Source organism: Delphinapterus leucas, chromosome 11, assembly GCF_059928025.1.
Source record: "Delphinapterus leucas isolate spDelLeu-1000000601 "Yukka" chromosome 11, BTC_Dleu_Yukka2, whole genome shotgun sequence".
Classification (NCBI taxonomy): Eukaryota; Metazoa; Chordata; class Mammalia; order Artiodactyla; family Monodontidae; genus Delphinapterus; species Delphinapterus leucas.
Window position 1 is genome coordinate 44,603,290 of NC_143139.1, and position 72,089 is coordinate 44,675,378.

Genomic DNA, 72,089 nt, shown 5'->3' on the forward strand with positions numbered 1-72,089 from the left:
TCAAGTCCATTCTCTATGTCTGTGTCTTTATTCCTGTCCAGCTGCAGCTCTTTTGGAAAGGTGTCTGACAGCATTAAGGCTGAGAGCCCCAGTTTGCAGAAGCTGATCTCAGGTTGGCAATCTAAAAGGGGACTCTGCTTCCCCGCTCCCTGACTCCAGCAGAGGCTCCAACTTACTCAGAGGATGGGGGCTTTCTACTTTTAATTTTGGCTGTAACACATCTGATTCTCCAGTTGAGCAAGAATGACACTGGTGAGAACTGTGGGCTTGGCACAAAGGAGTGGAGCAGCCTGGACTCTGACCACAAGAGGGCGGTGTTGTGAAGGAGGTGAGGAAGCGGAGGGTGGGCAGCGTTGGGGAAAGGAAAGGAACCCTGCCCAGTGGGGATTCATGAAGTCCTTTGAAGTCTCCAGGACGGGACTCTTCCTGAGCAAATCGTGTGTGTGTGTGTGTGTGTGTGTGTGTGTGTGTGTGTGTGTGTGTGTGTGTGTGTGTGTGTGTATGTTGGCTTGGGGATAAGATCTGTTTGGAGAAAGGTTTTTTTTAAATAAATTTATTTATTTTTGGCTGTGTTGGGTCAGGTCTTCGTTGCTGCGTGGACTTTCTCTAGTTGCGGCGAGCGGTGGCTTCTCTTGTTGCAGAGCACGGGCTGTAGGTGTGCGGGCTTCAGTAGTTGTGGCACGCAGGCTCAGTAGTTGCGGCACACGGGCTTAGTTGCTCCGCAGCATGTGGGATCTTCCCGGACCGGGGCTTGAACCCATGTCCCCTGCATTGGCAGGCAGATTCTTTTTTTTTTTGGCAGGCGGATTCTTAACCACTGCGCTACCAGGGAAGTTCTGAGAAAGATGTTTTTTAAAAAAATTTTTTTAAGTTAAAAAAAATTTGTTTAAAAAGATCTTGATTATGGTTTTTAATTTTCTTAAAAGACCCTTCAACTTTGATTTCTGAAAGAAATTTCATTGCCATTGTGTTCTCTGCTTTTTTGATCTTTATTCTTTTGGAGTATGAGAAAGTATTGTTTAGAAGTTGAGAGTGATTTTATACTTATAAATAGGACCCCCTGGGTATACTCTGTAAATTGGAATTCTTGACAGTGTGGAAAACCAGCTGTTTTATGATAATGCTGGGAGCTGTGGGGTAAGTTTGTGAACTTTTGGGTAAGCAAGAGCGACCTTATATAATTAAGTCCTGAGAACTGTGTTGCTGAAGCTCTGTGGCCTAGTTTGTGTCCTGCCTTAACCCTACCCCCATCTCCTACTGTGAGCAAGCTCTTTGCAGTGGGAGTGGCGAAACTGTTTTTTCTTTCTTTTTTTTAACCCACGTGACCAGTAAACAAGGGTTTAATAGTCCCATTATTCCTTCTCACTTGTTACATTTCTAATCCTGTGGAGAACAGAGAAGAAGTAAAATTCCAAAGGTAGGTGAAATCTGATGTACATTCCCAAACAAGAATTCCTCAGGTAACATTTTTCCTTTCTCTTTGTGGAATCTCATATACTGATATGAAATGAAATATGATATATATATATATGTGTGTATATATACATTTACTATATTTCATATATATCATATTTCATATATGTATATGTATATATATATTTATATTTATATTTATGCCAGTACAAGGCATCAGCTGCTGGAGTATTTGCTAATTTTTTCCCACTTGGCAGAGGGATTGAGTCAGCTTTTGGGATGAGACTGAGGTTGGAAAATCTGTTAAGTTTTATGCTTGGACAATGTAGCATCTTCAAAAAGAGTTTGAGGTAACTTATAGTAAAAGACATATATACAAAAAAGTTATTAAAATGCAAATGGAAACATAAAAAGAAATAGAAAATCAAAGTGATGAAAGAGAGGAGAGAAGAAAAAAATGCTGTCTACAAGGACTAATAGAATTACTATGATTGAATATGAAATTTGGCCTTAAACTTCTAAGATAATATACAGAACTAGATAATTTAAAAATAATCAATAGTATACTATTTACTTAGAAAAGACAAAATCTTTCCTGGTACTAAATGCATGACAGGATTTATCATGTGGGATCTTGCACAGTGTATAGATGCACAGTGTTCTTGATAAGAATTTTATAACAAACACAGAAGTGATTTTCTTCACACTGTTTGTTTTCTTCTTCTCTTTTTAATAAAAGCGGTATTTTTATTTTCCTAATTTGAGTTGAGAACACACAGGTGGATGGTTCAATGAATTTTCACAAAATTAGTACTTCTGTTAACAGCCACACAGGTCAAGTAATAGAACATTATGAGCACTGTAAACAACTCACTAATACCTTTCTCAATCATGGACCCCTACCTCCTCCCCAAAGGTAACCAGTAATCTTTTGTAGCAACCTAGATTAGTTTTGTCTCTTTAAAACTTTGTGTAGATGGAATAATATAGCATGTGTTCTTTTGTGTCACAATATTATGTTTATGAGATTCATTCATGTAATTGTGTGTAGCTATAGTTTGTTTTTGTCACCGTATAGCATTCCATTACATGAGCATATCTCAACTTATTTATCCATTCTACTCTTTGTGCATGTTTGGGTTGTTTCCAGCTTTTGGCTATCACAAATAATGCTGTTGCAAACCCATCTTATGGTGCACATATTGTGTTGTTGTTGTGAAATACCTAAAATGGAATCTGTGGGTATAGGGAAGGTGGATCTTTATCTTCAGTAGATAATGACAAACTGTTTTTTTCAGATTGATTGAATAAATTTACTCTTTCAATAGCAGTGCTTGATTGTTATTGCCAACACTTGACATTGTCAGCCTTTTTCAGTTAAAACATTATGGTGGGTGCATAGTGGCATCTAACTGTGATAAACAATTGTTGGCTTGAGTATGTCAACTGAAAGAAAAACACACAATGTAAGAGCTGTGAGTTGAATTTATTCAAGGTCTTACTGAGGACTACAGCCTGGGAGACAGCCTCTCAGCTAGCTCTGAGGAACTGCTCCAAAGGGGTAGGGGGAGAAGCCAGTATATGTATGATTTTGGCTAGGGAATGTGTGCAGTCAAGCATACATCTTGGTAACAGGTTACTACTAATCATGAGGATCAGATATCTTAGTTAATGATTTTAGTGCTTTTCTCTGTAGGAGAAGATGCAAGAATCTGGGTTCATTAAAATTTTCCCCCCTGAGATATCTCTGTCTATCTAAGGCATCTGTTTTTCCAAACCATAGAGTGCCTTATCACATTTTTCATCCTGAATTCTTTTCAGGGTGTACTGCCAGTCAGTGACTGCAGAGGTGGGCAACATTCTTTGTTTTAAAGTAACACCTAGTCTGTATGCCCAATGTGAGAACAAAGAATGTCACGATGGATCTATCGGTCCATGAATCCATGTGCTGTTTATAGACTCACTCTTAGGATCAGTGACTAGACTGTTTGGAGCTTATAGACAAGCCCAGGTCTGAAGATTTAAAAGAAAGGAGTAAAAGCTATTCCTTACTTTGCCATGTGCTACAGTGCAGAGAGAGAAGTCCTCTGCTTGAGACTGAAGAAAGTCAGGGTGAACCAGGATGGCCCAACGTCGTGATAAAAAGCAGATAGAAATGACTAAGGATGTTGCTATACCTGGAGTTGCACATATTGTGAAAAAGTGGAAGTGGTAGGGCTCAGGGAGAAAGGCCCAGAATGGCAATAATAAAACAACAACCAGGGCTTCCCTGGTGGCGCAGTGGTTGAGAGTCCACCTGCCGATGCAGGGGACGTGGGTTCGTGCCCCGGTCCGGGAGGATCCCACATGCCGTGGAGCGGCTGGGCCCATGAGCCATGGCCGCTGGGCTTGCGTGTTCGGAGCCTGTGCTCCGCAACAGGAGAGGCCACGACAGTGAGAGGCCCGCGTACCGCAAAAAAAAAAACAAAAAAAAAAACAAGAACCACCAAAATAATGCTAATAATATCTAACAATTACATAGTGCTTTACACGCGTTAACTCATTTAACTCTCCCAACAAATCACTGAAGGGTTCTTTTCCCATTTTGAAGATGAGCACACAGGTAGAGAGGTTAATTCACTTGCCCAAGGCCACACAACAAGTAAATGGTAAAGCCTGATTTGAACCCAAGTAATCTGGCTTCAGAATCCATGCTCATATTTCTATGTTATCCACAAAGTCAGGGTTAGGGGCAGGGGAACTCATGCAGAGAGATTCTTGGAAAGGAATAAAAGGAAAAGTAGGCAGGGAATTAGCCAAGTAGTCTCATTGGTATCATAACAGACTCCAGAAAAAGTGTTCTGAGAAATGGAATATGTTCTGCACTGTTGCTGAAGAGGAAAGTCATGGAAGCCTGAAACACCTCCAGGGTTGCATATGAGAGTCTTCAGCACACCCCAAGCACAATGACTAGGTGGGGAAGCCCAGTTTAGCAGACAGCCTAAAGCACTGAGGATTGCCAATCTCCCTAGGACTTTCCCTTGGTTTTCCCTTTCATTTTCACACCCGTGTCAGGTCTTTTTGGTTGCTCTACTGAGAGTCAGATGACATAGTATCATGGCTAGTTTCTGTTGGGTTTCCAGGTTGTAGAGAAACCAATCAGGGGTAGTAGTCAATATTAACATTTCTAATATCCATACCATTGGCTTGTGACCCTATGTTCACCCCAGATTCCAAGGTAACCAGAGAGGTCAATTCACGGGGCCCCAAAGCTTCCTGCTTCCTCTCTAGGGCCCTGTCACTGACTAAGACCTGGGCTGGTGAGGATGGGATCTGGAGACTGATGATGGGGAGGGAGGAACAAAGAAGGGACACCCTGGTGGGTGCTTAGGCAGAGATTAAGCCATCTCTGCTTCCTCCTGGAGCCCCTGGACACTTCCTACTTCTCCACACCTTTTTATACCTTTCTTTCCTCTTCCCCTAGACTCTACTTTTTTCCCCATACTTACATTGCCCCATCCACAAAAATAAATACCCTTCCTTTGGAGAAGAGCTCACTCAGCTAAGTGGGGAGAGCAGAAAGGGAATCTCAGGCTGGGGGATGGCCAGAAGACCTCTATAGTTGTAGAGTTGTAGATAGTCCCAGGATGAAATCTCCAAGACAGAATGGGCCAATGACTTCACTGTTGGTAAAGAAAAGTCTCAGGGGAAACACCTACAGAGTCATGTTTGGATTTGAGCATCTTCATCCCAAGGAGGTGGCTCAGTGAAGACACCTGCTAAGCAGAGCTCAGCTCTCAGTATTGCCAATCTCTCTGAGGCTTCTCTCAGGCTTTCCCTTTCTTTTTCCCAACCTCCTTCAGGTGGTTCTAGTTGTTCAGCCTCAGGACTGACGACACAGGTGGATTTTTTCCCCCCCATCTTTGCAAACACTTGTTATCTCTTGTCTTTTTGATAACAGCCATTCTAACATGAAGTGATAGGTTTGATTTGCATTTCCCTGATGATTAGTGATGTTGAGCATCTTTTCATGTACCTGTTGGTCATTTATACGACTTCTTTAGAAAAATGTCCATTCAGATCCTCTGCCCATTTTTTAATTGGATTTTTTTTTGCTATTGAGTTTTATGAGTTCCTTATATATTTTGCATATTAACTCCTTAACAGATATATGGTTTGCAGATATTTTCTCTCATTCTATAGGTTGCCTTTTCATTTCACTGATTGTTTCTTTCATTGTGCAGAAACTTTCTAGTCTGATGTCCCACTTATTTTTGCCTTTATTGCTTTTGCTTTTGGTGTCATATCCAAAAACATTGTTGCCAAGACCGATGTCAGGGAATTTTTCCCTGTGTTTTCTTTTAGGAGTTTTATGGTTTCAGGTGTTACATTTAAGTCTTTAATCCATTTTGAATTAATTTCTGTGAGTGGTGAAAATAGGGTCCAATTTCCTTCTTTTATGTATGAATATTCCACCACCATTTATTGAGGAGATAATCCTTTCCCCACTGGCTTCTTTGTCAAATATTAGTTGACCATATATGTGTGGGTTTATTTCTGGGCTCTTGATTCTGTTCCATTGGTCAATGTGTCTATTTTTATGCCAGTACTATATTGCTTTGATTACTGTAGCTTTGTAGTATAGTTTGAATTCAGGAATTGTGAAGTCTCCAGCTTTATTCTTCTTTCTCAGAATTGCATTAGTTGTTCAGGGTCTCTTGTGGTTCCATAAGAATTTTACGATTGTTTTTTCTATTTCTGTGAAAAATGCCATTGGAATTTTGATAGGGATCATATTGAATCTATAGATGGTTTGGGTAGTACGGACATTTAACAATATGAATTCTTGGGACTTCCCTGGTGACACAGTGGTTAATAATCCACCTGCCAATGCATGGGATATGGGTTCAAGCCCTGGTCTGGAAAGATCCCACATGCCACAGAGCAACTAAGCCCGTGTGCCACAACTACTGAGCCTGCGCTCTAGAGCCCGCGAACCACAACTACTGAAGCCTGCACTCCTAGAGCCCGTGCTCCGCAACAAGAGAAGCCACCGCAATGAGAAGCCCTCGCACCACAACGAAGAGTAGCCCTCGCTCACTGCAACTAGAGAAAGCCCATGTGCAGCAATGAAGATCCAACACAGCCATAAATAAATAAATAAATAAATAAAATTAAAAAACCCAAAAAATAATATGAATTGTTCTGATTTATGAATATGGGATATCTTTCCATTTGTTTGTGTCTTCTACAGTTTCTTTAGTCAAGTCTTGTAGTTTTCAGTGTATAGTTCTTTCACCTCCTTGGTTAAATTATTCGTAAGTATTTTATTGTTTTTGATACTATGGTAAATAGAATTTTTCTTTTTCTTTTTCAGATAGTTCATTGTTAGTGTACAGAAATGCAACTGAATTTTTCTGTTTCTTTTTTTAAAACCTGAAACGTTACTGAATTATTTCATTAGTTCTAACAGATTTTTGTGGAGTGTTTAGCATTTTCTATGTACAAGACCATATTATCTGCAAATGGAGGCAATTTTACTTCTTCCTTTCTGATTTGGATGCCTTTTATTCTTTCTCATTCCTGATTGCTCTAGCTAGGGCTTCTAGTACTACGTTGAATAGGAATGGTGAGAGTGGGCACCTTGTCTTTCTTGTTCCTGATCTTAGAGGAAAAAGCCTCCAGTCTTTAACCATTGAGTATGATGTTAGCTGTGGGCTTGTCATATATGGCCTTTATTATGTTGAAGCATGTTCCTTCTATACCCAATTTGTTGAGAGTTTTCATCCTGAAAGGATGTTGAATTTTGTCAAATGCTTTTTCTGCATCTATTGAGATGATCATATGATTTTAATCTTTCATTCTGTTAATGTGCTATATCACATGTATTGATACATTCTTGTGTATATTTAACCATCCTCGCATCTCAGGGATTTTAAACTGGGAATTTTCCTAGGACTATCCCATCTAATTACTAGGTCCTAGGACATCTGCCTCTTGCATATTTCAAATTCTTCCCTTCCTGCTCATACCTGTTTCATGTTCAACTCTTCTGCCTCTTGTCTGTCTTTGCTCAGATGTTGCTTTCTCAGTGAGGCCTACTCTGATCACCATATTTAATGCTGCAAACTGCCCCCCCTCAGCCCTCTTGATCCCCCTTACTCTGCTATTTTTCTTTTTTTTTGGTTGTGAGGTGTGGCATGTGGGATCTTAGTTCCCCGACCTGGGATCGAACCCATGCCCCCTGAAGTGGAAGCGTGGAGTCTTAACCACTGGACCGCCAGGGAAGTCCCTGCTTTTCTTCTTTTTTCCAAAGTGCATACCCTCTTTTTTTTTTTTTTTTTTTTTGCGGTACACGGACCTCTCACTGTTGTGGCCTCTCCCGTTGCGGAGCATAGGCTCCGGACGTGCAGGCTCAGTGGCCATGGCTCACAGGTCCAGCCGCTCCGCGGCATGTGGGATCTTCCCGGACCGGGGCATGAACCCGTGTCCCCTGCATCAGCAGGCGGACTCTCAACCACTGTGCCACCAGGGAAGCCCTGCATACCCTCTTATAACATATTTATTATGTCTATTTTATTATTTAAAAACTTTATTGAGGTATAATTCACACATACAATTCACCCATTTAAAGTATACAATTCATTAGCTCTTAGTATATTCACAGAGTTATGTGACCATCACTACAATCAATTTTAGAACATTTTCATTACTCCCAAAAGAATTCCCTTACACTTTAGCAGTCACCCTCCCTATTTTCCCCCAACTCCCCCAATCCAGTCCTAGGCAACCACTCACCTACTTTCTGTTTCTATAGGTTTGCCTATGCTGGAAATTTCATATAAATTCAATCATACAATATGTGATCTTTTTCAACTAAGCATAGTGTTTTCAAGGTTCCAGTGCAGCTATACCATTTTATGTTGCCATCAGCAGTATATGAGTGGTCAGCACCTAACAGTGCCTGGCACATAGTGGGTGCTCAAAAAATGTTGATTGAATGCATAAATGACAAAATTGAGGACACAATCTACATTCTTTTTTATTTTTGTCTGCGTTGGGTCTTCGTTGCTGCATGCAGGCTTTCTCTAGTTGTGGCGAGCAGGGGCTACTTTTCGTTACAGTGCATGGGCTCATTGCGGTGGCTTCTCTTGTTGCAGAGCACGGGCTCTAGGCATGTGAGCTTCACTAGTTGTGGCACATGGGCTCAGTAGTTGTGGCTCGTGGGCTCTAGAGTGCAGACTCAGTAGTTGTGGCACACGGGCTTAGTTGCTCCGTGGCATGTGGGATCTTCCCGGACCAGGGATGGAACCCGTGTCCCCTGCATTGGCAGGCGGACTCTCAACCACTGTGCCACCAGGGAAGTCCTACATTCTTTGGTATGCCAACCAAGGGCTTTCATGATCAGGCCCCTACCTGTCTTTCCAGCATCACCTTTTGCTACTCCATGGCATATAGCCTTATAAACCTCTGTGCCGTCTCCCATCCTGTTCCTGCTGCCTGAGGTATGCTTCTCTTCATTCTGCTTAGTGCGCTGAACTTCTGTTCTCCTCTAATGCTACCTCTTCCATGACACCTTAGGCAAAAATAAGCACTTTCTCTTGTTGTCCTTTCCACATTTTCTTAATAATTTATTTCTGTTTTTATATCCCCCACTAGTTCTGTGAGCTCCTTAAGGGTAGGCACTAGGTTACGCTCATCTCTGTATTCTCAGCACTTACCCAGAACTTGGTGCAGATTTGATGTTTAATAACTGCTTGTTTCAGTGAACGAGTAGAGGAAATAGCAAGAGCAAAGCCCTAGAGGCCAAAATACACTGGCAGGTTTGAGAAACAGTGAGTTTCCTAACTAGACTGCAAGCTGACATTTGTGAGATGGACTATAGTGGAGGGCCTAGAATCATCTGGTGAGGAGTTTATCCTGTATTTGGTGGACCACTGGGGACTGCTGAAAGGGAATGGCATGACAGGGCTTGAGAAAAATTCATCCGGCAGTGGTGTGTAGAATGAACTGGAAATGGGGAGATAATTTAGGAGGCTTTAGGCCAGGTAAGAAGAGTGAAGGTAAAAACCAAGGTAGAATGTAAGGAAGGGCAGAGATGTAAGAGATAATATTAAAGAATCTCTAGGGTTTGGAACGTGACTGAATATGATGAGTGAGGATGTACCAGGTTCCAGGCAGAATGGTCAGGGTGAGGAAGCACAGTCTTGGCTTACACTTGCTTCTCTGTGTCTTCGTGAAGTTAGACACTTTCTAAATATCTGTAGAGAAGGAGAAAATGTGTAGAAACACTTACTATGTATTATATTATATAGTTGCTACTTTCAAGAAAAAGAAAAATAATGCAGCAAATAAAATGGTGATGTACAACCATAGTTGATCAATTGGGTACAGTGGCACTGTTTTCTGAATATATGTTAAAAACAAACAGGCTCTTCCAGAAGTGGTAACTGTTTATTCAGTTCAACTATATACTGGACCAAAGCCCTGAAGTAGGTGCTGTGTATAAAGATGAATCGGTCACAGAACTATCCCAGGAGTACCAGTCCAGTTGGAGAGATGAGCTACACAGGAGAGGTATGAATAGATTGTTATGGGAGAGCAGACCTGCTGTTGATAATTCAGAGATGGCTTTATATGGAGGAAGTGTGATTTGCTGAGTCTTGCAGGACAGGTAGTCTACTGACATGCACAGATAAGCAAGAAGAGCATTTCAGGCAAAGGGAATGGTGAGACCACGGGGGAGCGTGGAAAGAGCAGGGCATGAGTAAATGGAGAGCAGCAGGCTGTTTGGTTTGGATGGAACATAGGCCATGTGAGTGGGAGGAGTGGGAGATAAGGTTGAGGCCCAATCATGGATTAAGATGATTTAGATTTTATTTAGTAGGTTGGATGCTTTTCAGGTAGTCACATCACCAGAGCTGTGCTTTAGGAAAATTAACCAGACAGCACCATGTGGAGGAGAGGGGAAGGGACTGACGCTGTGGGGATGGTGAGAAGGCTTCTATGATAGGCCAAGCAAGAGGTACTGAATGTTGAAGGATTGAACAATGGATGTGGCCATAGGAATGAAGGGGAGGGGACAGGTGCTCCAGATACTAGAGAGCTAGACTCTCTACAGCCTCGTCTCCCGAGGGAATGCATGGGGCAATGAAGAGGAAGTGTCAGAGCCTTAAGACTAAAAAGTCATATAAATAGAAATTGGGAATACTGGAGGAGAAACAGTTTTAGGAGAAAATATGATGTGTTCTATCTTGGATATATTGAGTTTCTGGCTACACAGCTGGCTGGAGAGTACTTAAGGAAATTAGAAATACAGGACAGAACCTCAGAAAATGGTCAGGTCAAGGGATATAGATATTTGAAATAGTCAGGGCATCTGCAGGTATTTGATTAATGTTCACTTTGGGCTCACGTTTTGGGATTCTGCCTGGCCTGGCATATTTCTTCTGCAGGTTTAGTCTTCTTGCTCTGTGATGGTTGAGTAGTAATACCTAGAGAGGCTGTGGGTTCCAAGCTTCTTCCTAATGGGGGAAATGGATTTTCATCTTTGACTGGCATCAGGAAATTACCCTTTTAGTCAGTAAACAAGCAGGATGAAGCTCTGTTACTACAGTGCACCAGAGAATGACAGTTGGGCAGAACAGAGGCAGCTGGCTAGAGAACACAGAGCTCTCAGATTGGAGAGAGCAGAAAGCTTGGGGGAGGGGAGAGAATAGGGAGGTGGGGGGAGGGGGAAAAGGAGAGAAAGAGAAGAGGAGGGAGGGAGTATTAAATGTCTCTATCCACTGTTTTCTCCCCTTCACTGCCTCCTCTAATTTTATTCCCCTATACCCTTAACAGTTCTGGACCCAATTACAACAAGCAATTCTCTGTAACACCAGCTAGATGTCCCACAATTCAACTCAGTTCTGACACTAACTACCAGGAGACAGCATGAGATTCCACAGGCCAAGGGTTCAGTCCTACAAGACTACCCTCTTCACCCCTCACTTCAGACACCAGTTGCAAGCCCAGATTATCATCTGTGCTTCTGACGGACTGGCTATAGATTGGAGGATCCAACAACCCCATCCTTGGGTTCGATTAATTTGCTAGAGTGGCTAACAGAACTCACAGAAACATTTTACTTATCTGATTACTAGTTTATTAAAAAAGCGTACAACTCAGGAGCAGCCAGATGGAAGAGATGCTTAGGGTAAGTTATGGGGAAAGGGTGCAGAGCTTCCATGCCCTCTCCAAGTACACCACTTTCCCTGAATCTCCATATGTTCACCTGGAAGCTCTCTGAACCCTGTTCTTTTTGGTTTTGATGAGGCTTCATTACTTAGGCATAATTGATTTAAATCATTAGCCATTAGTGATTAAACTCAATCTCCAGCCCCTCTCCTCTCCCTGGAGGTGGGACTGAAAGTTCTAACCAGTTCGGCCCAATGTGGGACTCTACTGGCAATCTTTGCTCAAGGACCCTCATCAGCCTAGCTGAGACTTTCTCAGGGCTGAACTGTAGTTAGAGTTTCTTCCTTTTAATTCCTTCTTTCTTCTCTCTCTTCTTTCAGAGGTGTCAGACATGTATTGGCACCTATTCCTGCACTTTCCCCCTTTATTCTCTATAAGTTGTTTCCCTCAATGAGTCCCTTGAACGTCTAGTTCTGTCTTGGCATCTGAACCGACACACAGGGATATTGACAGGACCTGCCTTATGGGGCTGTTGTGAGAATTCAATAAGTTAATATATGTGAAATGCTTAGAACAGGGCCTGATACACAGCAAGTGCTATGCAAGCATTAGCTGCTTTTGTTTTTATTTTGTTACGCTTTAGATCTCAAGTTGTATTTTACTCTCACTAGGAAACTTCTCAGATCTCCCTGGACTGGCTTGGAAGCCTCTCCTGTATGCTTCAACAGCATCCTGCTCTTACTTCTATTGTGGTTGGCCCTCCATATCTATGAGTTTTGCACCTGCAGATTCAACCATCCACAGATCAAAAATATTAGAAAAAAATTTTCCAGAAAGTTCTAAAAGGCAAAACTTGAATTTGCTGCATGCCAGCAACTATTTACATAGCATTTACATTGTTTTTATAACTACTTATCGATACATAGCATTTACATTGTGTTTACAACTATTCCATAGCACTTAGATTGAATTAAGTATTATAAGTAATCTAGAGATGATTTAAAGTGTACGGCTAAAACACCATTGTAAAGCAATTATACCCCAGTAAAGATGTTAAAAAAGAAAAAAAGTGTACGGGAGGATGTTCATAGGTTATATGCAAATACTATGCCATTTTACATAAGGGATATAAACATCTTCAGATTCTGATATCTGTGAAGGGTCCTGTAACCAGTCCTCTGTGGCTACCAAGGGACGACTGTATATTGCATTGTTTTCTTGTCAGTCTTTACACTTAGACTGTGAATTCAATGAATAATGGAACCTTGTTTTGTTCACTTGTGTGTATCAGTGCCTAACATCATGTCTGACTCATAGTAGATGTTGAATTGATGTTTGTTGAATGAAAATGATGGTTCAGTGGAGGCTTAACAGATGAGTATTATTTGTCAAGTGGATGAGAGCTGGGAAAGAAGGAATTGTAGAGAGAGTTGTACGCTGAGGCATGAAAAGCCTGTACTGTGTGGAGTACTGCAGGGTACTTGTTATGACTAAAGAGTAGGGTGCAAAAGAGGTGTGGTAAAAGAGAAAGCTAAGAAGGAAATCAAGGGCCAGAGCACTGGGAGGACCTTAAAGCCAAGCTACGGTAGGCATTGTGTAGGCCTTATGATGTCCTAGTGGGCCCACACCCATCTTTGACCTCTGCCTATGACTTTATGAGTCATATGTTAGTTCAGCCAACAACTATAGATTGCCCCAAATGGTGGATGTTTCTCTAGAACTACGTATAGAAAGGTAGGCATCTCTGAACACTCATTTCAATAATGCATCTGATTGGTCTATATTTACAAACTGCTTTGGCTGCAATGTCTCACCCAAACTGCTGGGTCTCTTAACTAATCTCTTTGCCTTCATCACACGCCTTCCTGTTTAGTCCATCCTCCACTCCCACTGTGAGACAAATCTTGCTAAAGCTAAATCGGGACATTAGTCTTCAGTTTAATACCTTCTAATGGCACACCCTTGTTGCCTGTAAGATAACCTCCAGATTCCTTAGTGTGACCCACAGGACCCTTCCTAGTCTGGCCTTTCACTACCTCGTCTTCCATTTCTTCCTCCGTGTGCTCTCTGCATCATCTGAACTTCTCACAGGTATCAGGGAGTTTTATGCTGCTCACCACTCCATTCATGTACACACTGTTGCTGCCTGGAATGTCCTTTTATCCTTGTCCACTTTTTTTTTTTTTTAGAATTTTATTTATTTTTTTATACAGCAGGTTCTTATTAGTTATCCATTTCATACATATTAGTGTATATATGTCAGTCCCAATCCCCCAATTCATCACACACACCCCCACCCCCGCCACCCGCCTTGTCCACTTTTTGAACTCTTAACTATTTTGTTGGAAGTAGTTCCAAAATCACTGCCTCTGTGAATCCGTTTCTAACTTTGCGGGCAGTGGGTCACCCTCCTTTATAGTCTCATTAGACTGTATGTACTTCTGTTTGGCACCTACCACATTGCAGTGCATTTGTTTGGTTACTTCCCTGACTCCCCCCTCTAGACTGTGGCTAGAGGGTAGGACCAAGTATTAGTTAATACAGAGTCCCAGCACTTAGTGCAATGCCTGGCACATAGTCAATACTCAGTAAATACTAGTGAAAGAAAAAAGGAAGGAATAAAATGAAAGCTCTTTTTCTTTTCTTTTTTTAAAAAATTATTTATTTTTGGCTGCGTTGGGTCTTCGTTTCTGCGCGCGGGCTTTCTCTAGTTGCGGCAAGAGAGGGCTACTCTTGATTGCAGTGCGCAGGCTTCTCATTGCAGCGACTTCTCTTGTTGCGGAGTATGGGCTCTAGGCGCACGGGCTTCAGTAGTTGTGGCACGCAGGCTCAGTAGTTGTGGCGCACGGGCTTAGTTGCTCTGCAGCATGTGGGATCTTCCTGGACCAGGGCTTGAACCCGTGTCCCTGCATTGGCAGGCGGATGCTTAGCCACTGCGCCACCAGGGAAGTCCCTCTTCTTTTTCTTTCGAAGGAGGTCCCCTCACCATGTGGCTGTACCTGGCGGTCCTTGTGGGCCTGTACTACCTCCTGCGCTGGTACCAGGAGAGGCAGGTGGTGAGCCACCTCCAGGACAAGTTCGTCTTCATCACGGGCTGTGACTCGGGCTTCGGGAACCTGCTGGCCAGGCAGCTGCACCTGCGAGGCTTGAGGGTTCTGGCTGCGTGTCTGACGGAGCAGGGGGCCGAGCAGCTGAGGAACCAGACATCAGACAGGTTGGAGACGGTGATCCTGGACGTCACCAAGACTGAGAGCATCACTGCGGCCACTGAGTGGGTGAAGGAGCGTGTGGGGAACAGAGGTATGGAGAAGTATTTTTTCTTTCATTTACTTAGGAATGAAGATGTTAAAGTTTTATGTGTATATATATATTATATATATATAATCTCAAAAGCAGGGCTTGAAAAGCTGGCTTTGTCATTTGAAGGACAGTTGTGATCTTCTGCAGTGTTTCATTTCCTTAACAATGTAACATTGAAAAATGAACCCAGTAGATTTGAGGCTGTTATCTCACCTTGCAAGTGGAGTGTTTACAACCGCAATTCTTTATGTCTGAAGAATTTTCAAGGTGTTCTTAAGAATCTGATTCTTCTACTATCTAAAATATAGACATCCCTGGAAGTCAGCCTTTGGTCTTTTATTTTATTTTATTTTATTTTTGCGGTACGCAGGCCTCTCACTGCTGTGGCCTTTCCCGTTGCGGAGCACAGGCTCCGGATGCGCAGGCTCAGCGGCCAGGGCTCACGGGCCCAGCCACTCCGCGGCACGTGGGATCCTCCTGGACCGGGGCACGAACCCGCGTCCCCTGCATTGGCAGGCGGACCCTCAACCACTCCGCCACAAGAGAAGCCCTATTTTACTTTTTGTAATTAATAGACTGTACTTCTTAGAGCAGTTATAGGTTTATAGAAAAGTTGAAAAGTACAGAGTTCCCATATACAACCCCCCTCTTACAGTTTCTCCTGTTATTAATATCTTGCATTGGTGTAGTACATTTATTACATTGATAAACCAATATTGATACATTATCATTAACTAGAGTCCATAGTTTACATTAGGATCCACTTTGTGTTGTACGGTTCTATGGGTTTTGCCAAGTGTAAAATATCCTGTGTCTACCGTTATAGTACAATATAATGTAGAATAATTTCAGTGCCCTAAAAATCCTCTGTGCTCCACCTATTCATCTCCTCTGCTCTCCCCACCTCCCCCCAAACCTTGGCAACTACACAGCTTTTTACTGTTTCCATAGTTTTGCCTTTTCCCAAATGTCATGTAGTTGGAATCATATTGTATGAAGTCTTTTAGACTGGCTTCTTCCATTTAACAATATGCATTTAATGTCCCTCCATGTTTTCCTGTGGCTTGATAGCTCATTTCATTTTATCACTGAATAATATTCCATTGTATGTACCACAGTTTGCTTATCCATTCACTTACTGAAGGACATCTTGGTTGGTTTTAATTTTTGGCAATTATGGATAAATCCTCTTTTCTAAGTTTCATTTTCTCTGGATATTATCCAAATCCTCTTTGATCCCCTTCTTTTTCCTCCACTTGTTTTATGATTCAATAGATCCTGATAATTGGACCCCCTAAATATATATTCATGCTAGGAGTTGCAAACTAGTAATAAAATTGTTTTGTTTGGATTGAGGAATTTTTTTTTTAATTTACTTTAAATTAGAAAATTGACTTTAAAATATTACTCCTACCTGAGGATGTTCTTGACTCTAGAGTCAGGTGTTATGGGTAGTTATAGCCTCTGTGCTGTGCACAGTGGTTTATTTCTACTGTATTGTTATTATTATTTTTATTGTTTTCCCATCTGTTAGAGAGTGTGCTCCTTGAGGACATGGACCTCTCTTACACATTATTGTATTTCCAGTTTCCGACACATTGTCTGGTACATGTTAAGGGCTCAACAAATGTTGAATGGACCCTAGTTACCCATAGTTTAACCTATTACCTTTTTGTCCTTGATTTCTAAATTATTTCTTCCCTGAATTCCCGACTACTTGCTGGCTTTCTCATCTGGAAATTCTGCTGGAACCTCAAACTCACCAAATCTAAAGGAGGAAGGACTCTTATTATCTCATCTCCACCAAATCTTCTTTTCTTTTGGTCCTTGGGGCCGATTCTTCCCTCCTCCCCCCCAACACCAGAGCTCAAGATAGGCAGTTTTACTTTCAGTCCTTTGCAAGTCCTTTCTATCTCTATCACTAAAGTGACAGTGTAGCCATTTAGGATTCCAGTTTAATGCAGAAAGTGTCTTTTATTAGACTCCCTACCTTAGGTGGGCCCTGGACTTCATGTCTTCTTATTGTATATGTTTTTTGATGCTATAAATACTAAAGTTCAAATTCACACTGGTTGGCAAATTCCCTCGAATCAAAAGCTAGTGTCAGGGTTCTGTTTATCCTCTCTGGATTTGTGCCTTCTCTTAGTTTTTGGCCTGAACTTCCTTTACCTTCTTAGTGATAGATGTGTTTAAGAAGATTGAAAAAATATGTTTTGTCTAGCATTTTTAGTTGTCTTCAGCAGGAAGATCGATCAAGGTAGAAGTCTGTCGTTTTTGTGTGAAACTGAACTCCTGCTTTGATTTTTATTGTTTCAGGGCTCTGGGGTCTGGTCAACAACGCAGGCATTTTTCACCCGCATGGCTACACTGAGTGGTTGAAGATTGAGGCCTATATGGATACCCTCAAAGTGAACCTCATTGGTTTGATAGAGGTGACCTTAAGCATGCTTCCCTTGGTAAGGAGAGCACAGGGGAGGATTGTCAATGTCTCCAGCATTCTTGGGAGAATTGCTTTCTTTGGAGGAGTCTACTCTTCCACCAAGTATGGAGTGGAAGCCTTTTCAGATATTCTGAGGTAACTCTCAAGTTAAAACAAAAGCAACTACTGAGCACTTAAATATGTCTTAGACACCATGCTAGTCACTTTCACCTACATTATCTTTTTTCTTAATTTTTAAAATTAAAAACAATTTTATTTTTGGCTGCGTTGGGCCTTCGTTGCTGCGCGCAGGCTTTCTCTAGTTGCGGCGAGTGGGGGCTACTCTTCATTGCGGTGTGCGGGCTTCTCATTGCTAGGGCTTCTCTTGCTGCGGAGCACAGGCTCTAGGCACGCAGGCCTCAGTAGTTGTGGCACATGGGCTCAGTAGTTGTGGCTTGCAGGCTCTAGAGCTCAGGCTCAATAGTTGTTGCGCACAGGCTTAGTTGCTCTGTGACATGTGGTATTTTCCCGGACCAGGGCTCGAACCCGTGTCCCCTGAATTGGCAGGCAGATTCTTAACCACTGCGCCACCAGGGAAGTCCCAGCAGGTGGATTCTTAACCACTGCGCCACCAGGGAAGCCCTCATCTGCATTATCTTGTTTCATCACTTCCAAAATCTGATGTGTAGGTATTATTACTAGTCTGTTTTTTACAGGAAACTGAGGCTCAGATTTTGGTATCTTTCTCAAAGTTCAGCTGCAACGACCATGATTTGGCAGACCTGTGTTTTTTTTTTGTTTTTTTTTTAAGTTAAAAAAAATTTTTTTTTAAACATCTTTATTGGGGTATAATTGCTTTACAATGGTGTGTTAGTTTCTGCTTTATAACAAAGTGAATCAGTTATACATATACATATGTTCCCATATCTCTTCCCTCTTGCATCTCCCTCCCTCCCACTCTCCCTATCCCACCCCTCCAGGCTGTCACAAAGCACGGAGCTAATATCCCTGTGCCTTGCGGCTGCTTCCCCCTAGCTATCTACCTTACTACGTTTGTTAGTGTGTATATGTCCATGACTCTCTCTCGCCCTGTCAAAGCTCACCCTTCCCCCTCCCCATATCCTCAAGTCCGTTCTCCAGTAGGTCTGCGTCTTTATTCCTGTCTTACCCCTAGGTTCTTCATGACATTTCAGACCTGTGTTTTGACCCCAAGTCTCTGTCTACTGTCACCACATCACATTTTAACTCTCAAGGTTTATCCTTAAGAAAATTTCATTTCTGGAGAGAGGATGACTGTCTTCTTTCCTCCTTAAAGTAAACCTGTCCTCGTTTCTTCACAGTGACTCTTTCTGGTGCTCATCTGCTTCTAACTTTTTCCATCCTTTACTCTGTATATCTTTTCTTTATCTAATAGCTTCTTTTCTTTCTTATAGCTTCAGTTTGCCACAATCCCTAATTGCCCTGCCTCTACCTCCTGGTTTTTTAAAATACATCATTTCAGCTTCATGTCCTTCTATCAGCTGCTCCTTCTTATTATAGTCCCCCTTATATTTTAATTTCTGAGACAGAGATTCCTACTGGCTGAGTTCATTTTTTGTGTGCCGGGTGACACTGCATCATGTGATATTTTTTGCACTTATTATGTGTCAGGCACTGTTGTGAGTACTTTCCATCTAATAAATCATTTAATTTTCATGGCAACCCAATGAGGAAGGAATTATTTTATCTTTATTGTGTTGACTATATCTAGGGAAACTGAGGCACAGAGGTTCAGTAATTTGCCAAGGCCATATAGGTAATAACAGGCAGAGTCACTGTCTAGTCCTGAGAGGGGCTCCCCTCCCATCAAGTACCATTCCTGGTCCAGTCAGCTATAGACATGAGGGTGCAGTCACATGGTACAAAATAGTGCTGCACAGACTCTCCCTTAGCAGGGGCTGACTCTAGGGCAGTTTCACTTGGAAATGAGCTATAAATATTATAGGCACCATGTATTAGCTTCCTATGGCTGCTGTAATAAATTACCACAAGTAATTTATGGTATATGGTGTCCTACAGCAACACATATTTATTCCCTCACAGTTCTGGAGTCTAGAAGTCTGAAATCAGTATCACTGGGCTAACTAAAATCAGTTGTTGACAGGGCCATGTTCCTTCCAGAGGCTCTAGGAGAGAATTCATTACTTGCCTCTTCCAGCTTCTGGTGGCTGCCAGCATTCCTTGGCTTGTGGCCACATCACTCCAATCTCTGCTTTCATGATCATGCTGCCTTCTCTTCCTCTGTTGGTCTTCAAATCTACCTCTGCCTCTTTTATAAGGATAGTTGTGATTGCATTTAGGATGCACCCAGATAATCTGGCACAGTTTTCCTATCTCAAGATCCTTAACTCAATCAAACTTGCAAAATCTTTGCCACATAAGGTAACATTTACAGGTTCCGGGGATTAGGACCTGATATCTTTGGGGTCCATTATTTAGCCTACCACATGCCATGACTGGTATATATCTAATACATTGTGCATATATTATCTGCTCAGGAAGGGAATAGGGAAATAACCGTGGACACTACATGAGTTGTTACTATGTGGCAGGCACCTTGTCTGGCTTTCTGCCTACCCAACATCCTGTCTATTTCCACAGGGCTGCTGCCTTCTGATTTACTACCACTCATGACTCTTGGACTCCTTGACTCATTCCCAGACCAAGAACAAAGATATGCCCTTCCAACCTTTAAATCACTAATTCCTTTAGAAAATTCCAGTTTGCCTTAATTGTGCTAAGGATTAAACAGGAAAAGGAAGTTTTGTCCCACATTTGAACTGGAGTTTTAGAGGGGCTGGAGATGTTGTGGCGTGTTGGGAATCTGTGAGAAAGCTGCAAGGGGAGGTGCAATGTAGAGGGCTGAAGCACCCCTGGCTTGCGTAGCCCCTCCTTCTTCCCCAGCATGCACAGGCACCTGGAGAATCATTTTCTGAAGCTCTGACTTGGAAAGTTTTAGGTTTTGGTTTGATAAGGGAGGCTTTTCCTTTAGAGCAGTGGTTCTTAACTTTTAGCATGCCTCAGAGCCACCTGAAGGGCTTGTTCAAACAGATTATTGGTTCTCACTCCCAGAGTTTCTGACTGTAAGTTTGGACTGGGGCTCAATAATCTGCATTTCCAACAAGCTCCCAGATGTTGATGCTGTTGATCTGGGGTCTACACTTTGAGAACCACTCATGGCTTTAGAGACTCATGATTCTTTATGTTTTACATTCTTATGGACCATGGTTCCAAACATTTCTCCTTGACATCAGCTTGGGCTTCATCTTCTCGAACAAGGCTGCTTGAACCTCTAGATTAGGGAGCACCCCTCATCACTGTCCCTGGAGTACTGAGAGAATACCTCTCACATGGTGCGCCATGTCATCTTACTTCACTTGGTGAAGGCAGCACTTAGCACAGTGCCTGGTACATGCACAGCTCCTGATAAGTATTTTTGGAACTGTTTTTTGAACTAACCCGAATACTCTGGAATGACCAATGGCCTGTTATTTTAATGCCCACATCATATTCCACTAATGGTCGCTTGCTGTCTTTGAACACACCGTAATTTTGCACAGCCCCCTGCGCTCTGTGTGCAGTTTCTGCTGCCTGGTATTCCATTCCACCTCTTTCCTCACTGCGAAATTTCCTCTTTATCCTTCGAGGCTCAACTGAAACATTTTCTCCTCACTGAAGCCTTCTCTGACTCCCTCAGAAAAATCTATATCCTCCTCTCTACTTGTGTAGCCCCTTGAATACCTCTCCTTTAAATTCTTTTGAATTGTATTGCAATTATTTGCTTACTTGTCAGACTCACCCACTGTGAGCTTTTTGGGGTGGTGAACAGAGTCTTAATTTACTGAGGTTGTGCATGTAAAACACTTAGCACAGTGTTATTATTCTTTGTAGTTTTCATATTTCCAGTGTATAGCACGTGGTAGAAACTTAATGACTCTGTTAAATGAGTGGGTGTGGGATTGAATGGTTATGGTAGTTTGTATAATCATGTCCCAATTGTTGCATCTAGGGATGTTTAAAATTTTATTTTTTTCCTTTCCATTTCTTTATTCTTTAAAATATTCAGTAAAGGTGTTTTTATAACTATTTTTTGTTTTGTTTTGTTTTTTCCCTGAGAACGTTGAAATTGTGGTATCTTTCAATCAGAGGAGTTAACTTGAGGATTTCTTTTTCCTAGGCGTGAGCTTCAACATTTTGGGGTGAAAATCAGCATAATTGAACCTGGCTACTTCAGAACAGGAATGTCAGATTTGCAGAAGTCCTCAGAGGCAGCGAAACAAGTCTGGAAAGAAGTCCCTGTGCATATTAAGGAGTCCTATGGACAGAAGTTTTTTGATACCTGTGAGCTTTTCTTTTGATGGTATAATGGATAACCTTGCATGAGAAGGACAAAGAGGGTTGGTGGAGAATGATTGGTAGATCTTCTGAGAAAAAAGCTCCTTAAACAAAGCCTTCCCAGGACAAGAGGGGTTCAGGAAGGTCCCAGTGCCTTCATGGTTGGCTTGGTGATGGCTGTTGTGGCTGAGGAAGAGGCCATATAGGCAGCCTAGGGCCAGGGCCTGCCCTGCCTTGTCACCTGTGAGTCTGGCCACCTGCACACCAGGGAGGTATTACATGGTTAGAGGCATGGAGCCTCTGGGTCTTGGGAGGGGGTGCCCTCCACAGTTTGTCAGGACTGGTGTGGGGGCCTGCTTAACTAAAGTTCAGCCTTCAATATTATCTACCCTTTGGGTAACAGCCTAGCCACAAACTCCACGTTTTATTGTGAGGGGAGGGAGGGTATATATAGGTGGGGAGAGGTAAGTGAGTTAGGACCGGATTTGCAGGGCCCTATTGGCCATTCGCAGAGGCTAGACCTCATGTGCAGGCCCTGGGCGCCTGGTAGGAGTGAGATGGTTTAATTTCGTGTAAGAATGCCATTCTGATGATCTGGAGGAGGAGGCAGTTTTGGGGGAACAGGGAAGGCAGTCCTCTAAGTAGAATTAAGTCATGCACACTGTGTGGGTCTGCACCTTCCTGGGGGGAAGGGATGCTTTTTCTTCACACAGAGAAGTCAGCAGCTTGCCAAGGGCAAAGGGAGCAGCTCTCTTTTCCCTTTCACAAAAAGGCCCCGTGGTGGGTAGCAGTAGCCCTGTCCCTGGCTTTGGGTGATATTGCGGTACAGAGAAAAGAAGGGGGATGTGCAGACAGAAGAGTCCCGACCTACAACCCTGTCTTCTAGGTGCATCTGGCATAAGAGGGTCACCATCAACAAAGGGAAGAGAAATTGGAACAAGGAAAAGCTAGCTGACAGAAAACTTCCTCAGCCTCTCAGAACTCAAGCTAGAGAACTACAGTTCCTAACATGTCAGGGGCACAGCCATTGTTCTAAGCTCTTCTCCACCTAAAGTTTTAAACTATTAGGGAATTCGTTTCCCCTTGCGAGTACATGTAGTTTGGCAATAGAAATCAAAGGAAAATAGAATTTACTAAGAAGTGACAATATGTAAAAGGAGAGATATATGTATTTCATGATTTAAGGAGTTGAAATTGTTCATATACTTGTCCATGGATCAGAATAATCTAGATCAGTGCTGTCCAACAGATATATGAGAGCCACATATGTAATCTTAAATTTTCTAGTAGCTACTTTCTAAAAAAGGAAAAGAAACAGGTTAAATAAATTTTAATAATACATTTTATTTAAGACCGATATATCCAAAATACTATCATTTCAACATTTATTATCAATATAAAGCTATTAATAAGATATTTTATATTCTTTTTCCTATTAGTCTTTGAAAATTGGTGTGTATTTTACACTTATAGCACATCTCAACTTGCATGCTAAATTTCCCTAGGAGGTACTTCTTCTGTATTTGGCTTAATACAATTTATGGTTACCAGCAGCATTATTCATAAGAGCTCCAGAGTGGAAACAGTTCAGATGTCCATCGACTGTTGAATGGGTAAACAAAATGTGGTATAGCCCTACAATGGAATATTACTTGGCAGTTAAAAGAAATGGAGTACTGATCCATGCTATGACAGGATGAACCTTGAGAACATTTTGCCCCTGAAAGAAGCCAGTCACAAAAGACCACAATGTATGATTCTTTTTACATGAAGTGTCCAGAAAAGGCAAGCCATAGAGACAGAAAGTAGATTGGTGGTTGCCTAGGGCTGGGGGGGTTGTCAGGAAATGGGAGTGATTGCTAATGGGTATGGGATGATGAAAATGTCCTAAACTTAGATTGTGGTGATGGTTGCACAACTCTGGATATACTAAAAGTCATTGATTTGTATACTTTAAATGGATGGTTTTTATGAATGTGAATTATCTCAATAAAGATGTTAAAAAATTTCCAGTTGAAAGAGTAGATTCACATACCTATATTGTTCCAAACATACTTAAAAGTTTTCCAATAACAGAATTGAATTTTAAAATTAAAATTAATTAAATTTAAAAATTCAGTTTTCAGGGAATTCCCTGGCAGTCCAGTGGTTAGGACTTGGCGCTTTCACTGCTGGGGCCCGGCTTCAGTCGCTGGTCGAAGAACTAAGATACCGCAAGCTGTGCTGCGCAGCGACACCTCCCACCCCCCGAAAATTCAGTTTTCAGTCATGCTAGCTGTATTTTAAGTGCTCATTAGCTGCATGTGGCTAGTGGCTGTTATATTGGGAAGCACAGGTCTGATTGGCCTAATCCTTGTGGCAATTAAATGTAATTAGACTTCTGTGACTGCATGCAACAGGATCTTAAAAATATAAGCAATAAGATTGCTGACCACCATTTTTCTTTTTGTATACAGATCACGATCTCCTGAAACAAGGGATGTTGAGTTGTAGCACAAACCTGAACCTGGTTACTGACTGTATGGAACATGCCCTGACATCTGTTCATCCCCGCACTCGATACTCAGCTGGCTGGGATGCTAAATTTTTCTTCATCCCTCTATCTTATTTACCTACATCACTGGCAGACTACATATTGACTAGATCTTGGCCCAAACCAGCCCAGGCAGTCTAAAGAAAACTGGTTGGTGGCTCTTGAAATGAAGAAGACAAAAATCTGAAATTGATTGTTAGTGTCCCAATAATCTTTATGTATCATCTATACTTTTTGTAACAATAAACTTTCTTGCCTAAACTCATTTATCTGGCACCATCAGAGAACCAATAGGTTTTTATTCCAGATATCCAAAGCTTACACCTTTAGGTGATGAATCTTTACCATTTTAACCATTTTTTGATGATAGTATTTCCAAAATGCATCAATCTTCCTTGCCCTATTAAACAGAGTAGACCAGAAACAATTTAGCTTGTTTTGATGTTATTTTTTAATGTAAATGAATAGCTGTTCTGTGCTGTGATAAACTATTGCTCAAGGACTATTGAGAAATGTGGGTCTGTTTATCCTTAACTTGAAATGGGTCTATACTTTGGTACTTTTAATAAATGTTTAATTTTGTTTTCTCCTCCCTATTTGCCAGCTGTTTTGGGATATATTTCTTCCTTATTTAAAAAGAAATGACTTTTTATTTTATTTATTTTTTTTTGCGGTACGCGGGCCTCTCACTGTTGTGGCCTCTCCTGTTGCGGAGCACAGGCTCCGGACGCGCAGGCCCAGCGGCCATGGCTCACGGGCCCAGCCGCTCCACGGCATGCGGGATCCTCCCGGACCGGGGCACAAACCCATGTCCCCTGCATCGGCAGGCGGACTCTGAACCACTGCACCACCAGGGAAGCCCATGATTTTTAATTTTTAAATCAAAATAATATACACATACATAGTTAAAAATTCAGTTAATACTTAAAAGCTTAAAAATGAAAACACAACAAACAGTTCACCACCTTCATTGCTGTTCCTCAGAGGTGAATGCTTTTGACTTTTAGCTATTTTTTCTGGTATTTACTGCTATATTTCTGAATAATATACTTCATACTGTTTTTCTTGATTTATTAATTTTAGATATTCTCAATTCACTTCCTGTTAGGGTAAATGAGAATTTAGCTTTTTACACCACTTTCCTGACCATTTCCTTTATCCCCATATTTCTAATATAATTTTTATCACATTTCAGTTAAATTAATAGTGTTTGCATTATTAGCATGTGATTTTTTTTGTTTTTCTTGGAGTTAATTATTACCTTGCTTTTTCTTTTTTTTTTTTTGAGCCATGCTGAGGCTTGTGGGATCTCAGTTCCCCGACCAGGGATTGAACCCAGGCCATGGCAGTGAAAGCCTGGAATCCTAACCACCAGAGAACTCCCTACCTTGCTTTTTTATTTGCATAATTTTTAATTCACTTTAATTTTTTCACCTGTTTTCTCTGATTTCAGAATACTTTCAGTAGTATTCTTTAGATAGTTAAATGGATCATAGAATTATCCATTCCATTTCAACTGATCCAATACAGGATCACACTTTGATTTAATTTTCATGTCCCTGTACTCTAATTTATAATAGTTTCTTAATGTTTTTTTAAAACTTTTTATTTTATATTGGAGTATAGCCAATTAACAATGTTATGATAGTTTCAGGTGCACAGCAAAGCGACTCAGCCATACTTATACGTGTATCCATTCTCCCCCAAACTCCCTCCCATCCAGGCTGCCACATAACATTGATCAGAGTTCCCTGTGCCATACAGTAGGTCCTCGTTGGTTATCCATTTTAAATATAGCAGTGTTTACATATTGATCCCAAACTCCCTAACTATCCCTTCCCCCAACCCTTCTCCCCGGTTTCCTTTGCTGTGCAAAAGCTTGTAAATTTGATTAGGTCCCATTTATTTATTTCTGCTTTTATTTCTATCGCCTGGGAGACTTACCTAAGAAAACGTTGCTATGATTTATGTCAGAGAATGTTTTGCCTATGTTCTCTTCTAGGAGTTTTATGGTATCATTTATAGTCTTTTTTTTAAATTACTTTAAAATTTATTTTTATTTTTGGCTGCATTGGGTCTTCTTTGTTGCACGCGGGCTTTCTCTAGTTGCAGCGAGTGGGGGCTACTCTTCGTTGCAGTGTGCAGTCTTGTCATTGCAGTGGCTCCTAGGTGCCATTGCAGAGCATGAGCTCTAGGCGTATGGGCTTCAGTAGTTGCAGTATGTGGGCTCAGTTGTTGTGGCTCGCGGGCTCTAGAGCACAGGCTCAGTAGTTGTGGCTCATGGGCCTAGCTGCTCTGCAGCATGTGGGATCTTCCTGGACCAGGGCTCAAACCTGTCTCCCCTGCGTTGGTAAGCGGATTTTTAACCCCTGCGCCACCAGGGAAGTCCCTATAGTCTTATATTTAAGTCTTGAAGCTATTTTGAGTTTGTTTTTGTGTATGGTGTGAGGGAGTGTTCTAACTTCATTGATTTACATGCAGCTGTCCAACTTTCCCATCACTACTTGCTGAAGAGACTGTCTTTTCTCCATTGTATATTCTTGCTACCTCGTCAGAGATTAATTGACCATAGGTGTGTGGGTTTATTTCTGGGCTCTCTATTTTGTTCCATTGATCCATATGTCTGTTTTTGTGCCAATACCATGCTATTTTGATTACTGTAGCTTTGTAGTATTGTCTGAAGTCTGGGAGGGTTATGCCTCCAGCTTTGTTCTTTTTGTTTATACATAAATTTATTTATTTTATTTTTGGCTGCGTTGGGTCTTCATTGCTGCATGCGGGCTTTCTCTAGTTGTGGCAAGTGGGGGCTACTCTTTGTTGCAGTGCACGGGCTTTTCATAGCGGTGGCTTCTCTTGTTGCAGAGCACAGGCTCTAGGTGCGTGGGCTTCAGTAGTTGTGGCTCGCAGGCTCTAGAGTGCAGGCTCACTAGTTGTGGTGCACGGGATTAGTTGCTCCGTGGCATGTGGGATCTTCCCGGACCAGGGCTTGAACCCATGTCCCCTGTGTTGGCACGTGGATTCTTAACTACTGCACCACCAGGGAAGCCCCACTCAGGCACTTCTTTTTATCTAAAGTCCATATGTTATCAAGAAAATAGACATTGGAGATCATCTGAAGCATAGTGTCACCATCAAAGTTTTGGTGACAAACTTCCAATAGGCCTGACCCAGATATCTTGGAAAAGCTGTCTCATCAGATGTCATCTGCTTCTATTCCAGGAAATCTTTACTTTTAGGTCACCAGATGATGTACAGGTCCAGTCAGTGTTTGGTGCTTTCTTTCTTTCTTTTTTTTTAATAAATTTTTATTGGAGTATAGTTGCTTTACAATGTTGTGTTAGTTTCTGCTATATAGCAAAGTGAATCAGCTGTACGTATACATACATCCCCTGTTTTTTGGATTTCCTTCCCATCTAGGTCACCACAGAGCACTGAGTAGAGTTCCTTGTGCTATACAGTAGGTTCTCATTAGTCGGTGCTTTCTTTAAGTGTGTCACATGAATCCAAGAGCCTTTTCCTTGGGGTTCAGTGGCACAAGGGTTGGTTAGCAGTAACTGATAGGGGCCTCTCCAACAAGGTTGAAGACAGTTCTTCTGGAGATGTCTTTTGCTATAGATGAAATCTCCATTTTGCAACTTGTGATGCTTAAGGTCTTCATCCTCCTGAGAGTCCACTGTGAAAAGACTCCTCTAACAAAACATGACTGTTTTTAATAGAAAAAATTAGGCCTTTGTAATACTGGAGTTTCTCTCCTTTTATCAGTTGTGGGTCAAAAGAAGCAGGAGCCAAGTGTGTTGGGCACCCTGTACTATCTCAAAGGGTGAGACTTTATGAGTTCCAGAAGTGGTGGATCCGAAATAAGAAGGACCAGTGTCAATGCTTTTGGCTAAGGTATTTGGAGGGCCTCTACAAATTTTGCCAAATAAGTCTTAATATTGTTGGTGGTGCATTCAACTAAACCAGAGGATCGAGGGTGGTAAACACAGTAAGAGTGTTGTAAAACTGGCCAAAGAGTGCAAACTTGTCAAAGTACCTGGCCAGTAAAATAGGTTCCTCAATCACTATGAAGTTTGAGAAGAGTTCCCCAGGTAGGGGTAATCTTTTGCAAATGGAATTTAGCCACAGAAGCGGCAGTAGCCTGCTTGCAAGGGAAGGCTTCAGTGCAGTGTGAAAACATACAGATCATGACTAAAACATATTTATATCCATTAGACACAGGAAGTTGTAGGAAATCCATTTGCCTACAAATGTAGGAAAATCCATCAAAAGAAGTTGCAGTAGCACACCTAGCACAATATTTGCCATTGTCACCTTTTAAATAAGAACCAGCAGTGAACCACAAGAAGTCAGTGTTACCTAAAGGAGCTTCCTTTAGATCATCACAAAGAATGAGAAGATGATCTGTCAGCATTAAGAAATTGTGATAGGGACTTCCTTGATGGCGCAGTGGTTAAGAATCCACCTACCAATGCAGGGGACAAGGGTTCAAGCCCTGGTCCGGGAAGATCCCACATGCCGCGGAGTAACTAAGCCCGTGTGCCACAACTACTGATCCTGCGCTGTACAGCCCACATGCCGCAACTGCTGAAGCCCGCGTGCCTAGAGCCCATGCTCTGCAACAAGAGAAGCCACTGCAATGAGAAGCCTGCACACTGCAACGAAGAGTAGCCCCCGCTCGCTGCAACGAGAGAACGCCCAGCAACGAAGACCCAAGGCAGCCAAAAATAAAATATAAATAAATAGATAAATTAAAAAAAAAAAAGAAATTGTGAGGGACTTTGTTGGCAATGGAGGGGAGAAGAGTAGCAGGGTTAATGGGTGAAGGGGGATGAAAACATACAAACTTCCAATTCTAAAATACATAAGTCATGGGGATATAATACATAGCATGGCAACTATATTAATACTGTATTGCCTATTGAAAGTTGCTAAGAGTAAATCTTTAAAGTTCTCATGATGAGAGAAAAATTCTGTAACTGTGTGGTGATGGATGTTAACTAGACTTATTGTGGTGATCATTTCACAATATATACAAATATGGAATACATTATGTACGTTGTACAACTGAAACTATTATAATGTTGTATGTGAATTATACCTCAATTAAAAAAAAAGAATAACAAGTGTAAATTGAGTTCTGCTGATATGTGGACATGGGGGTGTTTTTAATTCTTCCCTGAGAGTCATTAAATTTATATAATTTTTATTGAAACAACAACAACAAAATGAGTAGCAGGGTTAAGATTACTACAACATAAAAAGAGTAATGTGAGGGGCGGTTAACAAAAAGACTTCATAAGAGTTGTGGTGGCTGACTGAGAAATGTTTTGTGTGGTGAGAATTCAGGAGAGCTTCTACTGTATTAGGTACAAAAATGGTTAAAGGGGATCCCATAATGATTTTTCTGATAGTCTTAACCAAAAGGGCAGTGACTGTAGTGGCTCTAGGGCAAGGGGGTAGGGGGGAATCTCTGTGCCACAGGGTTCAGTTTCTGGCTATAATACACTAATGGGTCAATGGTGGTCCAGTGTTTTTGGGTGAGTACCCCAAGGGCATTTCCCTCCTTTTCAAATACAAAAAGGAAAAAAAAAAAATCTGATCATTGGTATGACTAAGGGCACTGGGTTCATCAAACTCCTTTAAGGACTTGAAAGCTATGTTGTCCATAAAATTGGGTCAGAGTTGTTATTGTTTAGTAAAACATACAGAGGTTTGACCATAAAAGAGAAATTTGGAATCCAATTTTGGCAATAACCAACTAGCCAGAGAAAACCTCACTTAGTTTTGGGTTTGGGGAAATTTAGGACACCACAAAGTCTATCTGGATCTAGGTGTAGCCCTTGTTCTGATATCAGATGACCTCTTGCAGGGGTCCCCAAGCCCTGGGCCATGGACTGGTACCTGTCCGTGGCCTGTTAGGACCCGGGCTGCACAGCAGGAGGTGAGTGGTGGGCAAGCGAGCGAAGCTTCCTCTGCTGCTCCCCATCGCCTCCCGTCGCTCGTATCACTGCCTGAACCATCCCCTCCCCACCCCCACCCCCCCACTCCGTCCGTGGAAAAATTGCCTTCCATGAAACCAGTCCCTGGTGCCCAAAAGGTTGGGGACTGTTGCCCTATCAAACCAGGGTTTGGGCAAACAGAAAAATTTCTTTGATGACCTTATGGCTTTTTAAAGTTAAAAGCTTTAGCAAGTAGATACTTTCTTCCTGTGAGGAAGCTTGAGAAGGAGAGCAAAGAAATCAAATCCTCCACATATTGCAACAAAGTAGAACCTCCAGGGAGCTTTATATCATCCAGATCAGCTTTCAGGATTTGGAGGAAATAAGGACTCGCGGTAAAACCCTAAGGCATTACCGTCCAAGTGAATTGTTTTTCTTCCCAAATGAAGGAAAAAAGGTATTGGCTAGCTTCATCAACTGGAATACTGAAGAATGCACTACATAAATCATTTACAGAAAAGAAATTGCTTTCGGTGGGAATGGATGCTAGTAACATAAGAACGTTAGGAACAACAGGGTGTCAAGGGATAACAATGTTGTTTATTGCTCGGAGGTCCTGGACAAACGTCCACCCGCGGCCCTTAGATTTTCTTACTGGTAAAATGCGAGTGTTACAGGGGCCAGTACAAGGGATAATGAGGCCTTGAGCTGTGTAATCTTCTATTATGGACTTTATGCGTTGAAGGGCTTTCTTTACTTACGGGGTATTGATTAATATTGGGAAGAGGTTTTGAGGGACCTATTTGAATTTTCATGGGAGATGCACTATAAATTTTGCCAGCATCATTTGGAGATTTTGTCCATAAGAAGGATGGTAGCAAATTCAATAGGGGCAAACAATCAGTTTTTCCAGAATCAGCTCTATTAACATCAGAGATGGAACAAATAAAAGATGTCAAAGAGTCATTTAATTCACCTGGTGGTTTACTTTGATGACTACTGTCAAATTCTAGAATTATTTCCTCCTTTTGGGGGAAAGAAATTCTGGCTTAATACTCCTAAGAAGTCTCAGATATGGAAAGAATATTAGAATGAATAGAGGCAGAGTTACTAAGGGAAAAAGTACGTATCTCTCTCGAAAGGCCTAAACAAAGGGAATAGGTTAAGAGGCAGGAACCTCTTAACCTATTCATTGGAGATCTTCACTATTTGAACTGTTTTAGCTCTCTGAGTCAGGGGCTGTTTTATAGTAGTGGGGCTGAGCACCAAGAGTGTGGCTCCCGTGTCAGTTAGAACTGGAAAATATTCATCCCCAATCTGGAGAAATGTTTCTCAAAGTTGATTAGGAGGGAGGATTGGGAAGAGTCCCAACTACAGTTCCTTGGAGCCCCAGCATTAAGAGTTGGGAGGAAGTTGGAAAGGCTGGTTAGACGGCTGAAGGCACCTAAAGTGCTTAAGTTTGGAGCAATCTCTTTCCCAGTGTCCTGGATCTTTGCAATAATAGCAGAAACTAAGAGGGTGTTGGTTTCATTTAGGAGCCTTCATTTTCCAGAATTGTAAATTAAGAATTTTGGTGGTCTTCCTCAGAGATGACTCATCTAGAGAGTGTAAGGGAGCTGGTTCGCCAGATTAACTAAATCTGGAGTGGAGATAGTTTCTGATTCCATCCTGGTCCTTTTTACTAAAAGGGAAAGCTCCCGGTTCATCCCATTAATAAACAGAGTTAAAAGCTACCTGGGTATTATCAACATCTGAAGGAAGACCAGAATTTTCTTCAAAAACAATCTGAAGTTGATTACAATAGTTATGAACAGGTTCATCAGATTTTTGTGTGGAAGTCTGAATTTGATTCCAATCAACAGGCTTTGGAAAATCCCTAGGAACTTCTTGATGAAGTCACCTTGTGATTGCCTGAGCCTGACCATATAAGAAACAGGCTGGTCTTCTAGTTGTAATTCTAGACAACTTACAGGACTTTCCCAGTTAGCGATTTTCATCTAATGGTGGGCCTGGCCTTCACCGACAAGCATATGAACTAGTTGATGTAAGTCAGAGAAACCAAGCTGATATGGTTGAATGACTATATTAAATTCCTCAGCAAATCTGTGAGGATTTTCAGTTACTTTGGGAAAATCTTTGATTATGGTTTACAGTTCAACTTTAGTTCAGGGAATATAAGAAATTAATGGTTTATCCTCTGGATCCTCAGAAGGCTTAATTTAATTAATTAATCATTTGGCTGCGTCAGGTCTTAGTTGTGGCATGTGGGATCTTCGTTGTGGTATGTGGGATCTTTCATTGCGGCTCGCAGGCTCTTCCTTGTGGCGCACGGGCTTCTCTCTAGCTGTTGTCGTGTGGGCTCCAGAGCGCGCGGGCTCCAGATCGCATGGGCTCAGTAGTTGCGGCATGCAGGCTCTCTAGTTGTGGCGCATGAGCTCTAGAGCACACGGGCTCAGTGGTCGAGGCACGCGGGCTTAGTTGCCCCGCAGCATGTGGGATCTTAGTTCCCCGACCAGGGATCGAACCCACATCCCCTGCATTGGAAGGTGGATTCTTAACCACTGGACCACCAGGGAAGTCCCAGAAGGCTTAATTTTAAAGGGACAGGTTCTGACAAATTCAGAGGAAAAGGGAGTGGGGAGAGTTTCAGAGAAAAGGGGAAGTTTGGCAAGAGAATTAGTATGGGAAATTTGAGGGTATAGAGGAGGCATAGGCAACATAGAAGGGAAGGAGGAAGATGGTGCCAGAGGCAGAGTCTGAGACAAAGAAGCCAAAGAAGAGCCTTAGCCTTCAGGAGTCATTTTATCTTTCTCTAATCATTTGTTTGCCTCCATAAATCTTAAAATCTTATTTTACAGAGAGGTAGCCTTAGACACACACACACACACACACACACACACACACACACACACAAAAGGGAATACTACTCAGCTGTAAAAAGGAATGAAATTTTGCCATTTGCAACAACATGGATGGACTTGGAGGGTATTATGCTAAGTGAAATAAGACAGAGAAAGACAAATACTGTATGATATCACTTATATGTGGATCTAAAAAATAAAACAAACTAGTAAATATAACAGAAAGGAAACAGACTCACAGATATAGAGAACAAACTAGTGGTTACCCGTGGGGAGGGGGGGAGGGGCAGAATAGGGGTAGTGATGAGGAGGTACAAACTACTGTGTATGGGACTTCCCTGGTGGTCCAGTGGTAAAGAATCTGCCTTCCAATGCAGGGGACGTGGGTTCGATCCTTGGTCGGGGAACTAAGATCTCACATGTCATGGGGCAACTAAGTCCGCGTGCCACAACTACTGAGCCCACGCACCTCAACTAGAGAGCCTGCGTGCCACAAACTACAGAGCCCACGCACTCTGGAGCCCATGCGCCACAACTAGAGAGAGAAAACCCGCATGCAGCAACAAAAAGATCCTGCATGCCGTGACGAAGATCCCACATGCCGCAATGAAGACCTGATGTAGCCAAAATAAAAATTTAAAAATAAATAAATAAAGAATATATTGTACAACACAGGGAATATAGCCAATATTTTATAATAACTATAAATGGAATATAACCTTTAAAAATTGTGAATCACTATGCTGTGCTTCTGCAACTTATATAATATTGTATATCAACGATATCTCAATAAAAAAAGAAATTAAAAAAAAAACTGTCTGCATTGAAAGGGCCAATGTAAGGTGATCGTCAGTCCTAGACTCAGACTGTGAGGTCACTAAGGTCCATGGAGCACGCACACACACACACACACACACACACACACACACACACACAGGAAGGACACCCTTCCCCCTGTAATGTCTCTCCAACACCCTCTACTAGCCTCTATTGACAGTACTGAATTTAAGAAACTTCTTGAGGGACTTCCCTGGTGGTCCAGTGGTTAGGACTCCATGCTTCCACTGCAGGGGGCCCGAGTTTGATCCCTCGTCAGGGAACTAGATCCCGCATGCATGCTGCAACTAAGAGTCTGCATGCTGCAACGAAGAAGTCCACATGCCACAACTAAGAGTCCTCATGCTGTAATGAAGATCCCATGTGCCACAACTAAGACCCAGCACAATGCTGGAGAGGGTGTGGAGAAAAGGGAACCCTCTTGCACTGTTGTTGGGAATGTAAATCGATACAGCCACTATGGAGAACAGTATGGAGGTTCCTTAAAAAACTAAAAATAGAACTACCATATGACCCAGAAATCCCACTACTGGGCATATACCCGGAGAAAACCATAATTCAAAAAGAGACATGTACCACAATATTCATTGCAGCACTATTTACAATAGCCAGGACATGGAAGCAACCTAAGTGTCCATCAACAGCTGAATGGATAAAGATGTGGCACATATATACAATGGAATATTACTCAGCCATAAAAAGAAACGAAACTGAGTTATTTGTAGTGAGGTGGATGGACCTAGAGTCTGTCATACAGAGTGAAGTAGAAAAACAAATACCGTATGCTAACGCATATATATGAAATCTAGAAAACTGGTACTGATGAACCTAGTGGCATGACAGGAATAAAGATGCAGACATAGAGAATGGACTTGAGGACATGGTGGGTGAGGAAGGGTAAGCTGGGACAAAGTGAGAGAGTGGCATGGACATATATACACTACCAAATGTAAAATAGATAGCTAGTGGGAAGCAGCTGCACAGCATAGGGAGATCAGCTCGGTGCTTTGTGACCACCTAGAGGGGTGGAATAGGGAGGGTGGGAGGGAGGCTCAAGAAGGAGGGGATATGGGGATATATGCATACATATAGCTGATTCACTTTGTTATACAGCAGAAACTAACAACATTATAAAGTAATTATACTCTAATAAAGATGTAAAAAAAAAAAAAAGGACCTGGTGCAGCCTAAATAAATAAATAAATAAACATTAAAAACAAAAAGGAACTGCTTGAACAGTCCAGTCCATTGTCACAGAGCAGGTTCTGAAGAATGAATTTGGAGCTAAGAGACAATAAATTGATAATTGGCACAGATGGTCAATTGTTCCAATATCAGTTAGTGAAAATCCGTTCTTTTCTAAGTGATTTAAAACATCATCCCTTGTGGTACATATATACAATGGAATATTACTCAGCCATAAAAGGGAACGAAATTGGGTCATTTGTAGAGACATGGATGGACCTAGAGACTGTCATACAGAGTGAAGTAAGTCAGAAAGAGAAAAACAAATATCATATATTAACGCATATATGTGGAATCTGAAAAAATTGGTATAGATGATCTTATTTACAAAGCAGAAATAGAGACACAGATGTAGAGAACAAACATATGGATACCAAGGGGGAAAGGGGGAGGTGGGATGAATTGGGAGATTGGGATTGACATACATACACTATTGATACTATGTATAAAATAGATAACTAATGAGAACCTACTGTATAACACAGGGAACTCTACTCAATGCTCTGTGGTGACCTAAAAGGGAAGGAAATCCAAAAAAGGGGGCATATATGTATATGTATTGCTGATTCACTTTGCTGTACAGTAGAAACTAACACAATATTGGAAAGCAACTATACTCCAATAAAAATGTTTAAAAAAATAAAATAAAACAAAACATCATCCTTATACTTTCATATATTCATGATTCTGTTTGGGGATTCTGTATTCTACAAAACTATTTGTAAGTCTCTGTGTTAAGACCACACAGTTTTATCACTATGGCAAAACAAGTTTTGACACTTGGTAAGGCAAGTTTCCCCTCATTATTCTTTTTCAAATATTTTTACGATATTCCCAAGCATTTTTCTTCCAGGTGTACTTCATTACCAATTTGTCAAATCCAATTGGTTTACATTAAATTCATTTGTTAACTTGGATAGATTTACAATATCAGCCTTCCTGTCTAGGTGCTTAAGAAAAATATAATTCCTTAAAAAAATATTTAATGTGTGGTAAAATGGTGCAGCCACTGTGGAAAACAGTATGGCTCAAAAAATTAAACAAAATCACCATATGATCCAGCAATTCCACTTCTAGGTATACACCCAAAAGAATTGAAAGCCAAGACTCAAACAGCTGTTTGGACACTCATGTTCATAGCAGCACTACTCACGATAGCCAAAAGGTAGGAACAACCTAAATATCCATAGATGGATGAATGGATAAACAAATGTGGTATATACATACAATGGAATATCATTCAGTCTCAAAAAGGGATGCAACTCTGATATACGCTATAACGTGGATGAACCTCAAAGACACTGTGCTAAGTGAAATGAGCCAGTCACAAAAGGAGAAAGATCGTATGACACCACGTATATGAGGTACCTAAAATACGCAAATTCATAGAGACAGAAAGTAGAATAGTGGTTACCAGGGCCTGGAGGAGGGGGAAATGGAAAGTTCGTGTTTAATGGGTACAGAGTTTCAGGTGGGGAAAATGCAAAAGTTCTGGAGACAGATGGTGGTGATGGTTGCACAACAATGTGACTGTACTTAATGCTCACTTAAAATGATTTAAATGGTAAACTTTATGTTATATATGTTTTACTACAATAAAAATAAATAAAAATAAAATGTGTGCATTTTATTTACTTTATTGTGAAATGATATACAGGGAATACAAAAATATAGAAAAACATGAAAAAAGTTTTCCATAATTCTATCAATTAGAGATAACCATGATTAAATTTTGATGTGTTTCCTTCTAGTTTTTAAATGTTTGTATATACATCTTTGAGATTATACTGAATATGCAGCTTTGTATCCTGCCTTTTTAATTTAACCGAAACTTTTCTCTTATGCTATTAAACTTCTTCAGAATGTCATTATAATGGTTATGTAGTAGCACATCTTTCAGCAGCAAAGTTTGTTTTAGGATTCCTATATTATGAAACATTTAGTTAATTTCTAACTTTTCAGTATTGTAAATTTTGCTGCTACAAATGTCTTTGTGTGAGAGTTTATCTGCATTTGTTTTTTTTCCTTAGTGTAGGTGCCAAGAAGTGGAATTGCTAATTCAAAGGATATAAATTTTTGAAGACCCTTGATAAATTTGAAAATTATTCTCTACAAGTATTGTAGTTATCTTTACCCTCAGCAGTGTTTGAACATGTTCATTTTTCCCAATCTTACCAGCATTTAGAATTTGTCTTTCTAAAAAGTTTGTGTTTGTTACTACAGAAAATGAAAAATGTTATTTCTGTATTTAAATTCACATTTCTTTGCTCACTAGTGAGGCAGAACATTTCATTTCTTTGTTATTTCTTGTTCATGATTTTTGTGTTCAGTTATTTTCTTATTGATATATATGAGCTTTTTATGTATTTTCTAAATTAAAGATAAGCTTTTAGAGCCCTTCATATTCTTGCAATATATCACCCTGCCCCTTTGCTTTCTCCACCGCCCCCCTCCCCCAACCCCAGGATTAGCCTAAACCCAACAATATGATGTTATGTCCTCCACTCTCCCCAGTTCCTTTGACCCTACCAACTGTTAGGAGGGAAAAATTCTCCCCTCTTCTCCCTTAGTTCTTTTGACTGGTTGAATAATTTAAATGACATAAGACAGATTAACAGAAGAAAAAAATTAAATTACTTATATACGAGGAATCCAGGCAAACATGGGAGATTCCAAAGACAGGCAAGATGAGGTATATACGTCATTCAGGAGTAAGGAGAAGCGGGTAGGGGTCTGGGACTTCAAAGGGAAGGAAGGCAACTCACAGGAAGATGAAAAAGAGCAAATGTTTGGTAAACAAATATTTGCTATGCTGTGGAGAGACAATAGGACAGAGAGGACTTTGGTCTCCAGGCCCTGCAGAGTTCCCCCTACCATACCTAGCCCACATTCTTTGTGGGTATCTCTGGTGATAGTGCTTTCCCTGGGCCAGGCCCTGTATCCAAATTCTGTAGGCAGTTAAGGAGGAGGTAAAAAGAAGGACTTCCTGAGTCTTCTGTTTCTTAAATATAATTAGCCTAAAATAATCCTCATGCCAAAAAGACACATATCGGGGTGACAGATTTTGCTCCCCTACACAATGAAGCAAACCCTTAAATATGGGTAAACCAATGGCTGCTTCTCTGCTCTTTCATCCCTACTCTGAGCACTACAGTTAACCAGTTCCACAGCTTTTGTGAAGGTTGGTGCCACTACATGGTCACTAATCAATTTCCCCTCATGCTCCCCAACCTCTAGTCTCTCTTCAGCTCCCTCAATTGCATTTATCCACTCATATTTCCTTTTCTCTCAGGAGATGACCTTGCCTTTTACTTATATGAGAAATTAGAGACCTCAGGTTAATCTCTTTCAGTGCCCTGCCCCATTCCACTCCGCCAATTTATCCACACCCCAGTTAATCCTTATCATTTTGCCCATAGTACAAAGAACAGATTTTCCTTTCTTCCAACTCAGGCTATGGATCCTATTTCCTTTCACTCTTCGCAATCACCTTGCCCCATCAACTATTTCCACTCTCATTGATTTTTTTGCTAAATCTTTATTCTCACCCTTGATCCACCACCCCCTCTTCCTCTACTCTCAGCCTTCTAATCTTTCACTTCTCCACCCTCCCTCCCCACCTCAGGTCTTTATTATATAAATTGATTTAAGTTATTTCCCCCAGTAATCCTTGTCTTATTCCACTCATCTTTCAGGAAGGGTCCTCCTCTTCCTATTTTCTAGAACTATTTATACATTGTTGTATAATAAACTGGATTGATATTTCTGGAAAATATGCATCAAAGCTAAAAACAAAACAAAACAAAAAACTATCCATACCCTTTGAATCAGCAATTTCTGTAAATAGGAAGAGTACCTTAAGGAAACCATCAGAAACAATCCAAATGGACAGCAATAAGGAATTTACCAAAGCCCATTCAAACATCACCTTCATTCATTGATTTATGCAACAATTATTTATTGAGCCACTATATGTCTGACTTTATACAGGTGTAGAGAATACAGTGATAAAATAGATATGGCCCATGCTCTAAGGAGTTCACAGTCTTGTATAGAGGAAAACACTAGAGAAATAATTAGCCCTTCCTCTTCCCCTGGAAGGGCTGCATATTCAGAGCTGAGGAGACCGCAGCAACCGGCATATTCAGGATCAAGGAGATGGCCACTAGTGGGATGGAGGCTGAGGAGATGGCACCTTGCCACCAAGGAGGCAGTGGGCATGGCCAGAACCAGTGGGGTGAGGTCCAAAAGGCTAAGGAAGTGGCTGGTGGGTCAGTATATTGGTTAGGGGCAGGAGAAAGATAGGAAGTTGTATAAATACACAGATTGACGATAATAGAAGCCATAATTCTCTCTATTGGAGAAATAATTTATAAATAGGAAAAGGGAGAAGACAACAATCAACCCTGTACCGTTGGACTGGAATTGGAGGTATTGGTATAAAGGCCACCAAAAGAAGACCAGGCTCCTTGAAGAAATGGCTGAATCCAGGGCTGAGGCAGGGAAAGTGCAAGATGAGCCTGGAATATCTTGTTTTGCTAGAAAGTAAGAAAATATTCAAAGAATGATAAAGATATGTTTTTAAAAGGGGAGAGGGGGAGGCAACTTGGCTCCCACTGGCTAAATCTAGACTATTTGAGAATCAAAATAAACAATGATGGTAACAAATTATAACCCATTGAATAAAATAGGAATCCATGAGTTGATATAGATTAAATAAATAAATAAATAGCTCTTCCTTACTGTAGAATACCAATTAATAAATGTAGAAGAATGATGGAGTTAGAAAATCGCCATTTTGCAAGCATCACAGAAATAATTGATTCAGGCAAGAATTGTGAATGGATGCTAAAGCCAGTGGGTGAAAATTTGATGAGAATTAAGGTATTTACATAATCTCAAAGTGTTTCCCAGAGAGTACTTATGAATTACAAAGGGAAAATAGTAAATTTTTTTTACATCTTTATTGGAGTATAATTGCTTTACAATGGTGTGTTAGTTTCTGCTTTATAACAAAGTGAATCAGCTATGCATATACATATGTTCCCATATCTCTTGCGTCTCCCTCCCTCCCACCCTCCCTATCCCACCCCTCTAGGTTGTCACAAAGCACCGAGCTGATCTCCCTGTGCTATGCGGCTGCTTCCCACTAGCTATCTATTTTACGTTTGGTAGTGTATATATGTCCATGCCACTCTCTCACTTTGTCACAGCTTACCCTTCCCCCTCCGCATATCCTCAAGTCCATTCTCTAGTAGGTCTGTGTCTTTATTCCCGTCTTACCCCTAGGTTCTTCATGACATTTTTTTTTCTTAGATTCCATATATATATGTTAGCATATGGTATTTGTCTTTCTCTTTCTGACTTACTTCACTCTGTATGACAGACTCTAGGTCCATCTACCTCACTACAAATAGCTCAATTTCGTTTCTTTTTATGGCTGAGTAATATTCCATTGTATATATGTGCCACATCTTCTTTATCCATTCATCTGATGATGGGCACTTAGGTTGTTTCCATCTCCGGGCTATTGTAAATAGAGCTGCAATGAACATTTTGGTACATGACTCTTTTTGAATTATGGTTTGCTCAGGGTATATGCCCAGTAGTGGGATTGCTGGATCATATGGTAGTTCTATTTTTAGTTTTTTAAGGAACCTCCATACTGTTCTCCATAGTGGCTGTACCAATTCACATTCCCACCAGCAGTGCAAGAGGGTTCCCTTTTCTCCACACCCTCTCCAGCATTTATTGTTTCTAGATTTTTTGATGATGGCCATTCTGACCGGTGTGAGATGATATCTCATTGCAATTTTTTTTTTTTTTTTTGCGGTACGCAGGCCTGTCACTGTTGTGGCCTCTCCCGTTGCGGAGCACAGGCTCTGGACTCACAGGCCCAGCGGCCACAGCTCACGGGCCCAGCCGCTCTGCAGCAGGTGGGATCCTCCCGGACCAGGGCACGAACCCACGTCCCCTGCATTGGCAGGCAGACTCTCAACCACTGCGCCACCAGGGAAGCCCTTGTTGAGGATTTCTGCATCTATGTTCATCAGTGATATTGGCCTGTAGTTTTCTTTCTTTGTGACATCTTTGGTTTTGGTATCTGGGTGATGGTGGCCACATAGAATGAGTTTGGAAGTGTTCCTCCCTCTGCTATATTTTGGAAGAGTTTGAGAAGGATAGGTGTTAGCTCTTCTCCAAATGTTTGATAGAATTCGCCTGTGAAGCCATCTGGTCCTGGGCTTTCGTGTGTTGGAAGATTTTTTTCTTGGCTGCGTTGGGTCTTCGCTGCTGCTCGCGGGCTTCCTCTAGTTGTGGCGAGTGGGGCTACTCTTACTTGTGGTGCATGGGCTCTCATTGTGGTGGCTTCTCTTGTTGTGGAGAACGGACTCTGGGTGTGTGGGCTTCATTAGTTGTAGCACGTGGGCTCAGTAGTTGTGGCTCATGGGCTCTAGAGCACAGGGTCAGTAGTTGTGGTGCATGTGCTTAGTTGCTCCCCGGCATGTGGGATCTTCCCGGACCAGGGCTTGACCCTGTGTCCCCTGCATTGGGAGGTGGATTCTTAACCACTCTGCCACCAGGGAAGTTCTTGTTGCAAGATTTTTAATCACAGTTTCAATTTCAGTGCTTGTGATTGGTCTGTTCATATTTTCTATTTCTTCCTGGTTCAGTCTCAGAAAGTTGTGCTATTCTAAGAATTTGTCCATTTCTTCCAGGTTGTCCATTTTATTGGCATATAGTTGGTTGTAGAAATCTCTCATGATCCTCTTCTCCCTTTTTTTCTTGATGAGTCTGGCTAATGGTTTATCAGTTTTGTTTATCTTCTCAAAGAACAAGCTTTTAGTTTTATTGATCTTTGCTATTGTTTCCTTCATTTCTTTTTCATTTATTTCTGACCTGATCTCTATGATTTCTTTCCTTCTGCTAACTTTGGGGTTTTTTGTTGTTGTTCTTCTTCTTTCTCTAATTGCTTTAGGTGTAAGGTTAGGTTGTTTATTTGAGATGTTTCTTGAGGTAGGATTGTATTGCTATAAACTTCCCTCTTAGAACTGCTTTTGCTGCATCCCATAGGTTTTGGGTCATCGTGTTTTCATCGTCATTTGTTTCTAGGTATTTTTTAATTTCCCCTTTGATTTCTTCAGTGATTTCTTGATTATTTAGTAGCATATTGTTTAGCCTCCATGTGTTTGTATTTTTTACAGTTTTTTTTTTCCTGTAATTGATATCTAGTCTCATAGCGTTGTGGTAGGAAAAGATACTTGATACGATTTCAATGTTCTTAAAATTACCAAGGCTTGATTTGTGACCCAAGATATGCTCTATCCTGGAGAATGCTTCATGAGAACTTGAGAAGAAAGTGTATTCTGTTGTTTTTGGATGGAATGTCCTGTGAATATCAATTAAGTCTATCTTGTCTAATGTGTCATTTAAAGCTCATGTTTCCTTATTAATTTTCATTTTGGATGATCTGTCCATTGGTGAAAGTGAGGTGTTAAATCCCCTACTATTATTGTGTTACTGTCAATTTCCCCTTTTATGGCTGTTAGCATTTGTCTTATGTATTGAGGTGCTCCTACGTTGGGTGCATAAATATTTACAATTGTTATATCTTCTTCTTGGATCGATCCCTTGATCATTATGTAGTGTCCTTCTTTGTCTCTTGTAATAGTCTTTATTTTAAAGTCTATTTTGTCTGATATGAGAATTGCTACTTCAGTTTCTCTGATTTCCATTTGGATGGAAAATCTTTTTCCATCCCCTCACTTTCAGTCTGTATGTGTCCCTAGGTCTGAAGTGGATCTCTTGTAGACAGCATGTATACAGGTCTTGTTTTTGTATCCATTCAGCCAGTCTATGTCTTTTGGTTGGAGCATTTAATCCATTTACATTTAAGGTGATTATCGATATGTATGTTCCTATTACCATTTTCTTAATTGTTTTGGATTTGATTTTTTAGGTCTTTTCCTTCTCTAGTTTCCTGCCTAGAGAAATTCCTTTAACATTTGCTGTAAAGCTGGTTTGGTGGTGCTGAGTTCTCTTAACTTTTGCTTGTCTGTAAACGTTTTAATTTCTCCGTCGAATCTGAATGAAATCTTTGCTGGGTAGAGTAATCTTCGTTGTAGGTTTTTCCCTTTCATCACTTTAAGTATGTCCTGCCACTCCCTTCTGGCTTGCAGAGTTTCTGCTGAAAGATCAGCTGTTAACCTTATGGGGATTCCCTTGTGTGTTATTTGTTGCTTTTCCCTCGCTGCTTTTAATATTTTTTCTCTGTATTTAATTTTTGATACTTTGATTAATATGTGTCTTGGCATGTTTCTCCTTGGATTTATCCTGTATGGGACTCTCTGCACTTCCTGGACTTGGTTGACTATTTCCTTTCCCATGTTAGGGAAGTTTTCAACTATAATCTCTTCAAATATTTTCTAAGACCTTTCTTTTTCTTTTCTTCTTCTGGGACCCCTATAATTTGAATGTTGGTGAGTTTAATGTTGTCCCAGAGGTCTCTGAGACTGGTCTCAATTCTTTTCATTCTTTATTCTGCTCTGCAGTAGTTATTTCCACTATTTTATCTTCCAGGTGACTTATCCATTCTTCTGCCTCAGTTATTCTGCTATTGATTCCTTCTAGATAATTTTAAATTTCATTTATTGTGTTGTTCATCATTGTTTGTTTGCTCTTTAGTTCTTCTAGGTCCTTGTTAAACGTTTCTTGTATTTTCTCCATTCTATTTCCAAGCTTTTGGATCATCTTTACTATCATTACTCTGAATTCTTTTTCAGGTAGACTCCCTATTTCCTCTTCATTTGTTACATCTGGTGGGTTTTAACCTTGCTCCTTCATCTGCTGCATATTTCTCTGTCTTCTCATTTTATTTAACTTACTGTGTTTGGGGTCTCCTTTTCACAGGCTGCAAGTTCGTAGTTCCCATTGTTTTTGGTGTCTGCCCCCAGTGGGTGAGGTTGGTTCAGTGGCTTGTGTAGGCTTCCTGGTGGAGGGGACTGGTGCCTGTGTTCTGGTGGGTGGGGCTGGATCTTGTCTTTCTTGTGGGCAGGGCCGTGTGCAGTGGTGTGTTTTGGGGTGTCTGTGAACTTAGTATGATTTTAGGCAGCCTCTCTGCTAATGGGTGGGGTTGTGTTCCTGTCTTGCTAGTTGTTTGGCTTGGGGTGTCCAGCACTGGAGCTTGCTGGTCATTGGGTGGAGCTGGGTCTTAGCATTGAGATGGAGATCTCTGGGAGAGCTCTCACCGGTTGATATTACTTGGGACTGGGAGGTCTCTGGTGGTCCAATGTCCTGAACTCGGCTCTCCCACCTCAGAGGCTCAGGCCTGACACCAGGTCAGAGCACCAAGACCCTGTCAGCCACACGGCTTACCCACTCCAATTCCAAACACCTGCTCCCACAAAAGATCTTGCTATGAAGGTGTAAGCAGTGAGCGGACTGTAGCCAAGCAATTCATCCTCGTTCTGCTGCTTCTAAGTGATGGTCATCAATCATTCCTAACAGTTCAATATGGATGCTCCTGGTCAGCAGGTGACTTTTCAGATGGAAACATAGGTACCCAAGCTCCTCACATCTTCATCACGCTTAATTCCAAGGTCACTATGGTTGTCTTGACCTTGGAGGTTGTAACCTGAGGAGAGGAGGAGGAGGATACGTGGTCCGTCAGAACCTGAGCCTGGAGAAGCAACAGCAGCAAACTACCTTGATGAGGCCAGGCCCAGCGCCTTGGACGAAAACCGTGAGGGCAACGGCGGTGTTCTTGAGCTCCCACAGCAGCAGGAGGAGCTGGCCCCACCGGCCGCTGAGGGGCCACAGATCATAGCGAGAAAGCAGCTCCACTACCGTACTGCGTTCACCCAGTTGCAGCTGCCGCAGCTGGAGAACATTTTCCACAGCCCTTAGTACCCTGACATGTTCGTGCAGTCTGAATCATTTTTTTGACTTAACCCCTGGCACTAGCACCAGCCTGAGCATGCTTTTACAAATGACATGGTTTTTTTTCTGTTTATGTAACCTCTCAAGTAAAATCTCCTCTTGCTGAGCTCAGCCCAGGACTCATCCAGCTGGTCCAGCAGCACTGGGCACTGACAATGTCCTTATGTAACTGTACAATGACACTTCTCGCTCACTTTCCTCATTTGTATTTTCAAGGCAGACTCTACACAAATGCTTAACTCTACTTTCTATTGCAGCCATGGTCTGCAGTAATTCACCTGAGTCAGTTGACTCTCATGAATTCTGCTCGTACTGCATTAACTTGTTCTGCAAACCTGACCAACTCCCTTATCTCAGACAGTTGGCTAATCTTACTAGCCTTTGGCCTGCTGGTGGTAGGCGTGTTCATTTAAGGTCAATGCACTCAATTTGTAGCTATAATCCGAAAAGCCTAAATGACTAAAGCTAATAGCTACATTGTTCCAGTTTTAGGAGATTTCACAGAGCATAATCCCTTCCACACCTTGCACCAAATGACCAAATTTCAATATGTGAGCTTTTCTTCTGAGGTTTAATATCTTGGATCTGGAAATGACCTGGATTGGAAAGAATAAATGGCCTTATTTTCAAGGCAGCAGGTGCTTCTTTCTAATTCTTCAAAGTGTTGGCAAAGGCAAGGGTTAATTGACTGCTCTAATCTTTGTCAATATCATGTATTTATCAGGGTTTTGTAATAAGAATAAATTCTTTCCTTTTAAAGTCTGGTTCCCAATTAGATGGATGAGAAATACATCACTTTACACTCTTTCCACTAAAGTAAACTGTGTCTGTATTTGGCCTTCTTTTGAATAACTTAGACAGTCTTTACCTTGATAATTGCCATAACTATGTTCAGAGCTTGAAGTCCCAGGATCTGTTCTAAATCATCACTCAATTTTTGCTACTAACCATTGTTTTTCCTAGGTCATACCACTAAGGATAGTTGTGTGAATTGAAGTTGAAAGATCCTGGTCAATTGATCTCCAAACATAATTTAATACTGTTGAATGGAACATTAAGGGCCATTGTTACGGATTAGTGCTTCTTGATTTTTTTATTTGGCTATGAATTAGCTGGAGATCTTGTTAAAATGTGGATTCTGATTCAGTAAATTTGAGGGGGGTGCTGAGTTTCTGCATTTAAAAATAAATTCCCAGGTAATGCCAGTGATGCTGGTCTATAGAACATATTTCATTTTGTCTTATTTTATTTATTTATTTGTTTTTTATCTTTTATTTTTTGGCCATGCTGGGTGGCATGTGGGATCTTAGTTCCCCAACCAGGGATCGAAACTGCATCCTCTGGATTGGAAGCATGGAGCCTTAACCACTGGACTGACGGGGAAGTCCCTACAGAACATATTTTAAATAGCAAGGTTCTAGACAGTGTGATAAGTGGCTTCTCCTGACTTTTCAGCATGCTCAGAGTAGGTGTCATGAACACTTTCACAAGCAGGTTCCCAGAAAAACTGGACAGCTACATGTAAAAGAATGAAATTAGAACATCCTCTAACACCATACAGAAAATAAACTCAAAAATGTATTAAACACCTAAATGTAAAAACAGATATTATAAAACTCCTACAGGAAAACATAGGCAGAACACTCTTTGACATAAATCACAGTGATATCTTTTTGGATCCATCTCCTAGAGTAATGGAAATAAAAACAAAAATAAATGGGATCTAATTAAACTTAAAAGCTTTTGCAGAGCAAAGGAAACCATAAACAAAACAAAAAGACAACCTACGGAAATGGGAGAAAATATTTGCAAACAACCAACAAGGGATTAATCTCCAAAATATACCAACAGCTCATACAGCTCAATGTTAAAAAATCAGACAACTCAATCAAAAAATGGGCAGACGATCTAAATAGACATTTCTCCAAGGAAGACATACAGATGGGAATTCCCTGGTGGTCCAGTGGTTAGGACTCCATGCTTCCACTGCAGACGGCACAGGTTCTCTACCTGGTTGGGGAACTAAGATCCCGCATGCCACGTGGTGCGGCCAAAAAAAAAAAAAGACATACAGATGGCCAAAAGGCACCTGAAAAGATGCTCAACATTGCTCATTATAGAGAAATGCAAATCAAAACTATAATACTAAAATGAGGTATCACCTCACACCAGTCAGAATGGCCATCATTAAAAAGTCTACAAATAATAAATGCTAGAGAGGGTGTGGAGAAAAAGGAACCCTCCTCTACAGCTGGTGGGTTGTAAATTGCTACAGCCACTATGGAGGACAGTATGGCAGTTCCTTAAAAAACTAAAAATAGAGCTACCATATGATCCTGCAATCCCACTCCTGGGCATATACCCAGAGAATGCCATAATTTGAAATGGTACGTGCACCCCAAAGTTCATTGCAGCACTATTTGCAATAGCCAAGACATGGAAGCAACCTAAATGTCCACTGACAGATGAATGGATAAAGATGTGGTGTATATATGTACAATGGAATATTAGTCAAAAAAAGAATGAAATAATGCCATTTGCAGCAACATGGATGGACCCACAGATTATCATACTAAGTGAAGTAAATATCATATGATGTTACTTATAAGTGGAATCTTAAAAAAATGATACAAATGAACTTACATACAAAACAGAAATAGGCCCACAGACATAGAAAACAAATTTATGGTACCGAAGGAGGAAGGGGGGGAGGGATAAATTAGGAGTTTGGGATTAACATATACACACTACTACACATAAAATAGAGAACTAACAAGTACCAACTGTATAGCACAGGGAATTATACTATTTTGTAATAGCCTAAAAGGGAAAAGAATCTGAGAAAGAGTATATACATACACACATATATATACATATATGTGTAACTAAATTATTTTGCTGTACACCTGAAACTAACACAACATTGTAAATCAACTATACTTCAATAAAAACAACAACAACAAAAGCAGGTTCCCAGAACCTGTTTGTGCATCTGTTGTGACATTTGAGATTGAGTGTTAAGAAAAACAATACACAGTGGCAGCTTTAGCATATTAATTTATGTGTGCTCCCTCCTGAAAATCCACTAAAATGATAGTAAATATCTTTTTAAATAAGGCAATAAAACCACAAGAAATAGAGAAGACTCACAGCATCACAGTTTTAGGAGAGAGAAAGCAAATGGAAAGTGGTAAACGACTTAGCAGAATTGAAAATGTTGAATAACAAGCCAGCAATGGAGGACCTAAGAAGCAACTCAGTTTAGCTGAAGAACTCCCAAAGGCTCACGAATTGAAGCACTAGATATCTCTGGAATTAGGGGTAGAGAAGGGATGGAGAAAAGGATTGTTTGAAAGCCTATTTAAGAAACAGACCATTGGATCCCCTCCCAAATATGTACAGCAACTGTCCCTCTCACACCTGGGAAGAGGGGGTGTAGATACAACAATATGAAGATACAACAAAAGGTATCTAGATGAGAATGGGGTTGGGCATTTGGCAGAGTTGAGGGCATGGATATTGTACTGAAAATGGGATGGAGTGAAATGTACATAAGGAGCACTGAAACCCTGGGCCCAACATTCTTCCTACATTTAGCAACCAAAATGGTGGCAGCCAGAGATACTCTCTCCAGGTGGGAGACTGGAGGAGCTTCTCTAGGGAATTTGACAAATCCAAGAGAAAAAAAAAAAACCAAAACAACAACAGCCTAGGACACTGATATCAGGTATCCACTGAAATAGTCCAGTCAGAGCAAAATAGCAAAGATCATAATTGACAAGCACTACCAATTTGCAGTTCTTTAGTTCCCCACTCTTAAATGTGAGCAAATAGCTAAGGATCAACAGACTTTAGAAGAAAACATCAAGTATGAAAGGTAGAGACCAAAATGAGCTGACAGAATAAAGTCACCTGAAGGAAGCAGAAAATGCAAATGGGAAAATATACATAAAACATTCTCAATATCTTCAGAGAGATAGAAAATACTACATATATGAAGCAAGAAGAGGTTACTAGGGACTTCCTTGGTGGCCCAGTGGTAAAGAATCTGCCTTCCAATGCAGGGGACGCGGGTTCGATCCCTGGTCGGGGAACTAAGATCCCACATGCCGCGGGAAAACTGAGCCAGCGCGCCTCAGCTAGAGAGCCCGCATGCCGCAAACTACAGAGCCCATGTGCTCCGGTGCCCACGCGCCACAACTAGAGAGAGAAAACCCTCACGCCACAACCAGAGAGAAGTCCGTGCGCCACAACTAGAGAGAAGCCCACCTGCTGCAACAAAAATATCCCACATGCCACAATGAAGATCCTGCATGCCACAACGAAGACCCGACACAGCCAAAAATAAAAATAAAGAAATAAAGAAGAGAACACTATTAAAAAAAAGGAACAATCAGAGAACAAAAAAGAGCTCTTGGAAATTACAATAGCACAATGAAAACTCAGTGGAAGGGCTAAGGCAAAGACATGGAATGCAGAAAAGAAAACCATAGAAGTGTAACTTCCAAATAATAGAAATTCTAGATAGAAGGCACAAAAATAGTGAAGAGTATAAAATTATCAAGGAAAAATTCAGTAAGATTTTCTAGAAATGAAGGACATGAATTTCCAGATTGATAGGGCCCAGGGAGCACCCAGCACAATGGGTGAAAACAGACCCTGGCTCTGGCACTGGGGCATATCAGAGTGAAAATAAGGAACAGCAAGGACAGAGAAGATCCTACAGACATCCAGAGAGGGAAACATGATTCCTGTAAAGGGTCAGGAGTCAGAATGGCATCAGATTCCTCAACAGCAATGATGAAAGCTAGAAGAGAAGGGAGCTAGCTATGCCTTAAAATTTCAGAAAGAAAGGGCTTTCCATTCTGGGGTTCTGCACCCAGCCAATATCAATTAAATATGAATGATGAGGGGGAGGGGAGAAGGGAAGAAGGTCAATTTAGTGGTAAAACATCAAAAAGTAAGCCAATAAAGATAATTATTAACTCTAGAGAAAATAAAATATTGTGCAGGGAATCAAAAACAATTATTTACAAAGTCAGCATAATGCCAACACTGAGTAACAATCTGGCCAAATTTCTGCAAGGATGAGGGTGATTGGAATGTACCTGGGGGTGGGATGGGAGTGGTGAAACAGGTTAAAGTCTTATCTCCCATAGAGAAATCAATGGAAACTACACAAATCAAAAACAAGCAACATAAGCATGTTATTTAGATATATAGAGGTAAATACCAAAATAATTGACTAAAAGAATCTAAAGGGTGTCCTCATTTCCTCTTCATAGCAACTATTTGACTGCTGTGCCCATATAATTTTTGTAAAATTACCAGTTTTGTAAAATTAAAAACCACAATTTAAAAAGGAACGAGATAAGGAGAAGGGCACTCATTTCTATAAGCAGTCATCTGTTGCAAAGACTAGAGCTGTGGTTTTGGAGAAATATCAAAAGGATAAGGAAGAAAAAAAAAAGAACAAGAATCTCACTACCCAAAGATAATTGCTGTTAGGATTTCAGCTAAGATTCAATGTATTTTCTCTGAACCGAGCATTTAACCTAGCACATTTCTGTTGCACCCCAAGATTCAATTGAATGGAACAAGCATGAGCTGAGCACCTACTATGTGCCAGGCATTGTGTTAGGTGCTAAGAACATAGAGACAAAGATACACAGTCCCTGTCCTTTAATTCTGTTACAGGTTAGACTTAGAGGTAAAAGGAACATGGAGTTTTCATTGCCTCAGGAAGTCCCCCTCTTTAATTTCTTATTAACAAACCAACACTGAACTTATTAAACAATCTCTGTGGCTCCAAAAGTTCTAAAAGGAGAAGAAACTTTGCCAAGGCCAGTAATATACCTTCAAAATGAAACACACTACAGGCTAATCAGGAATTTACCAAATTTAATTCTTATATACTCACTACCAGCACAAAATGTCAAGTATAGTAAGTGCTTGCAGCCCTTACTTTGCCTGACATAACTAAGAGTAATCACTTATCTTCACTGTGGTTTTGTCACCAGCAAAGCCCATTAACAATTCCCAGGAAATAAAAAAAGAATCTGGGTAACAAAATAAAGTCTAACTTTTTTTTTCTTTTCGTTTGAGTCCGTCTTGTTTTACTCGCTCATAGGGTGCCGCGTGCAGAGGCCTTGCAGCCAGCACTTCAGACCAGAGTTCCTAGTGAGTAATGGCTGCGCCTGACACCTCAGCTCGGTGGACCGTGTGGAGAAGCGCTGCACAGGGCATTGCAATTCAAGATGGCAGCCGTGTGCAGAGATGCTGCACCAGGCACAGTGATCTGGAGCATGAGCAGCACAGCTGTGCCGTCAAGCAAAAACCCCGACTTCCCTGGTGGTGCAGTGGTTAAGAATCCGCCTGCCAATGCAGGGAACACAGGTTCGATCCCTCCGGGAAGATCCCACATGCCGCGGAGCAACTAAGCCCGTGTGCCACAACTACAGAGCCTGCACTCTACAGCCCGCGAGCTACAACAACTGAGCTCATGTGCCACAACTACTGAAGCCCGCATGCCTAGAGCCCGCGCTCCGCAAAAAGAGAAGCCACCGCAATGAGAAGCCGGCGCACGGCAATGAAGGGTAGCCCCCGCTCGCCACAACCAGAGAAAAGCCCACGCAGCAACGAAGACCCAACACAACCATTAAAAAACAAAACAAAAACAACTCTGCCCCCTCCCAGCTACTAAGATCCCTAAAAAGCAGCCCCACCCACGACCTGCGGGGGAGAACCTCACTCTACAGGAAGGGCTCGCACCTGACCATTCTTTGATCAAAGAATTAAGCTTTCCTTTGCTTCTGAACTGAACTGTTTCGTTTTATTGGCTCGAAAGACACTGAGCAGAAGGACCCTTGTTGCGCCGACTGACTCGAGAGGGTCGGTAACAGCTAGGCAGTGCAGTGACCTGGTGACCCCAGGTGTTTATGTTTTCCAGCTTTATAATCCTAATAAGAAAATTAAATTCTGCACACTTTAAACCCAATTCATGTCAAGAAAGCTATAACTTCTCTTATCCCAACCTGATGAAGGAAAAAATTAAACAAGGCAAACAAGTGAGAAAATGTTTTGCACCAGAACTGTTTGTTAGTACTGGACTCCAGCCTCTTTGGTCCGCTTACTCTGCAGTTGCAATCCTGTCTGAAGAGGGGAGATGGGCAGCATCCCACATGTCTCTGGAGCCTGACAGTCGGGGTTGAAACCCTGCTCTCCTCGCATTGGGTTCCTCATCTGTAGAATGGGCCTGTTAATAACAGCAAGTTTTTTTAAGGAAGGTTAAATGAGTCAATATTTGTAAGGCACATAGACCAGTGTCTGGCACCTAACAAGTGCTATGTAAGCATTTCCTGGTTAAAGGAAATATCAATAAACCCTGTTTGAATGGGCTCAAAAGTCTGTGCCCTTTACTATTCACAAAAGATTACAGACTTAAGAGTTAGCTAACCATTTCTTCCATTCTTTATGCCAGCTTCTTAACAAGCTGCTGGTTGGCTTTCTTTCCCATCTAATTCATGAGAAAGAAGCTACTCCACAATTATTATTAGATGATAAAAACATATCTTACTATATGTCAGATGCAATTTTAATCATTTCGTGTACACCATCTCATTTAATCTTCACATCAGCTCATTTTAGAGTTAAGGAAACCAAGGCACAGAGAAGTTAAGTTACTTGCCCAAGGTTACACAGTTGGTAAGTGTTGGAGCCAGGATTCAGTCCTAGACAAGCTGGCTCCAGGGACCATGCGCTTCACCACGACAGTGGGCTATCCCACAAAGAGCAAGCTCTGCTAGGAATAACATGCAACTTTATTTTTTTTTATTTATTTATTTATTTTGGCTGCGTCAGGTCTTAGTTGCTGCATGCGAGATCTTCGTTGAGGCATGCGGGCTTCTCTCTAGTTGTGGCGTGCAGGGTTTTTTTCCTCTCTAGCTGTGGTGTGCGGGCTTCTCTCTAGCTGTGGTGTGCGGATTTTCTCTCTCTAGTTGTGGCATGTGGGCTCCAGAGAACGTGGGCTCTGCAGTTTGTGGCTCGTGAGCTCTCTTGTTGAGGTGCACGGGCTCAGTAGCTGTGGCGTGTGGGCTTAGCTGCCCCCCAGCATGTGAGATCTTAGTTCCCCGACCAGGGATCGAACCCACATCCCCTGCATTGGAAGGTGGATTCTTAACCACTGGATCACCAGGGAAGTCCCAACATGCAACTTTAAATGCTACTGATCTTCTTTTTGTCTCTGCTATGAAAAGAAACCAGTTATTCCCAAAGCCTCAACAAGACTCACCTTTTCCCTATATGATAGCTTTTCCATTTGCCATACAATCACCAACTTCTTTCCTATCTGAACTTTTCTTTCCACTTCCATAAAATCTAGTTTTATTCCACTGAAAGATCAGAACCTACGGACCCTGAATTCTACATTCACCAGATTCATAGTCAAAGTATAGCTAAAGAAAAGTCAGCAGGGAGGTCAATTGGCCACTTGCCTCAGGCTGAACCCCATTGGTGGGTTCTGATGGTAAAGGATCCCTCAGCCAATTCTGTATTTCAACTTTGCTGGTCCTTACATCTAATTCCAGCCATTATTACCCAAGAAGATAAAACTCTGGGAAGATGCTGATCTACAAACCAAGAACCCAATTTACAGGAGAAACTACTTCTGGGTATGAAAGCTATCTAGGGCATTTTCATAGCACTTATTCTGGGTGAGACCAAGAACACCTGGAGTCCCTATTACTGATCAGAGTGTTGTTTAGTGAGGACAGGTTTAGAGACAAAGGAAGGAGATGATTTTAAAGAATATTTCCAACAAATTAGTACCCTGAGTGAACTTCTCTCTCTCCACACTAGAACTATGGGTTCCTGAGGGTCAGCTGCAACCCTTAGGGCTAGAACAGCCTCTCTGCTGGGTAGGGCAGCAGACCATCTGGCATGGCTCTCCTCTTTGGCTACCTTTTCCTAGGCTCCACGTTACCTGTCACCCCTCTGTCAGAACCCTCCCGTACTCACACTTGTTGCAGTGTAAGTGCATGCATGTAATGTACACACATCACGTCAGGCTTGCTTTCTTGGGGACCTGTCTCGCCCAAATAAAACTCAGGAGTTTCTCATGACACTTCAGCGTGACACTAGCAAACCATTTCTTGGGTAGGGTTACTTCTAAAATGACTCACCTCACATTTAGAGAGGGACATTATTTCTAACTTTATTTTTATTTTTTGGCTGCGTTGGGTCGGGTCTTTGTTGCTGCACGCGGGCTTTCTCTAGTTGCAGCGAGCGGGGGCTACTATTCGTTGCGGTGCACGGGCTTCTCATTGCGGTGGCTCCTCTTGTTGCGGAGCACAGTCTCTAGACACATGGGCTCAGTAGTTGTGGCTCACGGGCTCTAGAGCGCAGGCTCAGTAGCTGTGATGCATGGGTTTAGCTGCTCCGTGGCATGTGGGATCTTCCCGGACCAGGGCTTGAACCCATATCCCCTGCATTGGCAGGCGGATTCTTAACCACTGCACCACTAGGGAAGTCCCTATTTCTAACTTTATTTCCAGGTTCTGAGATCAGCTCCCTACTTAGAGCCAATCTCTAGCCAATCAAACTAGGGATTCAACATTTATCAGTGAAGTGATAACATATGATTGTGGTGATTTGCAGAAGATGAGAGACAAGAAGGAAAGGAGAACTCTGTGGTTGAACTAAACCTGGTTAATTGCCAGTGATTATTTATTGCAGTAACTTTAAAACTTTGTACTTATCTTGTTTTATTTGCCTTGGCCAAAAGAAAAAAAAAGTGTTATCTGTTGTCACAAGAATGACGTTAGAATTCTGAACTTTGAATCAGACAAACATAGATTTTACAGAATCCAAACAGATGTCATTTGAATACCTGTAAGACTTGTAGCACTACAGATAGGAAGAATATGAAAATCATTCAGCCTAGAATATAACTAGATATGATACACTGGATCCAATCAGTTAGCGAAGCAATGTGGATGAGGGTGTGGGCTTAACTCATGCGTGAAAATTAAGGGTCGCACACTCAAGTGCAGGTCAGGGGATTGTCTGAGAGCCCCTTATCTGACATAGGGACATTAAAGAGCTTTCTAGAGGGGTGGGATAGGGAGGGTGGGAGGGAGGGAGATGCAAGAGGGAAGAGATATGGGGACATATGTATATATATAAATGATTCACTTTGTTATAAAGCAGAAACTAACACACCATTGTAAAGCAATTATACTTCAATAAAGATGTTAAAAAATATAATAATAATAAGATAATCCTTGACAAAATCAAAAAAAAAAAAAAAAAAGAGCCTTCTAGTAATGCTAGTACTCCATCATTGTGAGAAAACTCATCCTAGACGTGTTGAAATAAACCTCCAGGCCCAAGATGGAGCCGCTCCTGTCCAGGGTGCTACAGCAGCAAACTTTCCTGTTTCTGTAAATGTTCCATGTGAGCAGAAACACAGTGTATCCAGTCAGATGATCCCATATATCAGGCCGGCTCTGGACTCTGGACTCATTTCCTTGTTCCTTGATCTTTCTAAATAAGGTCAGATATACAACCCCAATCAACCATGCCTTCCTTCCACGTTGGAACTTGTAACGTTTTGTAAAACTCACTGTTACCCAAAATACCTTGGGAAGGGTGCTGCACTGTTTGTGAGGCACTGTACTCCCCCAATCCATGGATTGTTTTCCCTTGAATAAAGGACATCAAACTCATTACTAAATTGTTTAATTTGTCATTTGACAATGTCTACAGCTATAAATATTCTTATCCCACCCAAAGTCTCAAGTCTACGTACAACCTCAGCTACCCAACAGGGCAATGTCGAATTACTTAGGAGGAAATAATTTCCTCCTTCATAGGTAAATGTCTGAGGAGATTTAGAGTTAAGTATAGAGGTGGTCAAATAAACCAAACCCTGAGTTATTACTATTTTGAATTAAATTTGGGAATAGCCTATAGCTATCTAGTATTTTAAGTACAGGCATACCTCAGAGATACTACAGGTTTGGGTCCAGACCACCAAAACAAAGTGGATATTGCAGTAAAGCAAGTCACATGAATTTTGGGGTTTCCTGGTGCATGTAAAAGTTACGTTTACACTATGCTGTAGTCTATTAAGTGTGCAATAGCATGATGTCTAAAAAGCAATATACATACCTTAATTTAAAACTACTTTATTGCTAAAAAATGCTAACCATCATCTGAGCCTTCAATAAGTGGTAGTAGTAACATCAAAGATCACTGATCACAGATCACCATAACAAATATAATAGTAATAAAAACATTTGAAATATTGTGAGAATTACCAAAATGTGACACAGAGACATGAAGTGAGCAAATGCTGTTGGAAAATGGTGCTGATAGACTTGCTTGACACATGGTTGCCACAAATCTTCAATTTGTAAAAAACACAGTATCTGCAAAGTACAATAAAGTGAAGCACAATAAAATGAGGGTTTCCTTTATTTAAAACAAGGAAGAGAATTTGGTATATTAAAGAGCAAATAGACTAACAGATTTGTCTTATAATTCCAATTTTTAAATGTATAATGAGTATTTATTAGATTTGTGATTTTAAGATAAAAGAAAATTGTGCTAAATTCATAAACTATGTTAGAAAGTTTAAGATAACTTGACTTTGCCATATTTATATGTTGTTATTTGATTTATAAAGCTTATTATTTAAGGTTTGTTTATCACACAGTTGTATTTTCAAAGAAAGTTAAATACATTAAATTTACAAATGCAGTTTAAATTTCTCAAGAGAGTTTAATTAGCAAACCAAATATTAATCAAATTCCCCCTTAAAAACTGATAAAATTTGCTAAATTTTATGGATGTAATAGATTTACAAAATGAACCAATTATTAAAGAAAAATACGTTCTTAGTTACAACTTTAGTAAATCATACATTAATTTTAACAAAGTAGTCTCAGAAAAATTTTTTCTACTCATAAATGCCATGCTTAAGGATACACACTTACTCACATGCACACACACAAAACCTCATTTAACACCTATCATTACGGAAGAGGGCTTTGAGTCCCAGGAATCTGGGTAACCTAATTCCCATATGAGGCAAGGCATTCAAATTACTCTACAGAAAAATAAGCAAAAGATGAGAATACTCACTTTATAAAAGAGAAAAGCATCAATATACCTAGGAAAAGAAACTTAACCTTCTCAGTGGTTAAAGAAATGCCAAGTAAAACAAGAATGACTTTGCTATGACCAAGTGTCTTGTTTGCTTTGTTTCTTTTTCTTTTTTTTGGCTGGGCCACATGGGATGTGGCATCCTAGTTCCCCCATAGAACCTGTGCCCCCTGCATTGGCATTGGTAGTGTGGAGTCTTAACTACTGGACAGCCAGGGAAGTCTCTGCTTTGTTTCATTTTTAGTGTAAGTGTCCAAGGTTAGCAAGAACTCAGGGACATGGGTACTCATACACTGATTATGGGGGCTACGGGTAATTTCATAGCTCATCAAAAATTAAAAAAACCCACATAATTTATGTATGCCCATTAAACCAGCATTTTTATTCAAAAATTTATCCTAAGGTAAAAATAACAACTTAAACATTTAACCACCTTGCAGTGCTGTGGATAATTGCTAAAAACTGGAAAGAATAAAACCAGCCAAGAATAAATAAAATGTGGCGTATTAATACAATAAAAACTATGTGATTTAAATATGACATAAAAGATATTTAGTACTTATATATTAAGAGAAAAAAGTATCATAAGAACACTATGACCCAATTTTTTTAGAGAATTGTTTTTAAAATTAATTTACTTTATTTTATTTTTGGCTGTGTTGAGTCTTTGCTGCTGTGCTCGGGCTTTCTCTAGTTGCGGCGAGCGGGGGCTACTCTTCGTTGCGGCGCGCGGGCTTCTCATTGCAATGGTTTCTCTTATTGCGGTGCACGGGCTCTAGGTACATGGGCTTCAGTAGTTGTGGCATGCAGGCTCATGGGCTCGCGAGCTCTAGAGTACAGGCTCTGTAGTTGTGGCACATGGGCTTAGTTGCTCCGCAGCATGTGGGATCTTCCCAGACCAGGGCTCGAACCCTTGTTCCCTGCATTGACAGGGGGATTCTTAACCTCTGGGCCACCAGGGAAGTCCTTATGACCCATTTTTAAAGCATATACATGATAAAGAAAACTCTGAATGTATAGCCAGAAAAATATTAATAGTGGTTATCTCCGAGTGGTAGAATTATGCTATTATTTCCCCACTTTTGTTATTCATGTGTTCTAGTATTTTACAATGCGCATATATTGTTTATATAATAAGGAAAAACAATAAAAGGGTGCATGCATGTATGTATGTGTTTGGCTTGTTTGTTCACTTGTTTTAAGGTATGAACAAACCTTAAGGTAAATGAGAAAAACAGATGAGACCTCAGGATCTGAAGCACAGGTAAGGTTTACTCAATGTATAATCAAGCACTCCCTTTGATATCCACTTAAGAACAACATAAACAACATTGCTATAAGGGGAAAATATGCCTGACAAAGCACCTTTCCTTGAGAGAGCTGCTGGGGTAGAGCGCAAGCCTTCTAGTTTTATTCCTAAACTCTACCATGGCACTGTAGGCAGACTCTTTCTCATTTTAGTACAGACCTCAGCTTGCTTTCCATGACACTGCCCAGTCTGGATTATTTGTATTTAGCTTTGCAAAATAACTTGATTTACTTCTTACTAGAGGTGGAAGGCAACTGGGGACTGACTTACCCCTTTTTTTTTACTAATTAAAAAAAACAACAACAAGATTAAGAAACTTGCCCAGCATCTCCCAGTTACTCAATGGTAGACCAGGACTAGAATTTCATGGTGATCTAGTCCACCCCCATCAGGGGCATGCATCTCTTCCAGAGATGCCCATTCAACTGGTTTTACATATCATACTCAGAAGCTGTCAGGAAATTTGGGATTCTGTTTCTCAATCATTAAGTCAAGGATTGTTTTTATTGCTGTATCCTTATCTTTCTAAATCCATCTGGCTCAGATGGATTAAAATTAGCCAACATTCCTGGAAGATCACATACCAAATTATATAGGTAGAGTGAGGCAAGGAGGCAAAATAAAGGAGGTGATCTAGAAGGAAGTTGAATGGGTGGGAGGCCTAGTTAAAACTCAGCCTTGATTTGAAAATTTGTGAATAATACACAGTGTAAACTAGCTGCCTGCCTCACTCTGACTCATTCCTTAGTCAGTTCAGACATTACTTCTTCCAAGAAGCCTCCTCTGATCCCCCAAGTCTACACTAAGTGCTCCTGTCTTGTATAAGTTTCTATTAACAGCCTGTACCTCTCCTGCCATTATTTCCATAACACTTTATTATAAGTGCATATTTATTTGTGTCTACTCCTTGGTACTGTAAGTTCCTCTAGGGTGGAAACCGTATGTGGCATGCTCACCACCATACCGCAGCCCCTAGCACAGTGCCAGCCTCCACAGTAGTGCTTCAACACAAATCAACTGAACCAGTGAGTAAGGTGTGGCCCTGGATTTTGGCACTTGGAGAATGTCTGCAGCAGCCCCATCCAGGCCTACATTAGGGCACCCCAGATGTAGTTTACTGGTCTCACTGAGGCCAGAGTTAGATTGCTCTAGAAAGCAGATTGCTGGTATGTCTATGTTCACATACAGGGGTGTATGTGTGTGTGTGTGCTTGTGTGTGTGTGTGTGTGTGTTTGTGTGTGTGTAGATGGGAGAATGGGGAAGACTAACATATTGGGGAGAGCGGCTATCACAGTGTAAGACCTTAGGAAACTAATTCTCTGGGAATTAAACCAGCCAACTTTGAGGGACTTGTCCCTCAAGGATCACAGCCCTGTTTGGGGCTCAGAATCAGTTGTTCTTGAACCCAAAGTCAAAAATACTTGCTTGAATGCTGGTGAAAGAGGGCCTACAGTTTTCAAAGAACTTCTATCTTCTGATTTCCAGAGAAATATGGTCCCAGGTGTCCTCAAGGATGCTGTTTACCCTTTTGGGAAAGAAATGGCTGTCCTAAAGTTGCCAGGTTTTATGATAGAAACTTCACCTCCAAAGTAGTAGGGGGACTTTAACCATGGAGTGAAGAGATTGGCAAATCCTCTTCTCCAAAACGAAGTATAAAGTTGGAGAAAACTGTCAAAAATAATGGTTTAAGATCTCTGGAAATCAACCAAAAGTAAACAACAAATTGAGAATCATTTATTCATGAAAAACTGCTAGTTCTTCCAGTGAGATCAGCAGGAATCTATGATCTTGCTTGAGGCGGCTCAACCGTCCTCACTCAGCAGAGCTGGCCAGAAAGTCAGCAGCTTTGCTGCCAGAGGGGGGTGGGCACAATTTCAGGCAGAAGGCAAAAACACACCACAACCTTACCAGTAAAAGTAGCAAACTTGGTAGGACATGGACAGGGAAAACCCAGAGCTCTTCTAGCCTGCGCTTGTGGCCCTGGTTGGGGCAAGCAACAGACCAGTCAGAAATTTAGCAGTGAGATGGGACTTCCCTGGCGGTCCAGTGGTTAAGACCTCGCCTTCCAATGCAGGGGAAGCTAAGGAGCTAAGTCGGGGAGCTAAGATCCCACATATCTTGGGAGCTAAGTCGCTAAGTCGGGGAGCTAAGATCCCACATATCTTGGGGCCAAAAAACCAAAACATAAAACAGAAGCAATGTTGTAACAAATTCAAGGAAGACTTTAAAAATGGGAGGAAAAAAAAAGAAATTTAGCAGTGAGAGCCTGGAAATGAGAGAGCCATTGAAGAGCTGGAATAAGCTCTTTACACAGAGTCAGCTGACTGGAAAACTATGCACATGCATGGGGAGACCTAGGAGAGCCAAGCTGAAAGCTAAAGCCAATGCTAATTTGAGGACTGGCTGAACCCTGAATGTCCTCCCAGGCTGTGACAACCAAAAATGTCTCCAGACATTTCCAAATGTCCTCTGGTGGGAGTGGGGAAGCAATACTGTTACCAGTTGAAAACTACTACTCTAGAGCAACGTTTCAGAAAATAACAATTTCAAAAATTTTTTAGAAATCAGGAGAGAAATTTAAATGGTATGCTAAAAATTTTTTAACACAAAAGATGGCAGGAAATGAGGAACAGAAAAAAAAAAATAAACTAAGACCTAAGGAAAATAAAAGTGTTTGATACAAATCCAGTGACATTGATAATTATATTACTGTAAATGGACAAAATTTCCCCTATCAAAGGTAGAAATTGTGAGACTGGATACAAAAGCAAGACCCAATTATATGCAGTCTATAAGAGATATACTTTAGATCCAAAGACACAAACAGAATGAAAGTAAAAAGATCAAAAAAGGTATACCATGCAAATAGTAATTGTTAGAGAGCTTGAATGGCTATATTAATCAACGTTGAGAATAGAAATATTACTAGAGACAAATAGAGACGTTTTACATCATTACATCTGAAAAGTATAAAGTTTATAATGTATATGCAACTAACAACAGAACCCCAAAACAACATGAAGCAAAACGAACAGAATTGAAAGGGAAAATAGACAACTCAACAATTATAGTTGAAGATTCCAATGTTTGGCTCTTGAGTATTTTTTTTAAAGATTCTTTTTTGATATGAACCATTTTTAAAGTTTTTATTGAATTCGTTACAATATTGCTTCTTTTTTTAAAGATGTATTATTTATTTTTGGCTGTGCCAGGTCTTAACTGCAGCATGCGGGATCTTCATTGAGGCATGTGGGATCTTTGGTTGGGGCATGCGGGCTTCTCTCTAGTTGTGGCGTGCGGGTTTTCTCTCTCTTGCTGAGGTACACGGGTTCCAGAGCACGTGGGCTCTGTATTTTGTGGCAAAGAGGGCTCTCTAATTGAGGTGCGAGAGCTCAGTAGTTGTGGCGTGCGTGGGCTTAGTTGCCCCACGGCATGTGGGATCTTAGTTCCCTAACCAGGGATCAAACACGTTGTCCCCTGCATTAGAAGGTGGATTCTTTACCACTGGACCACCAGGGAAGTCCCTATTGCTTCTGTTTTATGTCTTTGGATTTTTGGGGATGAGGCATGTGGGATCCCAGCTCCCAGACAAGGGATTGAACCTGCATCCGTGCACGGGAAGGCGAAATCTTAAGCTCTGGACCACCAGGGAAGTCTCTTGAGTATTGATAAAACAATTAGGCAGAAAACTGGTAAGATAAGGAGACTTGAACAACATTATCAATCAACTTGGTCTAACTGATAGCTATAACACTTTACTCAACAACAACAGAATACACTTTCTTCACAAGCACACGTTAAACATTGTCTAGAATAAATAACATTCTAGGCCACAAAACAATTCTCAATAAAACTTAAAAGACTGAAATCATACAAAGATTGTTTTACAACCACAGAGGAATTAAATTAGAATTTAACAGCAAGAAGAAATTTGAGCAGCCACTATGGAGAACGGTATGGAGGTTCCTTAAAAAACTAAAAATAGAGTTGCCGTATGATTCACCAATCCTACTCCTGGGAACATATCCAGAAAAGACGAAAACTGTAATTCAAAAAGATAAATACACCCCAATGTTCATAGCAGCACTGTTTACAATAGCTAAGACATGGAAGCAACCAAAATGTCCATTGACAGATGAATGGATAAAGAAGATGTGGTATATACATATATAAACGTCTATATATGTGTGTGTATACATACATACATATATATATATATGATGGAATAGTACTCAGCCATAAAAAAAGAATGAAATTATGTCATTTGCAGCAACATGGATGGACCTAGAGATTATCATACTAAGGGAACTAAGTCAGACAGAAAGACAAATATCATATGATTTCACTTATATGTGAAATCTCAAAAAAAGATACAAATGAACTTACTTATAAAACAGAAATAGACTCACAGACATAGAAAACAAATTTATAGTTACCAAAGGGAAAAGGAGGAGGGATATGGGCTTCCCTGGTGGTGCAGTGGTTGAGAGTCCGCCTGCCGATGCAGGGGACACGGGTTCGTGCCTCGGTCCGGGAAGATCCCACATGCCGCGGAGCGGCTGGGCCCATGAGCCATGGCCGCTGAGCCTGCGCGTCCAGAGCCTGTGCTCCGCAACGGGAGAGGCCACGACAGTGAGAGGCCCGCGTACCGCAAAAAAAAAAAAAAAAAAAAAAAAATGTGGTATGTCCATATTATAGAATACAATTCAGCAATAAAAAAGAAGGAACTATTAAGATAAGCAGCAACATGGATAAGCCCCCAAACATTATTCTAAATAAAGGAAGCCAACACAAAATGCTACATATTGTATGATTCTATTTATATAAAATTTCTAAAAAAGGTAAATCTATACAAACAGGAAGCAGGTCAGTGGTTGCCTAGAGGGACCTGGAGTGGAAGTACGAACTGACTTCAAACAGGCACAAGAGAACAGTTTGGATGAAGAAAATTTTTTATGACTGGACTGTATGATAGTTGCACAAATTGTATGAATTTAGTAAACAATTCTCAAACTGTACACTTAACCTCAAATTCAATAAGTGAATTTGAGGTATGTAAATTATACCACAACAAAACTGTTAAAAAAAAAAAGGTAAGGCTCTCTAACTGCAAAGGAATCAAAGACCAAAACTGATTGATCATAAGAAATGTCTCTGTACTCTTCTCAAATCTCTGCTGTTAAGAGAGGCCCAGGTATGTTAGGAAAGGAGAATTCCTAGAGTCTGAAAGTCCAATCCAGAGAAATCTCAAATTCCAACCATTTGATCCATAGATTTAGAAATGCAATTATTAAAACTTTCTATCACCAAAGACTATAAAGGAAGAAGCTGTTGCTAAAGATGTCACAGAAGAATTGACTTATTCTGTGTGGCAGAGACTGCCAGCTGTCCCACGATATATATTCTCCCCTTCATCCATAATAATGGAATTTTTAGGTGAATGCATGGCTGCTCAGAATGAGGACTACAGTTTCAGTCTGTCTTGCAGCTAGGTGTAACAATGTGACTAAGTTCTGGCCAATACATGTAAGCACAAGCCAGATGTGCTATGCCCTTAAAGGGCAGATGCCTGTCCTTCCTTTCCCCATTCCTGCTGGCTGGAGCCACCTTGGACTGTAGGATGGCAGAGCAAAAAGACAAAGGAGTCTGAGCCCCTGACAAATTAATAGGGAAGAGATACTATATCATTCCAGGTTTTTCCATGAGGAAGAAAGAAACATCTGTCTTGTGTAATCCACAGTTAGTTTTGGTGTCTGTGACATGCAGCTGAAACCACATCCTATAATAAGAACATGATCTCTTGTATACAATCCAGAGGCTATAGAGTGTGGGCAGTTATTTCCAAATGTATCCATTAACCATTCAGAAAGGAACAAAGGATGGGAAGGACAGAGGGAGGAAGGAAGGAAAAGTGAGGGAAGGGTGAAGGGAGGAAGGGAAAGAGAGACAAAGGCAGAGGCAGACATTTCTATCCAGCCCTGATATGGAGCATTTTCCTGCTGAGTAAACAAGGAGACCAGTATATACCTAGGGAGAATGGTTGTGATTCTTAAACCTCTCTTTCTTCATGTAAAGGAGAACAAAAGCCAAATGAGAAATGCCAGGAACAAAAGCCAAATGAGAAATGAAGCCATCCTGTCATGGAAAGGGAGGCTCTTCCAGGCTTCTGGTTCCAGATCTGAGCCCAGAGCTCGTGAAAAGCTCCCATGATGAGGCTGTGGACTGAAACAGGACAGGACACTGGAGAGTCAAAGGACGACCCGATGAGGCTGCCTGGACAGGAGAAGAGGAAGAAATTTTCTTCAAGATAAAGTTGCAAAAGGCAGGAAATTATTTTGAAATTATTATGCCCCAGACTATGCCAGTGCTGGAGGAGGAAGGGCATAAACATAGATGGGAGACAGGCATTGTGGTGAGTGGCCTCTGGGATTCAGACAAATTCTTGCCTTGTGAAAACACAGTGAAAGAGTGAAGGAGGGTTCGGAAACTGGAAGAGAAGGAACCAGCCTCTTCCACAGGCTTGCAAGAAGGGCCATATGCAGGAACCAAACAGGCAGAAAAACACTTTTCCCCAGGAACAAGGATCTAGCAGAATACATCAAAATTCTAAGACCTCAAACTAAGCCACCAAAAAGTGTAATAAATTGAAGATGAAGAAGAAACTGATCAAATATGCCCTTTCTAAATGCTGCCACTAGCAAGCTAAGAAATCTCTATTCTTGCTTGAGCAGATGGCTGGAAGGATATGCAACTGCTACAAGAGTAGATTCTGTAGAAAACAGTCACTGCCTCCAAGAATTTGAAGAGTGTCAGACTTGGAGAGGCCCACAACCCTGATTAACTTGAAATGCTGCCTTTTTCATCTATTAAAAAATGTACACATACATATTAATTGTAGAAATGATACCTAGGAATAAATTTAACCAAGGAAGTGAAAGACCTGTACTCTGAAAACTAAAAGACATTGAGGCAAGAAATAGAAGATGACACAAATAACTGGAAAGATACATCATACTCATGAATTGGAAGAATCAGTATTGTTAAAAAAACAAAAACAAAAACAAAAAAACAAGGCAATCTACAGATTCAATATAATCCCTATCAAAACACCAACGGCATTTTTCACAGAGCTAGAACAAATAATCCTAAAATTTGTATGGAATCACAAAATACCCTGAACAACCAAAGTAATCGAGAGGGGAGAACAAAACTGGAGACATCACACTTCCTGATTTCAAACTATAATACAAAGTTACAGTAATCAAAAGAGTATGGTACTAGCATAAAAACAGACACATAGACCAATGGAACAGAATGGAGAGCCCAGAAATAAATTCATGCTCATATAGTCAATTAATCTACAACAAAGGAGGCAAAAATATACAATGGCGAAAAGACAGTCTCTTCAATAAGTGGTGTTGGGCAAATTGAACAGCAACATATAAAAGAATGAAACTGGACTACTTTCTTACATCATATGCAAAAATAAATGCAAAATGGATTAAATGGAAGATGCCATCATCTTAGAGATCCCACCCAACACCAGCTCCCATTGATTAATCAAGGGAAGGGCCTCTGACTCAAGCTAGGCTTATGATAGAGCCCTCGACCCCTGATTACAATTAACTGATTCAGGGATTGTCATCTGATCCAAGTACTTTTTTTTAAACTTGGCTCCATGATGATGAAGCTATGAGATGTGAGGTTCGGAGATGTCAAAGACCATGTGTCACTGTGAAGAGGAAACCAGTCTCAGAGAGAAGCTAAGGTGTGGACAGGAGCCAACACCTCCACTTATACACTCTTTCCTACTGAAAGTTTCCAGCCCCTCTTTCCTACTCTAAGATACCAACTCAGCAACCCACTCCTTTCTCTCCTTCCTTTCACCCTCTATCGTATCCTTGCCATCAGTACACAAACATGATGCTATTTCTCCCATCTTCAAAATGAATGGAGTCTCTTGACTCTGCTTCCCTTCCAGCGACTGCCGCATTTCTCTGTTTCTTATTAGAGCAAAACTCCTTGGAGGAGCTCCCTGTACTCATGGTCTCCAATTCTCCTCCTACCCTTCACAGAAATGACTTTCTGAGATAGATAACCAAGAGGGAGCAGCCATGGAATGGAGATCACCTGATGATGAGAAGAGCCAAAACATGGGACCTGGTCTGGGCAGGACCCACTCTGGGAAGAGTGGGGGGTGTTCCATGAGGCTTTGCATGAGACCCCCAAGGTTGTGGGGATGGACATAAAGAATGCAGAAAAGGCAAGTGGAAGTGAGGGATCGCGCCGGGACTAACCTCATAATCGGCGGTGGTGCCAATGGGTCATTTGGGGAGAATTTGTCCTCCCATATAGCATATAATTACGTAGCATTTACTGTGGACTATGCACTATTCTATGTGCTGTACACATTTCTTTTTTTTGCATGTCTTTTTTATTGAATTTTATTTTATTTAATTTTTTATACAGCAGGTTCTTATTAGTTATCTATTTTACACATATTAGTGTATATATGTCAATCCCAATCTCCCAATTCATCCCACATATAACCACATTGAATCGTTGCTACAACCCTATGCAATAGATACTATTATCATCTCCATTTTTGCATATGAGGAAAATGAGGCACAGAGGGATTAAGTAACTTGCCCAAGTTCATGCAGCTAGTAAGAGGCAGATGAGGAAATCTGATTCCACATCTATGATTTTTAACCACTATTTGAAGGGAGATAAAAGGCTTGCCATGCAAAAAGCATCAAGTGTCCAGGTGCCCGAATCCACCCAAATCGCCTCTCTCAGGTCCCTCCTATAAAGCGTCTGGAGCCAGGACCATTGGGGTGTCCATGACTATGCAGTCATCACAAAAAAACTGTCACCCTGGAATCTACAGGTGGTTCATATAAGCTCAGGTCAAGTTGTTTCTTTCTTTTGAAATGTTTTCCACCTCATTCCCTTCCTCTCTGTCTTTTGGAAACTTATTCCCTCTCTTTGCTTTCCCAGGTATTTACTCCTGTAGCCCCTTGTCAACAGTTTCCTTCCTCTTCTAGTTTTTGATAGGAATCTGCTGGATGCTGCCAGCAGACAGAAGTCCAAAGTCCTAGAAATTAGGGGGATTCAGGATGAACAAGGGAAATTTGGGAGAGAGTAGGAAAAGAACCCCCTCTCTCCATAAACTGCTAAGTCTCCCCAGTTGTACAGAAGACAGGGCACTGATTCTCTAGCTTGGCCTGTGACTTCCCAGCTCCATCTCACCTTTACAAAGTTTTTTGTATACATAACCTCATGTATGCTTTACCAGAACCGCTTGAGGGGAGATATTATTATTCCCACTTTACTGGGAAAGACATTGAATCACTGAGGGGTTAGATGACTTTTTTTTTTTTGCGGTACGCGGGCCTCTCACTGTTGTGGCCGCTCCCATTGTGGAGCACAGGCTCCGGATGCACAGGCTCAGCGGCCATGGCTCACGGGCCCAGCCGCTCCACGGCATGTGGGATCTTCCCGGACCGGGGCACGAACCCGTGTCCCCTGCATCGGCAGGCAGACTCTCAACCACTGCGCCAGCAGGGAAGCCCCAGAGTGGAGAATTTTATCACAGGTATCCAGACTTCAACTCCCATGTCTCACTGCACCAGCATGTGCAGGAACTCTGAGCAAAGACCTCTGCTGTGGGTCTTGCTTTTCCACATTAAAAGTATTAAAATGATCTGAGGTGAAATCAAAGTTCTTGAAACAGGACATGGCATAATGTATATATAAGAACTTTGCAAAACTGTGAAGTGCTATACAAACATTATTTGTTATTAAATAATTTGCACTTATATGAAGCATGTTTATATACCTGCAGCTACATGCCATGGAGTGTGACTAAGCAGAGTCAGCTGCTGTCTTGGATCCAGATGATTGCTCTTTTCTGTCAAAGTAAATAACTAAGAGCTCATTTTATAACTTGATAGTATCTCTCCCTTATTTAATAGACTGGTGTCATCTCATGGGGCCACTACTTGGAATAAGAGGACATCCAGATTAAGAGAAATATACCTAAGTCATACCTCTGTCCCCCACACACTCCTTTACTTAGTGGGTGGCTACAGCAATGTTGTCTTGGTGACATCCAGGATGTCCCCAGCCTGTCTGATGTTTGGTTCCTCAGCTGCTGCACCCCCTTCCCCATCAGACACGCAGCCAGCACCCTCGAGCCTCACAGGTCCAGCTGCCTGGCCAGCAGGTTCCCAAAGCCTGAGTCACATGCCGCAATTAAGTCGTAGTTGTCTTGGAGGTGGCTCACCCCTCACTGGTCTTCGCAGGTATCAGTGCAGAAGATGGAAGAACCCCCTGGGGGAGTTTTCCTCCTCCTTCAGTAGGAGAAATTCAGATCTCTCCTTTCCCGGCAACCTTGGAAGAGTTGGCATTTCTCTCCTTACCTACAAAGCCCTCTGAAATGTCTCCTAAGTGGAGTCTCAATTCTGCCTTTGAAGATTGTTTACTTGCAGTTCATATTCATTTCCTGGTTGAAACTTGTCCCTGACTATTAAATAAACACACACAATTTAAAAAAATCCTCACTCCTCCTGTTCCTCTGTCAGAAATTCCAAAAGGAACATTTTGTTATTGTTCCAAGTTTGGCATTAAAATTCTCTGTATCATTTTGTTCTGGTCCAGATGCAGTATTTACACTGCTGTTGCTCAAGAATATCTCAAATATTCTGGCCAGGCAATAGTTCAGTGACCAGCAAGCCCCAATTACTCTGGATGGTGCTCTGTCCTCCCACCTCCCATCACTTCTGAGTTGAGGTTGACAGGAGATCAGACAGCGGAGGCTCAGGGGAAAGGCAGGCATGCCCCACAGGGGAAAAGGAGGCCATGGAGGACAGAGGCTCCCCTCCTTTCATGGGGAAAGAGCTGGAAGAGAGGCCCATGCAAGTCTGGCTAGAAGAGGTTCAGAAGGTTTATGGAAACAGAAGCAAAAGCCACATCACAGCTGCCGGCCAGAAAACCTTGCTACAAATGTGTGTGGACAGAGGTGCTCCCCAGGGTGAAATTAAGCACATGCTCAACGAATAGTATTCAGAAATAGAAGGACCTGCTCTGCCAGTTACTTTTAAGGTATGTAATGACCCTCTCTGAGTCTCAGTTTCTTCCTCATTAAAACGGAATAATAATATCCTTCTTTCAAGGTTGTTGTGAATATTAAAGTGCTTAGAAGAGTGCCTGGTACGCAGTAACCACTATGTAAGTGTTTGCTATTGTAGTGTGTGGTGAACGGCAGGGACTGGAATCCTCTCTGCCATTTATTAGCTAGGTAATCTTTTTATAAAATTAGTTAATTAATTAAATTTTGGCTGTGTTAGGTCTTCGTTGCTGTGCGCAGCTTTTCTTTTTAGTTGCAGCAAGCAGGGGTGGCTAGTGGGGGCTACTCTTCGTTGTGGTGAGTGGGCTTCTCATTGCGGTGGCTTCTCTTGTTGCACAGCACGGGCTCTAGGTGCGCGGGCTTCAGTAGTTGTGGCACGCAGGCTCAGTAGTTGTGGATCGCGGGCTCTAGAACGCAGTCTCAGTAGTTGTGGTGCACGGGCTTAGGTGCTCTGCAGCATGTGGGACCTTCCCAGACCAGGGCTCGAACCCATGTCCCCTGCATTGGCAGGCGGATTCTTAACCACTGTGCCACCAGGGAAACCCCATTAGCTATGTAATCTTGTACAAATCACTTAACTTTCTGAGTCTTGGTTTCCTCCTTTATAAAATAGGGATAAAATCACAGGGCTTGTTGCAGGGGTTAAATAAAAATTAAATGGATAGTATTTGGAAAACACAGTGCTTGGGACAGAGTAAATGTCCAGTAAATGCTAATTATTATTATTTCTATGATTTTGTTGTTACATTTATCTCACCATCTCTAGTCTTGCTCCTCTTGTACCCCTCCAGTCCAGTTCATACCAACTCATTCCTCAAGGGCAGCAAAATTATCTTCTTTAAAAGTAAGTAGCCTCAAAATGAATCTATAGTGACAGTAAGCATGTCAGTGGTTATCTGGAGCTAAGGCAGAGGAGAGGGAGGATGAACTGCAAAGGGGCACCAGGGAAATTTCTAGGATGAGAGAAATGTTCTATATATTGACTAATGGTGGATGCACAGGTATATTCATATGTCAAAACTCATCAAACTTTACAATTTAAAGGGTGCATTTTGTTATATATAAATTTTGCCTCAATAACTGGTTGTTTCAAAAGGTAAGCAGCCTCCCTGGTCTTCTATTAATTACATTACTATATTTTCTCTTTTCCATGACATTTATCAGTATATAAAATTATTTCATTCATTTCTTTATATGTCTATTCCCCAACTCCTCCCCACATCAGAATAGAAACTCTTTGAGGGCAAGGGCTCTGTCTGTCTTGTCCACCACTATAACTCTGGCATTTAGAACTATGCCCAGAACACAGTAAGAGCACAGTAAATTCTTCTTGAATTTATTCAGACTAACTGATTAAAATCCTTCAATGGTTCTACCACCAAATTATACACTGATTTCATCCATTCTCATCATCCTTACTCCACTACTTTAACCTAAGGTAACAATAATTTCTTGCTTGGATTATGCAATGGTGTCTCTGGAGGGTGTCCTTACTTCTACCACTGCCCCCTCATTTCAGTCTCCAAAGAGCCCTTACAGCGATCTTTAAAAAATTTAAATCAGATCACATTACTTCTCTGCTTTAAAAAAAAAATGTGGAAAAATTTGATTAAGAGGCTGAATAAGTGAATAAGAAAAGGAAAGTCAATTTAAAACTCTAGGAAAATACAAAAGCTATATAAGAAAAGTTGTGATCCTAATATGAAATAAACTAAAATGTAAAGTTGGAGCACTTATAAATTTTGGTCCACAAATTCAAAACTACCTCAACTATTAATGATGGGGTGGGGGAATAGCCCTCAGAGCAAAAAACTAGTCTTCTATCTGCATAGGTTACCTCTTAAATGTCTGTTGTGCCAGGACTTCCCTGATAGCACAGTGGTTAAGAATCTGCCTGCCAATGCAGGGACACTTGTTCGAACCCTGGTCTGGGAAGATCCCACATGCTGCGGAGCAACTAAGCCCGTGTGCTACAACTACTGAGCCTGGGCTCTAGAGTCCATGAGCCACAACTACTGAGCCCACGTGCCTAGAGCCCGTGCTCTGCAACAAGAGAAGCCACCGCAATGAGAAGCCCACGCACTGCAATGAATAGTAGCCCCTGCTCGCTGCAACTAGAGAAAGACCGCACGCAGCAACGAAGACAAAACGCAGCCAAAATAAATAAATAAATAAAAGAAAATTAAAAAAAAAATGTTTGTTGTTCCAGTCTACATGCCTTTTTTTTTTTTTAAATATAAGTAAGCAGAGTGCCTTTTTTTTTTTTGGCTGCGTTGGGTCTTCATTGTTGTGTGCGGGCTTTCTCTAGTTGTGGCAAGCAGGGGTTACTCTTGGTTGTGGTGTGCGTGCTTCTCATTGCGGTGGCTTCTCTTGTTAAACAGCATGGGCTCTAGGTTGCGGGCTTTGGTAGTTGTGGCACACAGGCTCAGTACTTTTGGCTTGTGGTCTAGAGCGCAGGCTCAGTAGTTG

The 72,089-nt window shown here is 41.2% G+C and overlaps 1 protein-coding gene across 1 annotated transcript; it reads left to right on the forward strand.

Annotated features, from left to right (window-relative positions):
- Positions 1-211: 211 nt before the first annotated feature.
- On the forward strand, positions 212-28,879 carry HSD17B6 (hydroxysteroid 17-beta dehydrogenase 6). Its single transcript, XM_089920889.1, has 5 exons — positions 212-343; positions 14,545-14,871; positions 17,188-17,446; positions 21,507-21,670; positions 24,121-28,879. The coding sequence occupies exons 1-5, from the start codon at positions 244-246 to the stop codon at positions 24,336-24,338; spliced, it is 1,068 nt and encodes a 355-aa protein (XP_089777015.1). The 5' UTR covers positions 212-243; the 3' UTR covers positions 24,339-28,879.
- Positions 28,880-72,089: the final 43,210 nt, after the last annotated feature.

What these genes read in the sequence shown, in the direction of transcription:
- HSD17B6 (XM_089920889.1), top strand. Translation starts at nt 244, where the DNA reads ATGACACTGGTGAGAACTGTGGGCTTGGCACAAAGGAGTGGAGCAGCC. An exon ending in GCCTTTTCAGATATTCTGAG is followed by an intron (nt 17,447 to 21,506) that starts GTAACTCTCAAG and finishes TCTTTTTCCTAG; the next exon opens with GCGTGAGCTTCAACATTTTG. An exon ending in ACAGAAGTTTTTTGATACCT is followed by an intron (nt 21,671 to 24,120) that starts GTGAGCTTTTCT and finishes TTTTGTATACAG; the next exon opens with ATCACGATCTCCTGAAACAA.